This window comes from Galleria mellonella, unplaced genomic scaffold (assembly GCF_026898425.1).
Source record: "Galleria mellonella isolate WM207_F2 unplaced genomic scaffold, CSIRO_AGI_GalMel_v1 utg87, whole genome shotgun sequence".
Classification (NCBI taxonomy): Eukaryota; Metazoa; Arthropoda; class Insecta; order Lepidoptera; family Pyralidae; genus Galleria; species Galleria mellonella.
This window is the reverse complement of record NW_026442166.1, coordinates 591,193-652,140: the sequence shown is the minus strand read 5'-3', so window position 1 is coordinate 652,140 and position 60,948 is coordinate 591,193. Positions and strand designations below refer to the sequence as shown.

General features: G+C 33.2%; 4 protein-coding genes across 4 annotated transcripts; all 4 read right to left on the bottom strand.

Moving 5' to 3' along the window:
* Window positions 1-534: 534 nt before the first annotated feature.
* LOC113509411 (chitinase-3-like protein 1) lies at window positions 535-9,736 on the bottom strand. Its single transcript, XM_026892751.3, has 8 exons — window positions 9,599-9,736; window positions 7,979-8,161; window positions 6,974-7,074; window positions 5,059-5,324; window positions 3,436-3,596; window positions 2,571-2,725; window positions 1,486-2,020; window positions 535-1,107 (listed from the first exon to the last, which is right to left on the bottom strand). The coding sequence occupies exons 1-8, from the start codon at window positions 9,666-9,668 to the stop codon at window positions 917-919; spliced, it is 1,662 nt and encodes a 553-aa protein (XP_026748552.2). The 5' UTR covers window positions 9,669-9,736; the 3' UTR covers window positions 535-916.
* A 13,127-nt stretch (window positions 9,737-22,863) lies between these two features.
* On the bottom strand, window positions 22,864-27,986 carry LOC128202296 (proteoglycan 4-like). Its single transcript, XM_052902092.1, has 3 exons — window positions 27,486-27,986; window positions 23,849-26,656; window positions 22,864-23,044 (listed from the first exon to the last, which is right to left on the bottom strand). The coding sequence occupies exons 1-3, from the start codon at window positions 27,939-27,941 to the stop codon at window positions 22,940-22,942; spliced, it is 3,369 nt and encodes a 1,122-aa protein (XP_052758052.1). The 5' UTR covers window positions 27,942-27,986; the 3' UTR covers window positions 22,864-22,939.
* A 1,240-nt stretch (window positions 27,987-29,226) lies between these two features.
* LOC128202281 (uncharacterized) lies at window positions 29,227-30,454 on the bottom strand. The gene is made up of 2 exons (XM_052902043.1): window positions 29,960-30,454; window positions 29,227-29,253 (listed from the first exon to the last, which is right to left on the bottom strand). Exons 1-2 carry the CDS (start codon window positions 30,416-30,418, stop codon window positions 29,227-29,229), a joined length of 486 nt encoding a protein of 161 aa, XP_052758003.1. The 5' UTR covers window positions 30,419-30,454.
* A 9,793-nt stretch (window positions 30,455-40,247) lies between these two features.
* On the bottom strand, window positions 40,248-59,982 carry LOC113517990 (uncharacterized). The gene is made up of 12 exons (XM_052902093.1): window positions 59,809-59,982; window positions 57,042-57,242; window positions 55,448-55,579; window positions 54,362-54,529; window positions 53,236-53,432; window positions 52,582-52,694; window positions 51,586-51,717; window positions 50,390-50,495; window positions 48,956-49,151; window positions 47,314-47,460; window positions 41,089-41,249; window positions 40,248-40,529 (listed from the first exon to the last, which is right to left on the bottom strand). Exons 1-12 carry the CDS (start codon window positions 59,885-59,887, stop codon window positions 40,302-40,304), a joined length of 1,860 nt encoding a protein of 619 aa, XP_052758053.1. The 5' UTR covers window positions 59,888-59,982; the 3' UTR covers window positions 40,248-40,301.
* Window positions 59,983-60,948: the final 966 nt, after the last annotated feature.

The following is a 60,948-nucleotide window of genomic DNA, read 5'->3' as shown; positions in this document are numbered from 1 at the left end:
GTCGTGAAGTATTTTCCATGACAATAGATCCTATCTTTTTGTAAGACCCCTTGAGGCAACGACGCGAAAATGACAATTTCATTACATTCAATCCTAAATAAAACCTGTCCGCCATAAGCAATGGCAAAAAATAATGTTCATATTTTTTAGTATCATTGACGTCATCATATCAGTCATTATCTGTCTACTGCTGAACAAAAGCGGTATCCATTTTTCAGTATATGTATGTCTAAGTCTTGGGATAATAATAAGTGCCCCACAATTACACCAGTCGTCTAATTGTCAAGCTAGGATACCCAGTGTTAAGAGGAACCAGGTAATCATCATCTGGGCGCACAACACAGAACACCTAGAGCTGAGTTAATCATCCCTACATAACCACAGTAGCTATTTATAGTTAATATGATATACATAATATATTTATAAGAAATTAAAAAATAAAAAACATTTAAGTCGGTTAGAAAAAATATTAAAATAATACCAGCACTGTACCCAAAATTAGTCTCCTAAGAAATTATAATTTAAAGATTAATATATAACTAAAAATAATTTAATATATTTGTATATTTTATTACAAAATAATTAGACTACCTAAGTTATTTATAACAAATTTTCTTAGAAAACACATATTGAACCTTATAAAATTCAATTAGTGTTCATATTTTTTTCTAATACATCTACAATATTAAATTTCGCAATATAGTCTTTATTTTTCTTTTTTAATAAAACTTTTTTAAATAAAATTAAGGCTACGGTATTGCGCATTATTACAGTCTTCAAATTAGAAAACACATCAAAAGTATGAAAAAATAATGTAAAAAAGTAAATACAAGTTTCTTTTGATATATTAAACACAGGACTTTGAATAATTCAGATCACTTTGTAAAAGCGATTAATAAAATGTCTAAATTAATTTTTAAACAATACAGTCAACAAGTTCTTTGTAATTACAATGCAAATTTTTTTGATCCCAGAACAGGTTGTCTGGACATTGAAATTTTCTAGGAACTAAAATACCGTTGACATTCCTGACACAGATGTAGAATGATGTACAACTCTCTGGGTCTGGTGCGAAACCTTCGCTTCTACAAACGAAAGTCTCTGGTACTGTAAGAAATAAAAAAAAATATATCTTTATCTTATCTTATCTTATATGCATACTTATTCTTATACGAGTATATCCAAATATACGGATATTCAACGTGGCAAACTACATAGAAAGATACATCTGCCTTTTAAATTATTTAGTTTTGTTAATTACCTTTTTTGTATTTATTACTAGAGAGCTCGAAACAATTTATTATCTAAATTTAAAGTACCTTTTATAATATTTATAATACCATTTATAATATCATACCGTGGAGAATTTTTGGCACTATGGAGAATTTTTGGCACTAAATCGTCAGAATTTGTGACTTATATGGTATGTGAAGTTTTTAAATATATGTTATACAATTTTTTGTATATTTAAAAATTGTAATATACCTTTAATGGTAGTTGTAGAATATGATGCTGTAGTAGATAGAGTAGTAGAAGGAGTGGTAGAAGGAGTGGTAGAAGGAGTAGAGGGAGTGGTAGAAGGAGTAGTAGGGGTGGTAGAAGAAGTAGTAAAAGGAGTGCTTGATGGAATAATAGGTGAGGTACTAGAAAGAATTGTAGATGTAGTGGTAGATGGACTGGAAGATATAGTAGTGGACGTGGCTGGAGTACTCGAAGAAGATGGAATAGTCGTAGAAGACGGGACATTTTCTGTAGAAACATCTATATTTCGATCTAGTGCATCATTAATAGCTCTCAGTAGAGAGAAATCTCCATCTCCACAGAGTCCATGAAGATCGTCCGTTTCTATACTCCATACCATAGCACCAGCTATATTCAAACTTAATGCGTATTCGACTTTTTTGATTAAAGATTCTTTGTTGTCAAAAGATACCCAATTTCTATCTCGAACAGCGTAAGGAACTTTGGCCAGATTATCATTTCTAATATTCCATGATTCAGATTGAAATCTGATGCACAACTGTAATTATAAATTAATAATTAGAAATAATTATATTAAAGCATAAATATAAGCGTTCTTTATATGCAAGTGAAGTTGTTATGATGGAATAAGAATACAATATGTCACTATCCTTTATTATCAGCAGAATATCATAAGAAGCGATTGAAAAACAAAGGAAAATTAAAAATAGAATCATTGAACAAACATCTGGTGAATATTATAATAGTAGAATAACAGATAAGAGCGGTATAACACCCTAGTTCTCAGGAATGGCAAAGAATGGGGGTGTCATGGGCGGAACAGTATATTCTGTTATGCCCATGGTACTGCTCATGTATATAAGCTACGATTACTACTTCCCATCAAGTGAGCCGTCAGCTTGTTTGCCATTCTAAGTTGTATAAAAACACATTCTCCTTTGAAGTGGATTTTTTATTATACACATGACAGTATAATATGCAGCAAGTTTACCTTCTGCAGTTAATAATGAATGGTTGAAATAGTAATTAATGTGGAATAAACTGTTTAATCAAGTAAATTAATTAGTTTATATACATTTCAAGAGTACCTCATTATAACCAATGAAACCATTAGTAGCAGTATATGGTCCCGCAAGACCGGGTCCACTAGCTGGAGCTCTTACTGAATTAATATTTGGATTTACTAGCGTAAAAGTACGTCCATACAAAGGCATACCAAGTACTAACTTCTCAGGTGGACATCCTTAAACCAATATGATAAAACCAGTATTAGACTAACAGATAACCCAAATACCAAAAAAGACATTCAAAGGTTGACTAAAAGAGATCAATTTTATGGAATAAGTCTGCCATTATAATCATTCTTTTTTCAAAAACTCTGTATATGTAATTTGAAACTTTACTATACAATAAAGTGTTACAAACAAACAAAACCAATTTTTTATACTACGATTTTTTGACATGAGAGACTAGTCAATATCTATCTAAATCAATTTGAACCTCATTAAAAATTAATCTCGAAACAGACTATGGTAAATACTTGAAAAAAAAAATCTACTGAAATTATCCTTACGAGTATTATACCCCACAGAACTTCACGATGTGGAGCTAGTAAAATAAATGGTAAATTTTTATACAATAATGATATACAGACAGCAGTCCATGAATATTTGAAATATCAAAGACCCTTGTGTTGCAAAGGTTATGACTGAACCTTCGTTCCTATTACAGGGGTCGCTAGTTCCAATTCTGCTCTGATTATAGCTCCCAGTAATTTAATTGCTGCACCTTGATATTCAAATTGGAGCATAGCGACCAACCAAACTATATGGAAGCAAAATTGAAAGACTAGGTTCTCACGTAGACGATTTTGTACAAAGTTTCGATCCTTTATCCTAAATTTTAAATTTACAGAATTAAATTCTTGACGCAATAGATAGAAAAAATGATTACCTTGCCGGAGCCAATATTTTAGCGCCATATCGACGGTGTACAGGGTTTCTCTTGCAACACCATCGTCACCTTCCCCTTTATGCAATGGCGAATTATGTCCCGTTACTGCATCCCAAGATCCATACATATCGTATGCCATGATGCTTATTATATCTAAATACCTGGAATATAATTTATTGAATAAGTTTTTGTATAATAATTGTTAACTTCGTGATTCTATTCTTAATATCATCATCAACTAATTATCGTCCCAATACCGGATTTTTGCTATAAAAGGAGTTGGCTGCTACTACTTTACCAGGCAAGGTGTTGTAGCGATTTCTTTCCGTAATCACCTCTTACTATTGGTGTGATTACATTTCTTTCAAAGTCTTTCTTATTCCGAGTTCAGATGTTATAGATATCTTTATCATTATTCTTTCAAGATTTTGGGCTAATTTAAGATTTTTTCTTATTTCATAACATAGTTTATATGGAACTAAAATTACTATTTAGTTTTCGTTATAGTAATATCGTATATATAAAAAAAAAAAAATTGCTTAATAATTTTCGATGATATTGCGTATACATATATACATAAAAAACATAGAGTTGAGAATATCTTTCTTGCCATCGCCTGATTAAACTAAATTTATTACAATTACAAATTCTTTTAAATGTCTATAATATGAAGTGTCAATTACATTATTAAACTTAGTAACAAAGACTCGGCATTATCTTGATCTTGCAGAAATTCCATTATTATCTATTCCTTAACACTTATACAGCGAAATAGTTTTATAGTTATCATTGCTAATGATCAATATTAATCTAATATTAAATATAGTTATAATAGGAAAAAAACTATCAATGTACTCATATTTATTATACTTATTTTTACCTACTTTCGTTGTATTATAGATATTTACGTTAGATATTTATATGTTACTGGAAAAAATATTAGATCATATATTCATGGTAGATTATTTTATACAATTTAAAATAACAAAAAAAGCCGACATATTATCTGATAAAATATAGTATCAATCGCTTATAGACATGAATAGTAGCATAATTAGCATAGAAAACACTGAGATACTATATATACTATTAGATAGAAGCTTAAGGTGTTATGCTTTCATTGGTATTGAAAGATGGGGGGACGGAGGTGGGGGAGGATTTTAGGATAAGGAAGGGGATGGGTATAGGATGGGCCTCCGGACTCCCTCACTCACCATACGGAATGTGGTCGCACTAAAAGTGCGGCCACTTAGCGTCGGTATTCTGTGAGGGTGTGGTACTTCCCCGGTCGAGGCCCATAATGTAATTTTACTGTCATATTACTTGAAATCGAAGAAGATAGCACATTTTTTTTTTGTTATGTGTCAATTAGCATCGTAATATATCGTCACAAAAAAGAGTGATGGAGAGATCGTCATCATTGTGTCTCTCTTACGCTTATTTCTATTAGTCAGCATAATATGTTTTTCTTTTTTATTCATCTCTATTTGCAGTCGCTTCAGCATTCACTCCTTTTCTGACTACATCATCCTTCACACACCTCATCTCCCTTTTTTTTAGGTCTTCTTCTACATTTAAAAATGTTAAGATTCATTCATTCACTCAAGGAAAAATATTACTTACTGTGAAATAACTGGTATGTCATATGAAAGTGAAGCCATCTCTTCCACGGAAGCAACAGCGGCCGTCAAGAGAAGGCCGTACTCATTAAGAGCTTCTTTCAGTTCTACTATTAGTTGACTAAAATTATTCACATCTGCTTGTCCATGAACAGAATCACGCCTATTCGGGTATTCCCAATCAATATCTAAACCATCAAATCCATGATCTAGTACCATTTTGAGTGCGCTTCTTATAAAGTTCTGCCGGAAAATTGGGTTTGCGGCCATCTAAAAACATTTTATGGTGTAAATAGTCTTAACTCGCAGTTTTACTTGCATTAGGGAAAAAAGTTCATGCTTATTTATTTCTTATTTATTGACTATATTTGCAAAAAGTAGGTTTGATACTGTAAAATATTGTCTCCCAGTTAACCTTTGGGAAACTAGACTTTACGGAGTTCTTTTCATTTTAACCTCTGGACCTACAGAAGTGTATACATTTCTTTATTCTTCGTTTTAATCTAGAATATAGTCTATTTGTTTACTAAATTACTATCAAATTCGTTGATTAACTTCGCATTTTGTAGAATATTAATACTAAATTAATATCAGTTTTTCTTCAATATAAAGTCGCATAGACTTTATATTGAATCACCTCATGAATTCATTAAAACGGTAGTAGCTAATAATCATTTAATTACATTTATTTCAGAAAATAATAAAGTATCTAAATCAGTTAATAGTTTTATTTATATTATATTAGTATTATAAGTCGCATCTCTTAAAATAAACTAAATATGGGTTATTTAGTCTATTATAAGAGACGCAACTAAAGTTTACGGCATTTCAAAATAATAATCCATTATTAAGCAATGCTTCTTAATAATACGATAAGATTTTATTAGAAAATATAAAGAGTAACTATTTCATTATAAATAACTCCATTGTTTACAATTATATTATTTATCTCACTTGATAATTTTGATGAGTTATTTATGTTTTGAAATGTATCTGTGGTGAAACAGTTATGTAGTACTAATACTGATGTAGTTGAATCAGCTTTGTAATCTTGATCAAAGTTGTGAAAGTTTAATTCTTTATTTTTTAATAGTTTTTTGTCGGCTACTTCGTATGCATGGATTTCAGAAGTAGGAAACTTAAGACATAGACCACTTTTAGATGCGTATTATGATAAAAACACACTAGATTTTAAATTAAACATTTAGGTACACAACTGAGAATACCGCACCCATGATATTAGTGCAGACAGACAGACGAATATACAAACAGACACAATTTCTAAAATTATTATTCTGACATCTTGTGATTATTATTATAATCCATTATATTATTTTTTTCTTAAATATCACCCAATTAAGAACATTATCTTTTTTTTTATAAATAACTTAGAATGGTAAACAAGCTAACGGCCCACCTGATAGAAAGTGATAACCGTCGCCTATAAACATGAGTAGTATCATGGACATAACAGATACTCCGTTATATCTATAATATGATGTTGCGCCCATGATACCCTCCATGCGTTGCCATTCCTGAGGACTCAGGTGTTATTCCTCTGTGCCCAGTAATATCACGCCATATCCCATCCTTCAAACCGAAACACAGCCATGCAAATACAACTGCTTTATGGTTGAAACACGAATTGGACAGAGGTACCCAAGCAAATGACTTTTGTAGAAAGTCTCCCTCTGGTATCTAGTTACAATTTTATTATATTAGTAGGAGTAAGACAAGAAATAAGATTGGCCACATTATCAACTATAAATAGGAAGCCTTAATAAATTAATACTTATTAATATTGTGAATATCTCGGTCATACAGACGAAGTCGCGGGTAAAAATTATCTACTGCGTTCATATAAACTATATTAAATTAGTTCCTTTAATACAATGAATCTTTATATTATGACCACTTACCACAGAATATTTAGCAGAACCCTCATTCCATCCGCCCACCGCTAAAATAGTTTTTAGTTTAGGATTATTCAGTTTCAGGGCGTTAAATTTTCTGAAGTTATCTGAAATTTTATTATTAGCTTATAAAACATTAAGTATATATTAAAAATAAGTAATTTATTACATTATAAATAGGTATAAAAATTTAATACACATTAGGTCAATTTTAGAAATTAATTAACTAAGGATTACCTGTAATTGTACAGTTTGAATATATTATGTTTTTTTTTATTGTATGTATTTTAGGTATAAAAAAATATTTGCTCATAACTGTAATTCTTAATATATTATTAATAATATTAATAAAAATCTTAATAATAAAAAGAGAAAAGATTTGATTTTTTTATCATAAACTAAAAAACTAGTTACCCGATTTTAAAATTCTTTCGCCTATAAAAATCTACATTATCAGTAAGTAACATAGCCTGTATTTTATTTTTAAAACTACTGCCCGAAGTAGGATCTGCTTGCTGGTTGTGTAATCATCATCATCATCATCAGACGTTAACTGTCCACTACTGAACATAGGGGACCTATGTTCTTTACCGGTAAGTGTTGCAAGAAGCGACTAAGTAAATTTTTTTTTATTGGATGAAAATGAAGTGGTAACCCCGCCTGCGCTAATGGGATACGCTGGCGGGGCACCAGTGAAGGGTGATCGATGAGAATGAAAAAGGCCAGTTAGCCCATTATGATGAATTCATCAGGAATTAATCATGATAGTTTCCAGGGAGAACCGCGAGGAGGTCGACCTGGTTGGGTATATTGCTAGCAATGGGATTCCCAGTCTCCATTACTAACAATCTCTTTTCTCCACAGACTAAGGGAACTTAATGATCGAGAGATGGACAGCAGCATCACCGAAACCAAATTACTGTTGTCAACCAGCCTGCCAAGCATGATAACTACTGGCAAAATCTCCCTTATGTATGAAGCCTAATTGTGATGTAAACATGACTAACTTACCTCTCCCATAATTCTCTCCCAAATCCAGCCAAGGGTCTAAAGAAATGACAGTGCCCTCATTGTTTATACCGACAAAAGTATATACTAAGTGTGTACATAAATCTGTATTTATATCGTCAACGTCAAACTTGCCCAAACCATTTCTATACGTTGCCCACGTTCCGTAGTAGCACACCAATATTTCTGAAAAAAAAAAAATTTTTTTTTGTATTGTCACGTTTAGCCGCAATTTTAATTATTCCTCTCCATCCTAAGGTTCCGTGGAAGAGATCGTAATTTACTTTAAACCTTATTTTTGGTAACTTTTTTTTATATCTGCATATTTTATGTGATTTCATCTTTCTTTTAGGTTAAAAATAAAAAGGTTGCATTGATTTATTACCTAAACTCGGAAATAAATTGTAATATGAGGACAAAAGGAAGGGATTGTTAGTAATGGGGGCTGTAGCCAGTCTCTATAGTGAGCGATCTACTCTATCTGCTTGATCTATATGCGGTTCCCTATCGTGGTTTATTTCTAGTGAATTTCCCATGATGGACCAACTGACCTGATTTTCAACTGATTTTGAAAAAAGGGGAGGTTCTCAATTCGCTGGTAATTTTTATATGTTTGTTACCTCATAACTCAATTAATAAAAAACCAATTTGGGGAACTCTTTTTTCTAAGAAATAAATCCTTTCAGATTAGTCCCATAGTAAATAATATCACAATCAGTTTAGTATTTTAGTTTTTAAATAAAAAAAAATAACTGATTTTGTCACATTTGATACCGATTTTGTTTTGTAGAACACATTCTTGATCTTATATTTTTTTTATGTAACTTGGAATGGCAAACAAGTTGCCTATAGACATGAGTAGTACCATGAACATAACAGAGTATACTGTTTTAAATATCTTTATTGAGAGATAAGTCCACCCTTGCTCACAGCATTCTTTACCAGTCATCTTTAGTCTATTCAGTTTCTACTGATATTATAGAAACAGCTATGATATACGTGGTATCTCTCATGCTTTGTGATTCCTACTAGCGGCATAGATATGTGATCGCTATCGCTTGTATAAGGTAGAATGAAACGCCGACGTTGACGCCAGACCCTGCCTAATCGTTCTTCCTCATGCGAATGTTTATGAAAACATATCTATTGATACGTAGATTCATTTGCCACTTATTTAGAGGAATGTGAACAAAAGTGTTGTGCTTTCGTACCCTGTAACTTTACTGGCATATTCCATCTTTCAAATCGAAACAAGATGTACACTATGTAAGCACAGCTGCTTGGTAGCAGTAACAGATTAGTTCATGCAGTTGATTTTTGTATAAGAAGTACAAATTTTGCCTACGTGCTTGTTTGTTGTTTTTACAATTGAAAAAATATTTCTATTTATATTACTGAGATAAATAAGCATACGGTAAGCCTTATAATAAATAATTAATAAGTTATGACTGAAGACTACAGATGTTCGCAATACTAGGAGAATTGCTCTTATTTATTTGATATTTAATAGATGAGTTGTGAGAATTAATAAATTAGGAGAAAATTAAAATCTGTATACCGAACATTCCAATTCAAAAACTACCACAATTTTAACACCAGTAAAAATTTATTAAATTCACTTACTTTCACTAAACACAACATGGTTTGCACTAATACCAAGTAACAATAATATTAAAATATCATATTTATCCATCGTTATTTAATCACTGTTCTATTTTAGAACTGTAATACTGTGCTATACTAGCAAACATTCATTGCCCCACAATAAATAGATACACGTTTATAAAGGAACCCTTATCAGCAATAGACATATTCTGAATCTAAGTAATATTGATAAGAATTATAACATAATGTTAGGATTATTGAACTAGCAATGTAAACTGAGTTCGGTCGAGTACCTACGATTTGGCAATTAATTGAAAATTGTACTTCTTAAAAAAATATTAATTCTTGAAATTATTATAAAAGTTGGATACTTCAAACAAAGCAAAATTTTAAGTCGTTTTAGTGATATACTTATGTGTGACTTATTCTAAGATTGACGTTTTAGGTCATCAGTATAACGATTTATATATGTATATTATAAATTATTTTTGAAAATCCTATTATTTTATTTACTATTATTATTTTGGTAATAATTTCTTCTTTTTGGGCGTTGCCAGTCGCACGCATACTAATGGCAGAGGAATTAAACAAAATAATTCTTATCAAAAAAGTCATATGAACTTTTTCAAAATAACACCTAGTTCAGTAAAATAAAATTCTATTAATATTATAAATGAGAAAATTTAGACATTTATTACGGAAACACGCTTAAAAGATTAAATGAATTTTAATGATCTTTACTATACAGATAGACCTATTCCTAGATGAAAAAAATAAATCATAGTATATTTTTTATATCAACTTACGAGGGTTGTGATTACTTTATGCAAACATTGTGGTAGATTTTGTAGTACCATTTCTAAAGCAACTTTTAAAATAAATATTTCAATATAATATTGTAGCGAAATTTTTATTTTAAGGACAAATATGAATTAATTTAATTTTTTTTTAATTTAGTTTATAATGGTCCTCAAAACAGTGTTGATTATCATCATATAAGCCGTCAACTGTTTTCTGCTGAACACAGGTCTTCCTCATAAGGCAGGCTTTGCCTGTAGTTGGCATGCTTGATGGGCGGGTTGACAACCGCAGTTATGCTTTGGTAATCTTTTAGGAAGATGCTGCAGTCCATTCCTCAAACATTAAGTAAACAAAAACAGTAATTTTGGGAAATTACAAAATTAAAATATTAACTTACGAGATGGGTTCAGATGGCGCTACAGAATCAACTTCATTGCCTAACTTCGTTATAATACTTGTAGTATCCAACAATTCCACTGCCTTATTCAAAGATATAAAACTAAAAGCAGCCATATTAACTTTAAGGACGGCATTGGTACGTACTCACATGGTCAACTGTGTAGCGATTCCCTCTAGTTAACACATTTGATTTTCTCATTATTAGAAAAACACGTTCACAAATTGTCTAATAAAAATGAAATTGTTATATTAATTATATCATCAGAGAGAGACTTTGTACAAAAGTCGATTGCTTGGGTACCTTTGTCCCATTCGTGTTTCTACCGTGAAGCAGTTGTGTTTGCATGGCTGTGTTTCGGTTCGAAGGGTGGAATATGGCGTGAATTTACAGGGTACAGAGGAATAACATCTGAGTCCTCAGGAATGGCAACGCATGGGGGGTATCATGGGCGTAACAGTATACTCTGTTATGTCCATGGTACTGTTCATGTCTATAGGCGACGGTTACCACTTTCCATCAGGTGGACCGTCAGCTTGTTTGCCAATCTAAGTTGTATAAAAAAAAAAATAAAAGGCCGGCAGAACACCTGCAATGGCTCTGGTGTTGAGGGTGATCAAGTGCGGCGGTAGTCACATCAGGTGAGCTGCATGCTCGTTTGGCCCCTGTGTTATGAAAAAATATTAATCTATCTGTCCGGTTAAGTAAGAGTTCGGAAGGGTGTACAATTTTTTTTTCAGTTCCTCTTAAAATCTTTTTAAACATTGAATTTACATACAAACCTTGTTCTGACAATTACGAGCATAAAAAAAAACATTACCCAAATGCCGCCAGTTTGAAGTGATGCGTTTACATAGATTCGGCAATTGTTTTATAGGGTTTCGTACCAAAAAGGTACAAAGGAACCATTATGGTGCGACTTTATCTGTCCGTCCGTCCATCTGTGTGTTACAGCGTTATGCTATGATATATTAATGCTATTGATTTGAAATTTTGGACCAGTTTTACATAGTATTGGTCCACACACATTATAATAAAAATAATTGAAACAATATTCTTATTTTATTTGCTTAATTCCAAAAGCTTGGGTCCAAAAGGGAAACTCTAAATTTCAAATTTATCTACTAGTCCAAGTAAAATTTTTAATTTGAAATGGCTTTATTTGTACATTTTAAAACTAATTTTTATTTATTTTTATGCTATATAATTTAATAAGTATGGTAAAAAATGTGAGAAAATACCATTCAAAAATAAGAAATTACGAATTCTTTTTTTTTATGCAACTTAGCATGGCAAACAAGCTGACGGCCCACTTGATGAAAAGTGGCATCCGTCGCTTATAGACATGAACAGTACCATGGACATAACAGAGTATACTGTTTCGCCCATGACACTCCCTATGTTGTATCAATAGTAATAACTATTAGGTGTCTATTTCGTAACAGAAATATAATAAAGGTCTTAAATAGGTTACTAATAAAGGTGTGCAAAATTTAAAGAGAAATACATTTGGGTTATAATTCTTGTTTTATCCGTTACGCACAAAAAAAAAAATCAAATCTTTCCTCTTTATAATATTAGTTACGATTAGCAGAGTAATTCTCTGCTAAGAATAACTGATGCAACCAGCATACGGACACTTCTCTCTTATTTTCGTATTCTTTTGGACCTAGTTTCGTTTTACATCGCCGTTGAGGACATCAATCTAGTGGCTTTTAAACAAATTTTGAGACCAAAGTTTGGCCAACTAACCAGCTCTGTAAGTACGTGACCATTTTAACCGACTTACCACACTGAGTTTCCGGATTTTTCTGGTATTAGCTATGTGATTTAAGTAAGTATTTATAGAGTCAGTTGTAAAGGCTATAAATGGTAACACGGAGGCAATATTAATGTTACTTAATAATTTACACCTTAACAAATAATCAACATCTGTAAATATTTTTCAATATGTTATCAAGTCAGAAAAATTCAAAATTTCTTCAATCAACTTCAAAATAGGAGAAGGTTCTCAATTCGGTGTTTTTTAATAAAAAGTAAAAAATTCAACCGAATTGACCGATTACCGCATAATTCTATCATTTATAAACCGTTTTGGAAAATATTATTTTTATTTGAAAGGATATATTTCTGATTGGTCTCATAAAATTTTTATCAAAATCGATTCAGTAATATTATTGAAGTCTGTGTTCTTTGTGGAACAAAATATTAAACTTTTAAATCTTAAAATATATATAATTATAACATAATAATTCTTTATAATTTAAAATTTGCAAAGCAACTTAATCTTAATAAGACATGGGACTAACGCACCAATAACCGACAATAAACACTATCATTTAAAAATCATCATTAAAATCGATTGGCGAAGAAGAATAATTATCACAAGGAAGGAAGGAGAAAAATAATTATTAAAATCTATTTAGGTATCCCTAATCAATTTTATCTTAATTGTCATAATAAAAAAATCATAACATTTATTTTATCAAACAGTGCATAATAAAATTAACTAATCGCCAGAAAAAAAGGTTTCTATGTTAATTGATTTATGTGTTATTGTTGATTATTGTTATTGTTCGACTTATTCTTAAATGACTAATTTCGATAAAAATGCATATCAAAATTGTTTACTAACAATTCCAAGTAGGAAAAAACTGAATAAGGAAAGAAGTGTAACCATCGTTTATCATCGCGTCATTTGCTATCGACAGGGAATTTATCCTCACAATTTAAAACCTAAATAGTCGCGTACAGTGCGGTTTCAAAGGAGTTTACTCTCTCGAACGTCAAGGCAGTGGAATGAGCTCCCTAATGACGTTTTTCCTAGAAACTACAAAATTGGATTCTTCCAAAAGGGTATATTATGGTTTCTTCAGTAACAAGAATATAAATATTTGAGAAAAAAAATCAGTACATTTTGCTAGTAATAGGAGTCGCCTCAGATGTTGCTATACATATATGTACACCTCTAGCGAGATGTACCTATACAGCGTTGATTTTCAGGCGGCTCTTTAACTCATTTAACTTTAGTATTCATGCGGGTCGCTAATATTCACTTGGGATACGAAACATTGAAAAAAATCAATAGAAAAACTAAAATCAAAGATAAAAATAAAGAATTAATTCCAAATACAAAATTATCATAATCGACAGTGACAGTATCATTATAAAAATTAAACAAAAAATATTGCTACAGTTCCACAGTTGTTTAAAATTCGTTCTTTCAATATGACTCGTTTAAGTTTATTTTGAAAGTGAAATCATGTAGAAGATTCTGAATGAATGAATGAATGAATAGTAAATACTAAATATTGGTGATTTTCAGTAGCAGAGCTTAGAATTAATTATAATTGTTCAGCAATATTTACCATTACATAGGTGTGTAAATGTTCTGAATGTGAACTTCTAGTATTCCGACTATGTATATTTTTCATCTATATATTTTTTTTTTCATATAAATATTTAGGTTTCTTATTATGTGCAATTGTATAAATGAAACTAGCTACATAGAGTTTTTTTCGATGTGACATCTTCAAGATACTTTTATCACTGAGTACTGGAGTAATTCAAGCGCGTTTTATAATATGACAACAGTATCGTAGATCTGCGTTTTGGGTTCGCTGTATGGCGTGAGAAGATACTGCAAGTAATATAGGGTACATTTTTAAAAATAAAATACAAATCGGTTTAGAACTGATGGAGTAATGAGGTAACAGACATACGAAAACACAGCTGAATTAAGTCTCTCCTTTTTGAAGTCAATTGAGAAAAAATAACAATTAAATTTAATACAATACTAACGTCGCAATATTGCAAAGACAAGTTAAAAAGTCGATGTAGAATTGATCAAGATGTAGCGTAAAATAGAAGTAAAAGATAAAAAAGAAAATGAAAATTTAAATATTTGAAAATGTCGCCATTGAAGAAGAATTTTAATTATCTTTTTTACATATATTAAATGTGGGAGACAGATGTCTTTTATAGTATGTTATTACCTATTGACTATGAAATATATTAAAAGATAAAAAATCACAGCGTTTCCTTAATTGATTAAAATGGAATGTAATAGTATTTATTATTATACCACTGAGGTGGAAAACAAGCATACGCCCCACCTGATGGTAAGCGGTTACCGTAGTCTATAAATGCCTGCAATATCAGGGGTATTACGAGTGCGTTAGCGACCTTGAAGAAACCTATTTACTACTTTTTTTACGAACCCCATGCTGTAGTCTCTTGGAAAAACGTCGACAGGGAGCTCATTCCATAACCTAAGCGTTCTTGAAAGGAAACCTCTCTGAAACCGCGATGTAAGCGTCTATCCAGATGGTAGTGAGCTATACGATGGTATAACGTGGCCGTGGGTACTATGTTAAACAATAGTAAATGGAGGAATGATAACTAAGGAAGAAATCAAGTTTATTAGCATGGTGGTGAATTCAAAAGAAATTAATTATGGTATTTTGCAGGACTGCGTGAAGATCTAGCTGAAATAATGGGTACTAACCTCTCCTTTGCAACAATCCTTCTCCTTAATGTTACAGCCTTAGCCATGCCTCTTTTGAACTCAAATATATCAACAGTAACTTCAGATGTATAGCAGGTAGGGGGGAGGGATTGATAGAATACTAGTCGTATTGATATAGGTTAACTTTCATGTGGTTCTCCTTAGAAACCATTGTGCTGAATTTCAGGTATATTTATCACGATAGGCTAATTGTTGTGCCTTTTCATTCTCAGCTATCATCACTCATTAGTGCCCCGCCAGCATATACCGTTAGCGCAGACGGGGTTACCATTCCATTATCATCCATTAAAAAAAAACTAAATAATAAGCAACAAACATATCATGGGGCCTCCTTTAACAGATTTAGCTACCTATTATTATCATTATATCATAATCGTTTATTTATCTATAAGAGGCTTATAACTCTATTACAAATTAATTAGTACACCGATTTATTTTATCTTTTTTTTTATATAGTTAATACACTGATGAATTGAGGTGACAGTATTTGATATCTGAGGGCCTACCATGAAATGTTTTCCGAAATTTCGTACGTAAACGAAACACAAATTTGATGTTAAAATTACATTACGTTTACGTTTACATACGTTTGGAAATATTAAAATGTTAAAATATTGTTCCTTTTGACTTTTATAATAGAATGTATGACGAATGAAATGTTAAACTCCATTTATTGATCCGATTTTGGTATAAATAAAAACACGAAATTGAGTCCGAAATTTCGGAATTTCATTTCATGGTAGACCTGCTGTTTTTAACTGTTATAGATAGATGCCGAGTCAAGATCATTCATTTTGAATTCCCAGTATTTTTTTTTTTATTTTATATCAGCCGTTAGGTATCTGTCCACTGCTGAACATACGGCTCTCTCTCTCTATTGAGAGATTTGTCAGTAGTTGCCACGCTTGGCAGGCGGTTAGGTTTTGATGTTTTAAGAGGGACGCTGCTGCCCTTTCCTCGATCGTGACCTCGACGAGAAAAAAAGGGGTGGTCCAATCTATACTGGGACCACACGGCAATTTATTATTTGGGATTCACGCCGTATTTATTATCTGGGGACAATCTAAATATGGTTTTAATTACATATATATAAATTTAATATAGTACTCGTATTGTACCATATAGACTTTGTTAAAATTTTAAACAATTATTTCAGTGATATTTTATTTAAATTTGAACTTTTATATGTAAGAATTTATATTCGAAACAATCGTTTAAAACTTTAACAAATTATATACAATACTATAATTATTCATATAATTTAAACGATAAAGGAAAAAATATCAGTTACGTTATTAACAGCAAAGTATTACACATAAATGGTTTGGTTTTTTTAACAATACTGTCCTGTTTTTGTTTATATTATATCTATTTCTGATTTCGTCATTATATTGTGTCATAGAGATAAACATAATTAGATATACAGTTTCCGCTATAAAACGAATGAATCGTATATTATGACATCTATTAACGAAGCTGATAAGATTTCACGCGTGAAAATTCCAATAATAGTGATTAATATATGCAAAATGAGTTTTTTAAAGAAAGTAATTATGTACTCGTATCGTTTCTTGATAACACACTTATAAAAAGAGTTTATAATAACAATTTTGATGATATATGTAGATGGTAACCGATGGTGCCCAAAGGCGCATTACCATTCCCATACCAGGTTATGGGAAGGTGGTAATATTATGGCAGTGAATTACAGTGTACGGAGACATACCAGAGGTAGACTTTGTACAGAAGTCGATTGCTTGGGTACCTCTGCCCCATTCGTGTTTCAACCGTGAAGCAGTTGTGTTTGCATGGCTGTGTTTCGGTTTGAAGGGTGGGATATGGCGTGAATTTACTGGGTACAGAGGAATAACACCTGAATCCTCAGGAATGTCAACGCATGGGGGATATCATGGGCGAAACAGTATACTCTATAATGTCCATGTTACTGCTCATGTCTATAGGCGACGGTTACCACTTTACATCAGGTGGGCCGTAAGCTTGTTTGCAATTCTAAGTAGTATAAAAAAAAACAACAAATGTGTCGTATTATATTTACTTTAATCATTACTAATATTAAAAATGTGAAAGTGAATTAATTTGTTAAATTCAATAATTTTTAGAAGTTTTATTTGTCTATATATTTGTTCCGGCATCACGAAAAACGACTGCACCAAATTGAATGCGATTTTCACAGTTGTGTTCCTAAAAGTCTAATTTAAATAAAAAAAAATGTTTTAGTTTGACACATCACATTAAGGGTTTTTTTTCACTAGTTTCTTTACTTTTGAATAATACACATACGAAATAGCGGGCAATAAGTTAGTTGTAAATAAGTTTATTATATTCGTTGTTGTATCAGCCGTTAACTGTCCACTGCTGAATATAGTCTCCCCCATGGGGGGAGGGGGACTGTAGTTACCATGCTTGGCAGGCGGGTTGGCAGTTTGGCCTTTGCTGATGTTTTAAGAGGGAGGTTGCTGCCTATCCCTTCACCATAAGCTCCCTTTTATATATACATATATGTATAAAATCTATCAAAAGAAAAACAAAATTTCATCTAAATGAATATTGTACAACTTTGTTATACTCGAATACAGAGTTATCATAATCTCTTTATGGGGGTCCGTGCCGAAATGCGAAATAAAGTTTACTTAGCATGACAGCGTGACAGTCTTATTTAGGACGCCCTACATACGCATTTTAGGGCTATCACAGACAATGAGTAATGTTTTTTTTTCATATAAAATATAATCCTACGCTTTATATATATACAGTCGATGGGAAAAATAAGAAAATTTTATAGAAAAAAGGTAATTTTATAACGTAGATTTTTTAGAAAAAGAGATGATATTTGTATACTGTGATGCCTATAGGACTTCGCAGACGTCATCGGAAAAAAGTGAACAACGAAGTTACATGTAATTTTTTTTTCAACCGCATTTAAATGGAAGGAGGTATTCAATTCGGTTGTATCTTTATGTTTGTTGTCTCATAATTCCGTCAGCTGTAAACCGATCAATACAAAAAATACAATTTTTTGTTTGTTACCGATTTGAAGAATTTTTTTTTATGTAAAGGAATATGCTTACAAATTGTACTGTTGTATTGTCGTGTGAAGCTGGGACGGGCAGCTAGTTTTATACTTTAACGAAAACAGTTCTTTAGTTGTTTACGGTAAACTAAAGATAAAAATGTTAAAATACATTTTTTTATGCAACTTAGAATGGTAAACAAGCTGATGGCCTACCTGATGGAAAGTGATAACCGTTGCCTATAGACATGAGCAGTACTATGGACATTATAGAGTATACTGTTTCGCCCATGATACCCCTATGCGTTGTCATTCCGGAAGACTCAGGTGTTATTCCTCTGTACCCTGTAAATTCACGCCATATCCTATCCTTCAAACCGAAACACAGCAATGTAAATACAACTGCTTCACGGTTGAAACACGAATGGGACAGTGGTGCTAAAGCAATCGACTTCTGTAGAGTCTCCCTCTGGTGAATTACATTCTGAATTCTTACTGAAATATTAAAAATTCATCACTAAATTGAGCTTAGTTTGTATGCATAAAGCCGCTACGGTTAATGTATAAGGAAACCGAGTGAAATTGATTAATCGCATTGAAACGATCCAAAGTTTTGTGAACAGTCCCGGACTGTTAAAATGTTGTGTGTTTTTTTTTTTAATTTATAACGATTTCGAAAAGTCGGAAGTTTACAATTCGTCCGGTTTTATATAGATATGATTATGTCACGCTATTGTGTCGCCAATTTTAAAACTTTTTTTATTTGAAGAGAAAAAAAAAACTTCTTGTTTAAAAGTCTATAATTAGACAAGCGATTCCGCTTTCTAAATTCAAATTTCAAATATTATTGTTACAAACTCCAAAATGGAATGGTAACCCCGCCTGCGCTATCGATATAAGCAGACGCGTGGAGGTCGACCTGATAAGATACATTGCTAGCAAATGGAGTTTTAAACCCATCACTAAAAATCCCTTTCCTCCCACAAGTTGGCAGTTAGAGCCTATTACTAACAAGTCCTTTCCCCATCCGTCATGCGTTGTCATACCTGAGGATTAGGTTATTATGCCTCCTTTGCATTCGAAGAACAGGCATATAAGCACAGGCGAAAAGACAAGTGGGACAGAGGTACCCATACAGACGACTTTTGTACAAAGCTTCCTTCTAGTACATGTTTCGAGTTTAGAACTTGCTTAATTTCGATAACCTCGAAAGTAGACGCTTGTAAAATTTAAATTTCGTACCGCAATCCGGTACTGTGTGCGAATAAGAGAAAATTGAATTTTTAAACTCATACAGGCTTTCATGTTGCGCGCATGTTCTAGTTTTATTTGTGTAAACATTTCGGTAATAATTTAGCTGCTCCGACGGTATGCGGCGGCCGTTCAAATAAAAGTCGAAAAAATGTCTCTCTCTCTCTACTCGCCACATGCGCTTTTCCGGCCTATGGAGTATATGGTCAGAATATTAGTTCGTTTATCTAATAATAAATAAATTTAAATGTATTTTTTTAAGTGATGCATACAGTAACTTTTTATTATCGCTCCGCTCGCCATCGACAAGGCGATTCATTCTCAATTCATCCTCATACTAGTACGAGTATGTACTTTAAACCTAAATGGTCACATATAGTGCGGTTTCAAAAGAATTTTTATCCTCAAAGGTTCAGGCTTTTTTTTCGCATGATTATGCAGTAGTAACCCCGCCTGCGTTAAAGGTATACATTAGCGGGTCACCAGTGAGGGGTGATACATGAGGATGAAAATGTAGGTCAGTTAGCTCATCGTGATGAATACACCTAGAATTTAGCACAAAGGTTTTCAGAGGGGACTAGGTAAAGGTCGACCTGACTGAGTATATTGCTAGCAATGCGACTGGTAGTTTACTAACAATCCCTTTCCCCCAAACGCTCAGACTGTGGAATGAGCTTCCTGTCGAGGTTTTCCCTAGAGACTATAATATGGGGTTCTTAAAAAAGGGTATATTAAGATTTCGTCAGGGTCAGCAATGCGCACCTCATATCCCTAGTATTGCAGGCTATAAGCTATAGTAACGTTTATCATCAGACGGACTATATGTTTGTTTGTCACATTCGTGGTGTAAAAAATTTAAAAAAAATTATCAAAAACATTAATATTATATTAAAATAATGTAACAACAATTAAAAAAGAAATAATAAATATATAGCAATTTTAAATTAGAAAGACATGTACTCGAATATAAAAATCGGTTTAGCCTTTTTCTTGCAATGACATGACGAAGTGATTTATCAAATTCAAAAAAGAGATTGATTTGGGTTCTGTTCCTTATTTCAGTTTCCTAATTTTTAGCAAAGGTTACTAAACATTCAGATTTTTCACCTTTCCTATTTTATTATAGTAGCGTAAATTTATCTTTGTTTTTATACAGCTTAGAATGGCAAACAAGTCGACGGCCCATCTGATTGACACTTTTCATATAAACGTCACTTATAGACATGAAGTACTATGGATACCCATGTATTATTGTGGGGGAAAGGGATTATTAGAAATGAGGTCTAATAGCCCCATTGCTAGCAATAGACCCTATCAGGTCGACCCCCACGCGGTTCTCCCTGGAAACCATCTTGGTTAATTTTTAAAGATTTCGCAACAATAGGCTAACTGACTTGCTTTCATTCTCACCTATCAGTCACTGGTACCCCGCCAGCATATAATGTTAGTATAGACGGGGTTACCATTCCATTTCCACCCATTAATAAAGTATTAGTGTCACCTGTACACTAAAAATGTCTAGTGCACAATATTTTAGCTGTGGACTGTACATATGCACCAGTTCTTGTTATTTTTTCTTATCTAGAATGTAGTATAACTGCCAAATGGATTTCGCGTAGGCTGCAGACTTCTCTTTTTTCAGGTAATAACCAAAGCTTCTAAAGCAAGTAATATCTATTGGTCCGGTGATATTTTTACAGAAAAAATATACACAATGCGTGTAAAAGGAACTGTTTGCTCAGTAAAAACGGTTAGGTTCTTTTTTTATTTAATTTGTAATAGCAAAGGAGTTAACAGAATATTTAACGGAAAACGGTAATCGTTGTCTATAGGCGTAAATAGTATCACCGCATCATAAATATGACAGAATATCTGCAGAGTTACCAGAGGAAATTTTTGTACCAAAGTCGTCGTGAATTTGCCGTGAAGCAGCTATAGTTACATGGTTTTGTTTTAGTTTGAAGGATGGGATATGACAGTGAAATGAAATACGGATGTATAACACCATCATTATACCAGCCGTTAACTATCCACTGTTGAACGTAACCCCCCCAAGGGGAGTTCTGCCAGTATTTCCCACGCTTGGCAGGTGGGCTGGCAACCGCAGTTAAGCTCTGGTGATGTTGGAAGAGGTGACCCATTCTACGTCGGGACTACAAAGCTGTGTTTCGGTTTGAAGGGCATATGACACTGAAATAATAGGATACGAAGGCATAACACTACAATCCTCTGGAGTGACAACGCATATGGGGTACTATGGGTTTAACAGTATATTTTTTTATCTCCGTGCTATTCATGTTTATAGACAATGGTTACCGTTTTCCATTAGGCAGTACGTCAGCTTGTTTGTCATTCTAAGTATTTTAAAAAAAGTATTATAAAAATAATGGTTATTAACAAAAAAAAAAAAACACGACTGCTCTGTCAAAACGAACTATTTTCAAAAAGTAGCACGGATATTCCAAGGATTCTTACGATATCAGATACATCCAAAACTCTTCAAGCATTTAGAAGTTATCGTGAAATAAAGAAATTGACATAGACACATGAACCCTGAAAAACATTTAATCCTTCTTAGGCAGTCATGTAAAAAGGTTGAAAATAAAAATTGAAATATGAAATAGAATGGGTACAGTCATCAGTCATTGCCGATTCTGATAATAATAAGATCTTGGATTACAACTACTATTCACTGCCATATCTGATTCTTTAAAATGGTATATGGTATGCACGTAAGCTGTTGGCTCATTATTTGTCGGCAGGGAAAATACAAGGTGCGGAAGCATAAAACTTTTGTCCTCAGATAATACATTAAGGGTAACTTATGTAATATATAGTACATTATGTAATGTTCTTTTCGCTGTTCATGACTATAAGTGACAGTTTTCATGAAATGGAATGTCAGTTTCTTTGCTATTTGAAAAAAAATCAGATAAAACTAAAATGACAGTTTTTAGCGCTACGTTTGTGAATGAGACATTTTATGAGGAAATTATTTTTATTTTTCAAAGCTTATGTGTATTTTTTGAAGCATATATATATATATATATATATATATATATATATATATATATATATATATATATATATATATATATATATATATATATATATATATATATATATATAGGACAAATCCTAACCAACTCTAAAGTAGGTACATACATATTTAGGGTATATATATGTATATAAATAAATAATCATAAGATTATTTAAATAGCGATGGTCAGATATCTGGTGTTATATTTTCATTTAATAAAAAATCAAAAGCTATGTGTCATAAAATATTTTGTATTAGCTATATTAATATAAATTTTAATTAAGAGTGAAGTTGGCCATCATTTATTGTCTTCAGTTATATATTTTGCATTGATCATCGGTCAGTGATGGCGGTATGTACCGAAATGAGTCGATTAACAACAAGCCTCCGTCATATATCATAGGCATAAGGATCACCTGGAACAAAATGAAATAATAAATATTATAGGACTTTGCGTGTCTTATCAATGATTTTTTTTTAATTAATTATTATTTATTTCAGATTAACATCATCATTATAACAGCTGTTAACTGTCCGTTACCAAACATAGGCCTTTTCCATAAGGTGGGTTATGCCAGTCGTTGCCACGTTTGACAGGCGAGTTGACAACAGCAGTTAGGTTTTTGGTGATGTATTAAGAGGGACGTTGCTGCCCTTACTTCGACCATTAAGTTCCTTTAGTCACTTCTTACGACACATACAGGATAGGTTGGCTATTCTGCCAACCCTTCTTGTGCCGGGAGCATACGGCATTTTAGACTATGTTAGTGCTTAATTAAGTAATAATAACCCAGTTGTCTGGCCAAATTTCCACAAGAGAGAAGAGAACTGTCTGACTTGTTCGTAAACATTTTGAGAAAAACAAGACGGGAGTAGATATTTAAAATTTATTTCAGATACACATGGGTCGGAAACGGTAAAATTTTTAAAATATCCTGTACTAATTAATATTTGTTTTTATACACAGAAAATAATATCACGGAATCGAGTTCGCATTAAACAATTTAGGTAAAGGCGTTTCCTAAAATGAATAGGGTCTGTATGTTCTGGGTCCAAAGCCTGAGGCCACAATACCTTCGATTTAGTTTTCTATTTAATAATGTACACTTGAGAACTAGGCAATTTGGTTACATTTGTAATATATGTGTATTAAATACTAACGATTTGAAACTATATTGAAATGTTCAAAATATATTGACAGTAAACATTATGATACTTACATTACAAGAATCACACGGGGGTCCAGACCAGGAGAATCGAACTGCCGACCATCCGGTTGAAAGTCCGGATAACATGGCACCAAACTGTAAATTGTATCCGTCATATGTAAGAATAGTTATAATATTATGACCTTGTTCCATGTAAATATTTAATTCAACTGTACCACCTAGTGTTAAGTCGAAAGGAAACGTAGATATACAGTTGATTGCTGGCAATAATGACAATGACAATGAATGAGTTAAGTAAATATTACTTGCAGGGTGCGGTCTGGATACTGATATTGAGTTATAGTCACCCAATGTCCAATTAGTATTACTTCCAAAGCATGCTGGATGATCCAATATCAAGCCATCAAATCCTTCTTCAAAATCATATGTGACGCAAATATCTATAGACTCTGTTGGTTCTGTTATTGTAGTGGGTTCTTCAGTAGTTGTAATATCTACTGTAGTAGATTTAGTTGTAGTGGGTTGTTCAGTTGTTGTCCAAATATCTTCTGTGGTGGATTCAGTCGCAATAGGTTGTTCAGTTGTTGTCCAAATATCTTCTGTGGTGGATTCAGTCACAATGGGTTGTTCAGTTGTTGTCCAAATATCTTCTGTGGTGGATTCAGTCGCAACAGGTTGTTCAGTTGTTGTCCAAATATCTTCTGTGGTGGATTCAGTCGTAATAGGTTGTTTAGTTGTTGTCCAAATATCTTCTGTGGTGGATTCAGTCGCAATAGGTTGTTCAGTTGTTGTCCAAATATCTTCTGTGGTGGATTCAGTCGCAATAGGTTGTTCAGTTGTTGTCCAAATATCTTCTGTGGTGGGTTCAGTCGCAATAGGTTGTTCAGTTGTTGTCCAAATATCTTCTGTGGTGGATTCAGTCGCAATAGGTTGTTCAGTTGTTATCCAAATATCTTCTGTGGTGGATTCAGTCGCAATAGGTTGTTCAGTTGTTGTCCAAATATCTTCTGTGGTGGATTCAGTCGCAATAGGTTGTTCAGTTGTTGTCCAAATATCTTCTGTGGTGGATTCAGTCGCAATAGGTTGTTCAGTTGTTGTCCAAATATCTTCTGTGGTGGATTCAGTCGCAATAGGTTGTTCAGTTGTTGTCCAAATATCTTCTGTGGTGGATTCAGTCGCAATAGGTTGTTCAGTTGTTGTCCAAATATCTTCTGTGGTGGATTCAGTCGCAATAGGTTGTTCAGTTGTTGTCCAAATATCTTCTGTGGTGGATTCAGTCGCAACAGGTTGTTCAGTTGTTGTCCAAATATCTTCTGTGGTGGATTCAGTCGCAACAGGTTGTTCAGTTGTTGTCCAAATATCTTCTGTGGTGGATTCAGTCGCAATAGGTTGTTCAGTTGTTGTCCAAATATCTTCTGTGGTGGATTCAGTCGCAATAGGTTGTTCAGTTGTTGTCCAAATATCTTCTGTGGTGGATTCAGTCGCAACAGGTTGTTCAGTTGTTGTCCAAATATCTTCTGTGGTAGATTCAGTTGCAATAGGTTGTTCAGTTGTTGTCCAAATATCTTCTGTGGTGGATTCAGTCGCAATAGGTTGTTCAGTTGTTGTCCAAATATCTACTGTGGTGGATTCAGTCACAGTGGGTTCTTCGGTTGTTGTCCAAATATCTACTGGCGTGGATTCAGTCACAGTGGGTTCTTCGGTTGTTGTCCAAATATCTATAGGTGTGGTGTCAGTTGCAGCGGGCTCTTCGGTTGTTGTCCAAATATCTACTGGCGTGGTGTCAGTTGCAGCGGGCTCTTCGGTTGTTGTCCAAATATCTACTGGCGTGGTGTCAGTTGCTGCGGGCTCTTCGGTTGTTGTCCAAATATCTACTGGCGTGGTGTCAGTTGCTGCTGGCTCTTCGGTTGTTGTCCAAATATCTACTGGCGTGGTGTCAGTTGCTGCGGGCTCTTCGGTTGTTGTCCAAATATCTACTGGCGTGGTGTCAGTTGCAGCGGGCTCTTCGGTTGTTGTCCAAATATCTACTGGCGTGGTGTCAGTTGCTGCGGGCTCTTCGGTTGTTGTCCAAATATCTATTGGCGTGGAGTCAGTTGCAGCGGGCTCTTCGGTTGTTGTCCAAATATCTACTGGCGTGGTGTCAGTTGCTGCGGGCTCTTCGGTTGTTGTCCAAATATCTACTGGCGTGGTGTCAGTTGCTGCGGGCTCTTCGGTTGTTGTCCAAATATCTACTGGCGTGGAGTCAGTTGCAGCGGGCTCTTCGGTTGTTGTCCAAATATCTACTGGCGTGGTGTCAGTTGCTGCGGGCTCTTCGGTTGTTGTCCAAATATCTACTGGCGTGGTGTCAGTTGCTGCGGGCTCTTCGGTTGTTGTCCAAATATCTACTGGCGTGGTGTCAGTTGCTGCGGGCTCTTCGGTTGTTGTCCAAATATCTACTGGCGTGGTGTCAGTTGCAGCGGGCTGTTCAGTTGTTGTCCAAATATCTACTGGCGTAGTGTCAGTTGCAGCGGGCTCTTCAGTTGTAGAAGGCTGTTCAGTTGTTGTCCAAATATCTACTGTCGTGGATTCAGTCACAGCGGGTTCTTCGGTTGTTGTCCAAATATCTACTGGCGTAGTGTCAGTTGCAGCGGGCTCTTCAGTTGTTGTCCAAATATCTATTGACGTGGTGTCAGTTGCAGCGGGCTGTTCAGTTGTTGTCCAAATATCTACTGGCGTGGTGTCAGTTGCAGTAGGTGCTTCAGTTGTTGAGTAAAGGACATCATAGATTCTACATTCCTCATCATTTATTGTTGGAGGTATGTATCTGAACGAGTCTATTAGCACAACACTGTTGTCCTGTATCGTACTCAGTAATACAATCTGTGGAAAAATAATGATATTAAAGATTATAACTTTTATTATAATAATATAAATATTAGTGTACATGTGAGTTTGTCTGTCATCTTTTGCCACTTTATGAGCTAAAACGATCTGATTAAATGTGGCATGCCCGTCGTATTTGGTACGGATTTTAACTACTGTCAGTTAAATGTGACAACAAAGACGAGCATAAATAGTTTTTTTTTTTTTAATATATAAACTAGGTTCCTTGGGACCTTTGCACAGCAATGGGACGATATGAGTTCTGGATGGAAAAAAAGAACAAAGTTGTTGTGTTGTTGTTTTAATAAATGTGTTCTTTTAGAGTTCATCTATAAAAAAAAAATCTAAAAATACTAAATTACCTTATTTATTAACTAACAGACACAGAAAGTTATATTATTTGACATCTACTGGGTCTATTAATTATTATAGGGATTAAAATTACCTTATTTTTAAACTTGGAGTAAATTATTTTATAAAACATAAAATATTTACTTTATTTTTATATATAGAAACATATGATAGGTGTCACGAACACCATAGTATAAAATATATTATATTTTAATGGCCATCAAATGATTTCTAAAAAGAAAGTTCTCAATTCATCTGAATTTTGTGACTGTTATTTTATTTTTCAGTTCTGAATATATTTTGACAATTATTATATATATTTTTTTATTTTTTGAGTTTATTTACATGGTGCTTCAATGATATTTTCAATTCTACTATACTTCCTTTAAATTTGTCATTATTTTCTTAAGACAACATTCTAAGATTGATTAAAATTATAACGCGACAGATATTTGGATGATTTAATAATACTTACAGAACAAGAATTACACGATCCAATTAACTTTAAGCGAATTGATGACCAACCGGCTGTGAAACCAGTAAACATAGGACCATAGTCCAGTTGACCTACAACTAGTGAATCTTCAGTTACTACGAAAATATGTAAGGAACTGATGGCTTCTTCCATATAAACATTGACTTCGACAATACCGCTAATGGCAATATAGAAAGGCCAGGTCGATATGCAGTTAGATTCTGACACAGATGACTCTGATGCCTTTATAAATGTGTTGCTAGCTGGGTGCGGTCGGGGTACAGATATTGTATCATACAACCCCAATGTCCAATTTGTGATGCCATAACATACTGGATGATCCCAAATAAAACCATTAAGTCCATCTTCGAAATTGTATACGGCGCACTCATCTGCTAATACGAATGAACAACTCAATAAGACCACAAACAAATAAATATAATTTCTATTCGTCATTATGTATATAATTAAGCACTGTCAGAAATGTACTAAACAAATAATTACAATTATTTTATATCAATGCAGTTAGATATCTATTGCTGTGAATTTAATAAGATTTAATATCTTTTTTATCAGAGTTTTAATGTATGACACTCGAAGGAACACTCCTTCGACTTATCATTAATGCGTATTTAATAGCTATGCAAGCTATAAAATAATAATAATAAAAAAAATAGATATATAATATTTCATGATCAGTCATAATCATATAAGGTTAAGATATTATCTAAAAGAATTGGTTTGAGACAGACGTAAATTTTTTTATGCAATTAAACTTTTTTTGTGTCCATGTCTAATTTCAATGTTGTGTTAACATATTTGTGTTGTTAATAGACTAAATAAATATTTATTTATTGAGTTTTTATACGATTAATAAGAGAAGATCAGCACAAATTATTATTAATAAACACAAAATAATTTAATCAGACGAGAATCATGAATGTATCTAAAATTACATATTTTTACAAACATCTTTAAGTAGTAACATAACGAGTATATTATAGTTCGCAAAAAAGTAACGGCAATCATGAAGAAACATTGAAATGTAACGTGATATTTTGTGTAATATAACGTGACATATTACATTGAAAACATTTGAACAACCAGGTTTCTCTTGTGTTGGTTGGTTGGTTTGGTTGGCAAGGAAAACTGTATTGTCACAATACTAATATTGATACTAACGCAGGAGATAACACTATCGATTACATAATAATTGAACTTGAAAATTTGAAAATCGGTTTAGAAATAGTAAAATAAATTGTGTTACGTATTTTCTTTTCCGAGCGACGGATCTCTCCACTTTTGTGAAAAGAATGACAAATGAAAGATTAAAAATAAATAAATTGAGAACCTTCTTTTAGAAATTATTATAAAAATCCTCCGAGGCTATTCAGTATTTTGGTTTGGATGAAATTTGTAAAAGCTGGTATCAATAGTTCAATTTTTTTCTCAATATCTTTTTGTGTATTCAAATGTTAAATAAACTGCAAAATTACTAGTATTAATAACCTATTATACTACTCTTGTCAAGAATTTGTGCAACATTTCTTATTCAGAAGCTAAAACAAAACACTAGTAATATCAAATATCAATCTTTATCAAACAATCATTATGATTGTGCAGTTAAAATCTAAACAATGATTGATTATATTATGGAAAATACATTAATCTTTACATATAAAATCAGCTACAAATTTGAAGTTATCATATTAATTTCGAGAAATCCACCAGAAGAGGACCTCTAATCATTAGATTGATCGTAACCTTGCTAAAACAGCAGAATATTAATGTAAATAGTGATATTTGAGAACCGAATGTAAAGTATCACACACAAGCCCAAGAGGTTTAAGTGGTATTAAAAATCCAATTTTTATTAATGCATTTATGTATGATAATTAAATTAAAAAAAAATTTCAACTCCTGAATACTAATAGAAATTTCAGGCTTATCATCCACGAGTCATATCATCAACATACAATAATTTTAGTGTTAATCACTGAAATTACAGGATACAGAAGTACAACAACGTAGTTCTCAGGAATGGCATAGCAAGTGGAGTATGAAGGGCATCAGTATATTCTGTTGTCCATGGCATTGTTCGTGTTTATAGGCATTTATAGTCATAGGCGACGGTTACCACTTTTCATCAAGATCATTAGCTCATTTGCCATTGTAAATATAAAAAAATAAAATAAAAAACTGCCTGGCTATTACTGTAAATATCCATAAATTCTTTTTAATTATTTTCAGTTCTACAAAAAATAATTTAATTCAAAATATGGGTTTGCTATTATTTATGTCAATTAATTTATATATATTTATAAATTTTGGATAGAAAAATTACAGTTACAATTATGTTAAGAAATGAATGTTTCTTTATATATTTTGTAATAATGAATACTTAAATTATATTGATATACTTAAATATTTAATATGAGATACACTGAACTATTAAAATTTTAAACAATACTCACAGAACAGGAATGACACGACTCAGTTAAGGTTAACCTAATCGATGACCAGCCAGGCGAGAAGGCATTAAGTACAGAGCTATAGTTTGATCCACCAATAGCTGTATTATCTTGTATTATTACTTCCACTTCAAATATATTGGCTCGTTCTAAATAGATGTTCAATTCAACAGTACCGTCAATGGCCACTTCTAAAGGTCGTGTTGATATACAGTTAACTGTCGGTAATGATGCTATTGCTGGTGTTACGAAGGTGTTGCTTGCAGGGTGTGGTCGTTCTATGGATATTGTATTATACCATCCCAATGTCCAATTATTGATTCCGTGACATGTTGGATGATCCCAAGCAAAATCATTAAGTCCATCTTCGAAGCTGTACGTGACGCACTCATCTCCTGCTGTTAATGAGCAAACCAACAAGACAACAATGGAATACTTGTATATGTAATTTTTGTTCGCCATTTAAGTGTACTTAATATAATTATATGACTGTCAGAAATATACTGAAGCAATGAATTGTGTATTTTTCTATGTCTAATTGAGCATCTATTATATGATAAGATATTTATCATGCATATCAGTTTTAATTGTGATAGCAATTTATTCATCCATATTATTTATACTAGTCCATTTTCTGTTCACTATTACGTAAATTTTTATAGTCAAAAACTCATAAAAAATTTGCTACTCAGTAAAAAATTAGTGACTATACATGAAGTATAAGAATTGTATCATAAATATGAAGGTGCTGAAGAAAATTCGAGATTACTAATCAGAATTTGGAGTCCTATAATTCTTGATCGAACTTTGGCTTATTTTACATAACTCACAATTAATTTATGGAACTTAGAATGCCAAACAAGCTGATGGCCCATCTGATGGGAAGTGATAAACGTTGCTTATGAATATTATTATTCCATTCAAATTTTTATAAATAATTTATTTGATTCTTTGATTGTTTAATTTTTTTATGATTGTCGTCCATTTTATTTATGAAACTCAGAATGACAAATAAGTAGACGGCTCAACTATATAGGTATCGTCATGGAATGAATATTCTGTAACGAACCCATAATATATGTTTCCTATAATTCTTGAGGATTACGAGATCATATCATTTATTAAACAACAATTACTTTGTGACTTTGTCACTTTCTTATTATTATCTCTTATCATCATCATCATCATCTCAGTCATGGCTGAGATAATGATACATCTCAGCCATTATCAGTCCATTGCTAAATATAGGCCTCCCCCTAGACTGCCATAAGAAACGATCCTAAGCCAACTGCATCCACTGACTACCTGCAATGCATTTGAGATCGTTATTCCATCTAGTAGGGGGTTGTTATACACTGCGTTTGCCCATACGGGTCGTCACTCAAGAATCTTCCCATTATCTTCTGCAGTTTATTTATATTTCTGTCTATCACACCAAGTTATATGTGTGATATCAGAGCGAAAACGGTACTATATTTACATTCAACGTATGTCCATGGTTATACGGTTATTGTAATATAAAATATACTATGTAATTTTTCTTAGACAATAGTAGACAAAAATCTTAACCGTATAGCAGACAGCAAGAATTCGTGTAACGCGTCTCGTAGACAAATGTGGTGCTCAGTGAGTGAGAAAAAATCGCTTCTATTCAGTGTTCGCGCATTACTCGTGTTGTCTTGAACATTTTGCTCCTTATTTATTTATTTATTTATTCTTTATTGTACACAAAAAATTACAATATATAATATATATAAAATAAAGATGTACAATAGGCGAGCTTAACTCTGTAGGAGTTCTCTTCCAGCAAACGCTGAGTGGAAAGGAGCATTAATTATTAACGGGCAGTATGCGTACAATAATAGAAGGAAATATTATAGATGTTTCTATTAAAAAATATGAAATATGTTGACATATATAAGTAACTCATACAATTAAAATCAAAATAAATACATATCTGTATACAATAATACATATACATATAAACATAGACATAAAATATCTCCTTACACAAAATAAAATCATAACAAGTCGAATTTCTACATGTTTTTAGAGGTTGTCAGATATATTTACGAACGAAAAAATTTTTTTTATTATTATTTTAGCCGTTAACTGACTACTGCAAAACATAAGCCTTCCCCATAAGAGGAGTGTTGCCAGTAGTTGCCACGCTTGACAGGCGGGTTGGCAACAGCAGTTAGGCTTTCCGATATGTTTTAAGAGGGACGCTGCTGCCTGTCCCTCGCCTTCCGTTAGTCGCCTCTTACAATACCCACGAGAAAGGAAGGGATGGCCACCCCTTCTTTCCTATTCTATGCCGGGACACACATGGCGAGAACCAGCGTATGAAAAGGAAAAAAAAATTAAAGGTGAAGTAATCAGAAGAATAACTGTTGTTGTAGTTCGGTAAAAAAAATATTTAATAACAAATTAGATATATTTTTTTTAAAGGTTGTTTAAAATTTTTAAATTTGTAAAATAAACATGGCTCACTACATGTTTTGGGAGTAAGTGTGTTGAGTAATTTATAAATAAATAAATTACGTTTTTTTTTTGTATACATTGTTAACATATATAATCTGTATTATCCTCTGAGACAAACAATAAAGGGTATTTCTTTCATTCATTCTATTGGATTTCGTTCTGCAAAGAGCAAGGTTTTATTTTATAAAGTAGCAGTTGCTTCAGTCATGACAAAATTAATATAGGATCTACACCGCAGTACCTAAGTAACCTCAAGTAAGTAAGTAGGTGATCTCATCAAAACGGCCACACAGCAGTCTAATGTGGATTGCTCTCGCTCGGCTGTGAACAAAAGTAGATGTAGTAGGTCCTCGCAATGTGTCCCACATTGCGAGGACCTCAACCGCGAAGGAGGGCCTCATCGATGATCCACTATCATTATAAAAACCACGATCACTCTGTGAAGAGTGTACGACTGAAGAGAGAGACCTAAGTAAATTTCATCAACTTTAAGAAGATACCATCAATATCGGGTGAGAACTGAGGGCCTACCATGAAATGTTTCCCGAAATTTCGGAGCCAAACGAAACAGAAATTTGATGTTAAAATTACATAATACGGCATGTAGTTTGGAAATATTAAAAATGTTAAAATATTGTTCCTTTGGACTTTTATGATAGGATGTATGACGAACGAAATGTTAAACTCCATTTATTGGTCCGATTTTGGTATAAACAAAAAATCGTCCGAAATTTCGGAATTTCATTTCATGGTAGACCCGCTGATAACGGAGTAATATTTATGTTAATACGTGCAGTGAAGAAAAAGGTATCTGGTCCAAAAAGAAAATTATTAAATGTTAATTTAATACTGCACGAACTGCGTTATTGCGTCGCCATACTATTTTTTATATATTTTCTTTGTTAGTTAGTGTATATACATACATATTTATTTTATATTAATAATTATTTGCTAGTCATTTGGAAATACATGATATATAAAATATATCATATTATCACTACAACTTCGTCGTATTAATATATCGCGAAACATGTAACTTATTCGAGAAGCTTGCTCGAGAAAGTTACTTCAAATACAAATCCATTATTTCCTTTAAGTATACATTCAAAGACTGATGTATTTCGAAGGGCCAACTACGTCATATTTCCTCAAGTCACAATAAAATACATGCGTCTACTCTTTAAAACGAACCACGAATTGCAAGAAAAATGCCAAATGATACGAGATGGCTGGCACGCACTGCTATCAAAGAAGCATGATTGCCTCGTTACGTAGATATTGGGGATTGTGAACACGAATGTAGAATTGGTGAAACAGACATGATATTAATACTCATTCTAGAACTCTTAATATCGAATTATTTTCAAAAAATATAATATCAGTGAGAAACCAACTGAGTAAGCAATTTTTTTATTCATAGTCAGTTTTAATTACTATTGTATGGATAAAAAGACCATATTTTGGTCAATTATTTACACATAATCTTTAATTTGTATTTCACTTATCATTATTTTTTTTTGTTTTTATTCCACTTGTTTATTCACTTTTTTTTTGTTAACTCGTATTTTTGTAGCTTTGTGTACAGCGCCTTGTATCTATATTGTGGCTACTTGTGAAAACATATTAGTAGCTTATTTTGTTATCGTAAAACTGTATCTATTTGCTGTAGTGTAGCCCTGATTTTCCTATGAATAAATAAATAAATAAAAAATAAATTAGTTAAATTATACCTACATATTCTTTAAAGTAAGTACTTTCTACCAGAAGATGTTAGGAACTGTGATAACACAGTTGGATACCATTTGAATGCGGTTCAAGGACCCTAAGATTAAATCTCAGCTTAAACTTCCGAATTTTCAAGTTTATTCTAATACGCACATAAAATTGAAAATTCAGCATGGGTAATGTCAGTATCGCTCCGATGTCTATATACTGAGCTCTTCTGGATACTGATGGTGGAAAAAGGTCATGGCCATTTCTATATCGCCCATATGGATCATATCTATATTCATTTCGATCGGATTTCTCATTATGATATTATTTTGTCTGATATGTAATATATCCATAACTGACCCAATATATAGATATTGTAGCAACAACATATTGTTATATATTGCCCACCCCTAGTGGGCCATTTAAAATTATTGTCATTAACTTGGTGCTTTATAATTGTTTTCCAATTGGTATAAGTTAATTATTAATTCTGATGAATTCGTTCTGTTAGGCCGACTTTTATTATTTTTCAATAATAATAATAGGGTTATTTATCTGACTTTATCCACACCTATTCATAATCACTCAGTGGTATTCCGCCAATAAATACTAATGTGATATTGGTAGTCGTAGGTTAAGTAACCATTTCACGTCCTTTAAGAAACCAGGAAACAGCTCCGCGCGTTATGTCGCGTCGCGTCGCAGCGAAGCCGTCAGCTTTTCTGCTAGGACATATGTAATCTAAGCCAATACTTTATAAGAAAGTCATACAAATCAACTGGAATAAAGTTAGGCAATAAAGTACAAGAAATTATCAGGTCACAGGGGAAATCTACAACTGAAATATCAAATGCAGGTAATTAATCAGAAGAAATAATTGGGAGGCCGGATGAGAGGAGTCTCCTGCCAAAGCGAAGGATACTTTTGTATTTCTAAAGATGCCCGTAATTCAGCTTCTTAGTTGGAGTTATAATTACTGTTATTGATTCTTTATCGTCTTCGAAACCTTGTGTTCGTATTATCTGAATATTTTTCAGTATTATAAAATGATTATTTTATATACTAATATGTTAAACACTGTCATCTAAAAAATAATATTAGATCGCAGACTTTTAACATATTAAAAATAGACATCTGACCGATATGGGCGATATCGAAATGGATGTTTCAGAGGAACCTAATATATAGATATCAAATCGGTATCCATATTACCCATGCCTAGTATAGAGTTAGTTATCGTAATATAACTAGATAATGTACAAGCAAATATAAGTTCTGCATAGTTTGGAATAGAACGCTATATGATATTATTAACTTGTTAATCTTATCTTATCATACATAATTACACGATTTTAATCCTGTGTCACGATATTTATTTTTGCTAATCTACAAAATCGCTCAGCCAATTTTAATAAAATTTATAGTATATAGTTATATACAATACAATATATATAAACGTGTATAGTTTGCTCTAACTTGAGCGACAATTTTTATTCCGATGAGAAAAATATGGACTCAACAGATAAGCGGCAGAAGATAAAACGTTTGCTGGGTCAGCTAGTTAAAATATAAATTTACCAAAACTAATTATTTTTTAATTAAAAAGGAAGAAAATAAAATTAAGGGGGATTGAAATAACAGCTTTATACAATTGTAATAAGATTAATTTTGTATAATCGGTCGCTGAAATTGCATTACGCTCATAGCCTGGAATGGTTATTAAACTCGGTTGAGTATACATAATGAAGCTATTTGAATCTGCCAGGACCAGAGGGGAAATGGATTGTTAGTTTTAATGGTTTCACTGCTGGTAATATTATCTATCGGGTCGACCTCCACGCGGCGTTCCCTAGAAACTATCATGGTTATTCCCAATAAATTCATCAGAATGGGCCAATAATACCGACATACTCACCTATCATTCCTCATTGTTGCCCCACTAATCTATACCGATAGCGCAAGGACGGTTTCTATTCCATTTTCGCTCATTAAAAAAACCTCTCAAGACATTGTTTGAATTTTCCACCATACCTCTATTTTCAGAGCAGCAGCGCCCCTCTTAAAACATTACCAAAACCTCACTTTGGTTGCCATTCCGCGTGCCAAGCAATGCAACTACTAACTACCCCTCTTATGAGAGAGGCCTATGATTAGCAGTGGACAGTTACTATACAGTTAACAGTTGACATATCAGCTGTTAACTGTATAGTATGATTCTGTAATCTGTAAGAGACAGTTACTATTAGCTTGTTTGTCATTCCAAGTCTCATAATCTCTTACATTATGCAGAGGCATAACAGTTTAGTTCTTGGGAATAGCAACGCATGAAGAGTGCCATTCTATAATGACAAAATCAGACAAATATAAAAGAAACTGCCTTACTATGTGCGTTCATATATATAATAAAATTCCAAATGAATTTAAAGATTTGAATGTCACTTTATTTGGGAAAAGATTATATAACTGGCTAAAGGAACAGAATTTTTATGACATAAAATATTTCTTTGGTAGACGTTTTTAACATTTGGTATTAACAAAAAATTTTGTATATCTAACAATGATTTATAATAGGAAACTTAATTTGCATACTATATGATTTTAGCAAGACATGTGCACTCTTAAATAGAATGTTTTACGCAAATAAATATTTATTATTATTATGAATGAATGAATGAATGAAAATTTATTTCAATAAACCATAACACTTACATATACTTAGATTATAAAAACAACATAAAAATAAATAAATAAATAAAATATAGAAAAAAAAAGTTTACATTTATATATAAAGAGTAGTAGAAATCAGTCAGTGTTTTGCAAATGAAAAAGGATGCCAAATCAACTTAACCCGGTCACCTAGCCCGGTCCATCAAGATCATTAATGAGTAACACAATACATAAAACATGCGCATAACAATAGGTAAAAAACAAAAATATCAGTAAACAAAGAAAAACAAGAACAAAAAAGTTTTCAAAAATAAAAAATAAAAAGTTTTATATGTATAATATTCGTATATATATTATTATTATTAATGTCTGCGATAGGTGTGGGTTATATAGATACCGATCCGATATCCATATATCGCTGCTCTGGACATTGATGACCGAAAGAAAAGATATCACCCATTTCGATATCGCCCATATCGATCAAATATCTATTTTCGTATATGTTAAAAGTCTGTTCCCCAATGTTATTTTTTGGATAACAAATTATTAACATATTCGTTACTGGACCAGTACCTATATAGATATTGTAACTGAAATGTATAGATGTTAGTTTGCTGTACAGTTCATGCCTATAGGTGACAATTAATACTACCCATCAGACGGGCCGTCAGCTTGTATGCCATTTTAAATTTCATAGAAAAAATTCACAATTCCAGGATTACTTGACCGATGGGTCAAGTAATCCTGGAATTATGATTTTTTTTATATTATTATCCGATTGAGTGATTAACATTGAACTATCTCGCCCCCTACTACTGTATTTGCAGTGAACGATATTGAAATAATCAATATGTAATATGAAATGATAACTTTTATCAAACCAACTTAGTGTATTTTTCCGGTTTATCTTTTGTTATCATTAAAACTCTTTGTTCATTTAATCAAATTACAAGTTCAATGGAACAGTACGGAAAATAACATTTTTTTTTATAATTCAAATTAATATTGTAAATAGAGAAAAAAAGAGATTTTTTATTTGTAATAAATAATTTTGAGTTTTCAGTTTATAAAGTAACTTTTAAAACAATTTTAAATTACATTATCATTATCAGGGAGTAATATATGCGGTATTTTGTTTGAAAGAAAAAGCTAGGGCGAGAAATGATTAAAAAATAGTACCTACGAATGACATTTTTGGTGAATATATATGTTTATATGTATATATTTTTGGTGAATTTTGGTGAATATGGCATAATCCATGAATTTTAAGAATTCACAATATTAGTCAATTCGTTAAGCCATTAAAATACTATGAGATAACAAGCAAACAAACAACAAACATACTTTTAATTTTTTTTTAATTATATTTATAATATTAGAAAGGATAACACGTAATATATGCATACTCGTACCTCCTATTAATATAATAAATATTAAAGTTTGTAACAATGGATAGATGGGTGTTTGTTACTCTTTCAAACAAACACTATTGAATCAATTTTAATGAAATTTGGTATATCATAACTTATCATATAAAATACTTTATGTACTGTTTCATGATTATATCCTGATTTAGTACATATACTGGATTTGTATTGACTCATGATTATATCCTAACTTAACACATAGAACACATTATGTATTTTTAATCAACTTAAAAAAAAAGCTGACGGTATATAAAGTGTTAACCGTCGCCTATAGTTTACTAACAGTACCATAGAATAAAAAAATCAAAACGATATTTTTTTATATATTGAAAAAAAAAATTGTAATCAACTAAATATTAAAATAAAATCGATTGTAGATATCCCACCCTTCATTTATAATCAGCTGGTATCACGGTTAAAACAAAAAGGGTTAACACATAGAATCGATTTTGTACTTTTTTAAACATTACATTTATACTTAATACATAGGATATTTTATGAATTGATTTACACAGATGGAGTTGCAAGATATAGTTAGTAAAAAATGTAGATAAATTGAGAATATTCGTTTAAAAGTTGTCAAAAAAAAGTAAATTGTCTTTGGCTTATCTAGTAAATCTTAAAAGTTTTATATCAGATATGTGGCTCGATTTACTCCAATTTGAGTGAAAGCTTTCATGTGGAATGTGTCTGAGTGGGAAACCATTTGTGTATTAGATTCTCATTAATTTAAATGTTCATTTATTTTACTTAGGAGTTTCTCAATAAACGTTTTGACGGTCTGTAACGAGTGTTTATATTTGGTTTTAATTATGAGAAATTATATTGAACTCGATTCCGTATGTGACGGAGTATGAATATATTTTGTCATCACTGATTTTAATTATTTAATTTACACTTCATTATATTACATAATTACAGAAATAAGTTAGACGAAGTAATACAAAAGGCGTTCTTATAGCCAAACAATGATTTCTGTGCAACCTTTGGGTAGAGGAAATAGAGAAAATAAGATGAAGAGTAGGTGGCGCACACATATAATAAATACAAATATAATTTGCAAATAATATACACACATAATTAAATATTCTAGGGAGGGGCGAGGGGGGGGGAGGGAGAAATATACTAGGATGGGACAAATATACTAGAACTAGGTAAAGAAAGCATATAATACCAGAGTAAACAAAGGGAAACTTAAAATAAAACTCCATACCAAACAGCAGTTTATCAACTGGGTGCATAAATTTTTTTGTAATTTTGATAGGTAACTATTAATATTAACTTAACCAATAACCAACTAACCTATTTTTTATGTTACAAATTGTAGCAGAGAGGAACGAGATTTTTTTGAGAAATATAGATTGACTCTACATAATATGATAATGTAAACATGACGAAAAAAATACATTATTAATCATAATAAAAATTACAGGTAAAAAAAAATCATTTAAAATAGGCAATTAACAGATTTTTAGTTACGGCTGAGGTTAATTAGGTAAATAATGTAACTTTAACCAAAAAATATTAACGTTAACTATGAAATATTACAATTTTGATCTTAACAATTAATTTAATCGTTAACAGCTAATTCAATAGTTAATAAATTTTGATGCACACCTCTGTACGAGTAGTAGCGTGTATAGTTATTGTTGAAGGTAATAATTTTATAATCGTCCGCAACCGATTTGATTGAACTTAACGCGATTGATTGACCGAGATAAAAAAATAGTCTATGCTCTTCTTCATATTTTGAGGTGGACAAGGGCTATGACAATTATTTGAGTTTTTAAAGTACCAAGAAGTACCAAATACACTTTTCCATTTATAATCTTATCTTAGTTAACGATGTTATGTAACGCAATTGAGGTATACATAATATTTTCCATAAAGTATTCAATATTCAATAAACAATCGAAACATATTAATTGCTGAAATATATTAAAATAGCACATTTACTGTGTAAATGTTTATTTATATAAAACATAATGATTCAGTTAAAAATACAAAAAAAGAAAATGTAATTTTAATTATCAATACAGTTGACAGAGAACGTTTTAAAAATGAATTACCCATATTATAGAAAACGCTATTGTATAAACGAAGAATAGCAGTTTATCAAACGCCTCCGCCAATTCTGCAGGTTGTCCATACGTGGTAGTGGTTGTAGTTGGATTATCCGATTGCATTTCTTCAACATTACCATTCCTCGGAGTCACTATAATGCCGGAATCGCCGTCATCGTGACTATATCCGTCGTTTAGTGTGCTGTAGTTCTTGCATGTCTGAAATGTTAATGTAAAATGTAAGGATAATTTATGTACATATTTAATATAAGTGTATATTATTTTTAATGACTTGTTGTTTGATTCGAATTATATTATATTATATCGTTTAATTGACCATTATTATTGTGGTGTGAGTGCGTGCGTGCATGCGTGAGTATGTTACAGAGAAAAAAAAATCTATCGCACTGAAAGGCCTATATTTGTTTACTATTTGGCATGCAGAAAATATCGTCTTCTAGCTGATTTTATAGTTAACATCTTCATCTATAATATTTTAAACTATTTAAGCATACTTTAAGCATAGTAAATATTTAAAACATTGAATTCAGTAGACAATGTTTTATATTATTATATTAAAACCTAAATACTATTATAATACTTTTAAAAAACATACCTACTGCAGAAAATAATAATATGAGACTACTTAAGACTATTTATTATTAGAAATTAGAAATTAAAAAAGGAAAAGATAAATAAAAATTTAAAATGTTACCTATTTTTGCAAACTTTGACCATTGTAAATATGCAATTTTACTTACTAACTAAATTAACCTACCTTTATTGGAGGTAAAAAGAATATAAATCTGAAATGAGGCGAAGTGAGAATTGTTTGGATCAGTCTTGTATCACAGATTGTCTTTGCAAGCTCTGTCATTAGAGTGACTTGTAACAATAGAGCAAACAGAACTCCTGCCAAAACTGTTATGTAGAGTATCACTGCAAAAGAAATTAGATATTTATATTCCAAATAATAATGTAAGGTTTGTCATTAAGTATAATTATTGTTTGCGCTTGAAGGTGAGAAGCTCTTGGTTGAAATGAAATGCTTGTCCGTGCCTCAAGTTTTATAATAAATTAAAAATAAATACAAAAGTGCGTGTAGTTCTATCCGTTAACAAAATTTGAATGTTTGACCTTCTAGCGGTTAAACGGTCTATATCTATGGTTCTAATATTGCAAGTGCGAAAAATTTAACTTTTATTAAAACAACTATAATGTCTAATCTTGAACATGCCCCCGGCCTTGAAAGCTTCAGCTTTCAATTTTAAAACTTCAAAACTAGAATTAGTCATCAAGTAAGGGACATATCTTGCTGTAAGCGCGTCTCACGACACCTGACGATGTGCGAATATCGGCTACTCTAGTGATGCCGTCTTTGCCAGGGAAGATCTTCACTATTCGACCGAGATGCCATTTTAGCGGCGGTAGGTTGTCGTCCTTAATAACTACTAGCATATCAGGCTGCAGTTCAAGTGTGTTCTTCCTTCCTTTAGTCCTTATTTGAAGTTCTGACACGTATTCCTTCGCCCAACGGGACCAAAATTGCTGTCGAATCTGCTCAACTCGTTGATAACGTGTCAGTCGATGAACAGGCGTCTCAGTGAAGTCATCACTAGCAGGCACAGTAAGTGGACGTCCCACCAGAAAATGGCCTGGACTAAGAGGCGACAAATCTTGTGGATCTGAGGACATAGGGCTTAAAGGACGGGAGTTCAGGACCGCTTCAATTTGTGTCAACACTGTACTGAACTCCTCGTAGGTTAAGTGCGCGTTTCCTACTATACGACGTAAAATATTCTTACAGGACCGAATTCCAGCTTCCCATAATCCGCCAAAATGAGGCGCATAAGGCGGTATGAATGTGAATTGAATATTCTGAGCCGTGGCATATTCTATAATCTGTGACGAACAATTAGCTAAAAAATGTTTAAAGTCATTCATCAATCCAACAAAATTTCTACCATTATCAGAAAAAAAATCTCACATGGTTTGCCACGCCTAGATATAAATCTCTTTAACGCTAATAAATATGCATCTGTTGACAAGTCACTGACGAGTTCTAAATGTACAGCGCGCGTTACAAAACAAATAAATAAGCACACATAGCATTTTGTCGTCCTAGCACCTTTACCCTTACGATTAAGTATGAGCATTGGTCCGGCGTAGTCCACCCCAGAACGCATATTAAGCGTTCCTTTGGTAAATCTCCCATAAGGGGAGTAGGGGTCATACCTCTCAAGCGTTTACAAATAATGCAATCATAAACAACCTTCCTTGCTAAGTTTCTACCGCCAATTGGCCACCACGTTTCACGTAAGTTATAAAGAAGCGCCTGTGGAGCTGCGTGCAACAACTGCTTGTGTTCGTGTCTGAATAGTAGTAGGGAGAAAATATGTTTAGATGAAATTAAAATCGGATGTTTTTTATCAAAATTAAAGTCGGGAGAATTTACAATCCGACCACCAACACGAATTAGTTTATTTTTATCAATAAATAAATTTAATTTAGACAAATTATGCTTATTAACTAGAGTACTATTATTTATGAGTAACCTATACTCATCTGGAAACGATTCTAGTTGAGACAGTCGAGCCAAAGTTATATCAGATTCCCTCAATTCATCGACAGTGAGAGTACCTGACCGTTGAGTATTTTTATTGCGCGTATTATGGATAAAACGTTGTATATATGCGACAGTTCGTCTCATGCGACTATATTGAGAAAATCTAACAAATGGAAATAATGTACGTTCGCAGTCTTGATCAGTAGCGTAGGAATGTGTCACACTGGATTTCAGCTCAGGCAATAGTTGCTGAGAGTCAAATGAATTTAATGATACATTATTGCAACTGAAGTTAGTGTAACGAAGAAAAGATGGGCCTTCCCACCATAAAGTAGAAGATGAGAGATCCTCCATCTGAATACCGCGCGAGATCAGATCAGCTGGGTTTTCCTTCTCTCTGACATGACGCCATGGAAGTTCCTTCCCCAACTCATATATTTCTGCCGTTCTATTTTGTACAAAAGTTTTTTGTACTAAATAGAAGAGTCCTTCTTCTGAGACCTTGCATTCGAGTGCCAGCTGCTTTAGACACCTAACAATAAGAAACGGTGCGGAGGCTGTCCCATACGTTACCGTGTTTAATTGATAAATACCTAACGGTTCAGATGGATTGTCACGCCACACAATCAACTGGAGATCGCGTTGTAATTCGTTTAGGAGACACTGCCTGTACATCTTTTCGACGTCTGCACAAGCAGTGTACCTATGTTGTCTGAAACGAAGCAAAATGTCAACTAAATCACCCTGCACTGGAGGTCCGATTTGTTGAATGTCATTTAAAGACACTCCACTACTGGTGGCGGCACTTGCATCGAACACCACGCGAAGTTTTGTTGTGCTGCTGTGCTCACGATACACGCCGTGATGAGGTAAAAAATAGTGTGGGGTTCCATATGAAGTTACTCGCGTCATATGACCTAATTCGATGTATTCGTGTATAAATTCAATATATAATTTTTTATAGTTAGAATTACGTTCTAATCGCCTCTCTAGTGCCAAAAAACGACGTTCAGCTTGTGACAAAGATTCACCCAAAACAGATGGCGACTGTTTCAGTGGCAAGCTGACGCAAAACCTTCCGTCACTATTGCGCGTGGTAGTACGAATGAAAGCTTCCTCACAAGAGCGTTCTTCGTCAGTCTGTATGTCACTAGTTTTAGGCACCTCTTCTAACTCCCAAAACCGTCGTAACTGAGTGTCAATAGATTGAGTGAAGTTACATTGGACAGACGTATTGATATTGTGCGTGTTAAACTCAATAGGCCCTGAAATAATCCAACCTAACCTTGTATTTTGTAAAAAGGGTCCATTGGGTAATCTCATTTTACCCTCGCATAATAAGTCCCAAAATAAGTCTGCGCCTATTAAAATATCAATATTTTGAGATTCATAATATTGTGGATCAGCCAGCTGTATATAGTCAGGTATCATAAAAGACTGCGCGCGTTGACTATACATAGCAGTAGATAGCGTAGATGTAATGTGCGGCAACACAAAACATTTAATGCGTGCGGAGTAATTTTCAATGCGTGATTTGATCTCGATATCACATATCTGTGATGACGTTGTTACTGTGTTGCCGACACCTCGAATTTCGCAAGTGGACTGTATTAAGTTTATATTAATTAAATCGCATAGTGGTTTAGAAATAAAACAATGTTGACTACCACAGTCGAGAAGCGCGCGTGCTAAGTGAAACTTATTGTACCTATCGGCTATCTCGACTATAGCTGTAGACAATATAACGGGTCGCATAGTAGATTGTTTGTGAATTAAATTAGAATTATCTATGTGTGCACTGTTTACTCGAGACGAATGAATTTGCGCGGGGATGGACGGCGCGGGCGGTGCGACGGTCGCGGGGTCATTTGACTAGAACCCGGGGTTCCAGTGTCGGATAGATGCATTGATACGACCGCTACTCGATCAGTCACGTTATTATGAATAAGCGTGTTGTGTTTTTTAAAACACAGTCTGCAAGGTCCAAATTTGCACATATTAACTGAATGCCCTGGACGTAAACAGTTCTCACATAATTTATTTGCGGTTATAAATTGCAGTTTAGCGTCTAAGTTAGTGTCCAAAAATGTTTGACATGAATAAAGTGGATGATCGGCGTTACACATTAAACACGATTTCTTAGTAGACGTGATTCGACCTTGCTGTGACTTATTGGTGGAAATATTGCAGTGCACTTTATGATGTGATGTTTTATGTGACGGATAATGTGACGATTGTTGTAAAGTCGCGTTTTGAGTTTTAACGTCACTGTTAACTCTGTGTGAAACTAGCAATGTTTCCAACATGTCAGCCTTGTCTCTGAGGAACATGAGTAAATCATCTACCTTCAGTGAAGAAATATCATTAATATATTTTCGTGTGGTGCATTTAAATGGTTCCCATTCACGTTCGGTGGTTTCATCTAACTTAGACGTTATAATAAATATAATTAACGTATCCCAGTACTCAGTAGGCTCACCTAATATTTTTAATGCGCGTAAATTTCTAAGAATAATATCTGTCAGTTTTCTGAGTGCATGTGGTGATTCCTTAGAAAGTTTTTGAATAGTGAATAAGGCCTTAACGTGGTTATGCACCAACAGACTGCTATTGTTGTATCTGTTGAGAAGTAGTTCCCATGCTACCACATAGTTACTAGCAGAGAATTCTAAGGAATCGATAACTAACTCCGCGCTTCCCTTTAGTGACGATTTTAGGTAGTGGAATTTCTGAATATCGCTAATTTCATCGGAATTGTGTACTAGAGATAGAAAAATGTCTCTGTATTCGATCCAATGCTCATACGTTCCATCATATACAGGTAGGGAGATGGTCGGAAGTTTTATAGACTGTGACGTCCTTTTACTGCCCTTACTGGACGCGCTAGTGACCTCTACCGATTTGAGCAAACATTCAGCTTGAGCTAGTGCATGATAATAGCAATCTTCAAACAATTCTCGTTGCGTCAGCTGCGAATCTAAATCTGAATCTCGTACAATTTTTTCGATTTTTGTTTGAACATCGCTAAACTCTGTAAATAAGCTCGTAACACCTTGCATGCGTAATTTTACATCGGCGCATTTTTGATTAGTTAATTGTTCGAGGGTAATATCACTAACGGCATTAGAAAATTTAGTAAGCCTGCTTTTTAATATGCCACGCGTCTTGACTAGATCCTTTAGCAATTCATTATCGTTTTCATTATTAGCGACTAGCCTATTAGGGGATCTTTCACGATTTATTTTAACACTAGCCTCATTTATACTCATTTTGGCAAATTATGAAGGTACTTACGTTTGATTCTTGGTCTGTAAGATCAGCCTGTGCTAGCTGCGACACAAAGCTGCTTCTTATTGCTAAACACAAGAACTGTAACGTGACTAAAGGCACGGTGTGACACAATTGAAGCGAAGGAGATGGGGTTAGGGAGGATGGCAGACCGTTCCGGAATGCGCTTATGGACGATTGCTGTCTGCTGCTGCTCCTCCGACGCCTTAACCTCGATCCTTACTAGATGTCTTCTCACTTCTCGTAGTCCAAAACTTGTGCGATGAATTGGCATACGATGAGTCCAATGGTCGCTGACTCGTACTTTTCGTATTATTATTCGGCAACGAAGGTCCAAAACACGTATGTTTGCGCTTGAAGGTGAGAAGCTCTTGGTTGAAATGAAATGCTTGTCCGTGCCTCAAGTTTTATAATAAATTAAAATAAATACAAAAGTGCGTGTAGTTCTATCCGTTAACAAAATTTGAATGTTTGACCTTCTAGCGGTTAAACGGTCTATATCTATGGTTCTAATATTGCAAGTGCGAAAAATTTAACTTTTATTAAAACAACTATAATGTCTAATCTTGAACATTATTCCATATCATACCATCATCATCATCTTCATCATATCAACTTTCAACTGTCCACTGCTGAAGATAAATCTTCCACTTGGGCGGTTTTGCCAGAAGATACCATGTTTGGCAGGAGGATTGACAACCGCAGTTAGGCTTTGAGGATATTTTAAGAGGGACGCTGCTGCCCATCTCTCATCCTTTTTTAGTCGCTTCTTACGATACCCACGGGAAAGGAAGGATAAGAAGATAATACTATATCAGCCATTAATAGTCCACTGCTGAACATAGGCATCCTCTAATGCGGGATTTGCCACGTTTGGTATATGGGTTAGCAACCGCAATTAGGCTTTGGTAATATTTTAAGAGGAACGCTGCTCCCCATTATTAGTGAAATTAAATAATTCCATTTAAATAACTTTGGAACTTGGTTCTATCTACTTCATAAAGTGTTTGGCGTGAACATAGTTATTCTACATTCATTCACATCATTTATTAAAGCATTTCAGAAGGGGAAACTCCAAAGATTTTCACGTGGAATTTAGAATTAAATTAAATTAATAAACATAGTTATTAGTCACTAATTAGTACTTACGTATAGAAGGTACTGTATGGCAAGGCATTAAATAATCGACATAACACAACCCCATACATACAACAGTAATACAACCAGTGTAGAGCCATACACGAGACATTTTCAACGGCTCGCTCCAGAATGACAGTAGCACGAACGTTATTAGTACTGCAAATGAATTTGAAAATCCTGTAAATGTTATAAATCAGAAAGTTTGTATGGATTGAAGTTTGAAGAACTTTTTTACTCAGAAACCACTGAATGGATTTGAATGAAATTTGGTTGCTGATTATATTTCATCTTAGCATATGGGATGAGCTTACCACGGGAAATACTTATAAATACAAAGTAAAAACTGTAAAAGATATTTAAAGTAATACATTTTATTATATTTAAATTTTGTTTCGCAAAGAAAAACAGTAGTTCAGTAATTGTCAAAAAATTAATACGAGATATTGTTGGAAGAGGATTCTAACGACATTAAAAATATCATCAAAATCAGTTCAGAATTCGCAAAGTTATCATGTAATATATATACAAAAAATACAGATAAATCTTTTTGTTTGTTTAGAGAGAGAAAGAGAGAGGAATTTGATACCTACATAAAAGAAATACAAAATATTTTGGCAGTCGCTAAAAAAATAAAATACACATATAATCACTTTCAAAATATCTATAAAATTAGGAATTAGTTGGATTATGATTACTGCGATTAAAAATGCGAACTGTATCTTATCTAGTAGTGGATAAATTGTACAATTAGATACTAACCAATGTCTCTTTATCTATAATTATTGTATCTACACCTTAATTCCTGATTTTATTTATTCTTTTTTTTATGCAACTTAGAATGACAAACAAGCTGACGAGCAATCTGATCGAAAGTGGTAACCGTCGCCTATAGACATGAGCAGTACCACGGAAATAATAGAGTATTCTGTTTCGCCCATGATATTCCATGCGTTGCCATTCCTGAGGACTCAGGTTTTATTCCTCTGTACCCTGTAAATTCACTGCCATATTCCACCCTTCAAACCGAAACATAGCCATCCACCAAAATTGCTTCACGGTAGAAACACGAATAGTATAGAGGTGCCCAAGCAAAAGACTTTTGTACAAAGTCTGGTTTCATTTCAATATCCTGGTCACTTTAATGAGATATATTCTTTAAAATTAGTGAATAACATTATTAATTAATGTATCTTATACTTGACTAGTGATCCGACCCGACTTCGCACAGGTAGATATAGTTTTCGATATATAATATATAGTCTATGTCACTCGCTGTTAAAGTAACTTTTTATTGTTGAAAAAAATTTTATAAGAAACTCCGGTAACTGACTGGCTATTATGACGAATTCATCAAGGAATTAACTAACAGCGGCCTCATTACTAGCATTATACTTTATTAGGTCGATATCCACGCGGTTTCTCCTGGAAATTATCGTAGCAAATTTTTCTTGAATTGGTCACGATTGGGTAACTGACCTGCTTTCATGTGTACCTATCATCTTTCACTGGTACCTCATCAGCGTAAACCGACAGCGAAAGCGGAGCTACCATTACACTTTCACCCAAAAAAAAAAACTATATGTGACTTATTCCCATTAGTTAAGCTGTTAGATTGTTTGTCATTTTAAGTCGCATAAACTATCGATCTTACCTAATAACGGAGTGTAGAACACGATGATATGAGAGGTAGCCGTTCGTTTCAGTTTGAGGGTTATCACAAATTTATCACTCTGGTTCGTCTCATTATTTGTGCTCGGATACAATTTATTCCATTTTAACGAGGGGAGAACGTGTTGGTCCCAACGCACTTGCCATTCATTCCTCACAATCGTATCAATATCTGAAAACTAACAGTTATATTATTGGGGATGAGGGATTATTAGTATAGGTATGCTAGCAATATATCCTGTCAGGTCGACCTCCACATGGTCCTCCCTGGAATCCATCGTGCTGAATCCCAGGTATATTCATCACGATGGGCTAACTGAGCTGCCTTTTCATTCTCACCTGTCATCCCTCACTGGTGCCCCGCCAGCGTATATCGTTAGCACATGCGGGATTGCCATTCCATTATCATCCATTAAAGAAAAAAAATATTATATGTATTTCGTACAGTTAATCCTTTCGAATATTATAAATGGGAAATTTAATTTGTTTGTTTGTTATTTCTTAGTGCTTCAATAGCTTAATCAATCACAGTAAAATTTGGTATGATGTATCAGCACTTAACTGTCCACTGTTGTACATAGCCTTCTCCATAAGGGGGGTTTTGCTAATAGTTTTGCAACGCTTGGCAGACGGGTTGGCAGCCAGCTGCCTGCAGGGGGACAGGGATTGTTAGTAATGGAGACTGAGAATCCCATTGCTAGCAATATACCTAGCCAGGTCGACCTCCTCGCGGTTCTCCCTGGAAACTATCGTGGTTAATTTCTAATGAATTCATCATGATGGGCTAACTGGCCTGTTTTTATTCTCATCGACCACCCTTCACTGGTGCTCCGCCTGCGTATCCCGTTAGCGCAGGCGGGGTTACCATTCCATTTTTACCCATAAAAAAAAACTGACCCATTGCTAGCAATACACCCTATCAGGTCAACCTTCACGTGGTTCCCCCTGGAAACCATCATGATTAATTCTAGTGGAATTCGTCATAATGCCCCACCAGCGTATACCGATAGCGTAGTTACTATTACATTATCACCCATTAAAAAAAACCGGCCATCTGCCTGACGTTTTCCCTCTTTGAAAATATATTTGTTGGTGGTTTCCGCCACCTACGGTATGAAGGAAAGGATTGAGGAATAAAGGAAGGGAACGTTGGAAATGCGTAAAGGGAAATGATAAATAAGAGGAATAATGGACTTATGCGAGAAAGGAAAAGAGGACACTGTAGTGGCTCGGAAGGTCGGGGTCGCATACCCATATGCCCTTTTTATAGAATAAGACAGGTTTATGGAGAAGGACACCCCTGATGCAATGCAGATGGCAAAGCATCAGGGGTGTCCTTCATATATAGATATCAAGACAAAATATAAATATAGTCAAGTTATTATACAAGTATTAATAAGATCTTTGCATTACTTACAATTTGCATTTTAAGATCTTTTGGATTAAGGAGTTCCATTTTGATTTGTTCGTGCGGTTCCCATGGTTGGATTACTATAGAGCAAATGTATTCATCATGAGGCCATCTATGATTAAAATAAAAAAAAAATTAAGTTATATGACATACAAAGAAATAACTCATTGTTTCGGACAGTAGATTGATTCTTATGATTAATGTTATTTATTTTATTAGAGACAAGCACGCAAACTTGCACGCACGCACACTCATACAGTATAATATAATCTTTAAAAGAATCGTTAGAATTTCTAATTGAATTAAATACCAAAAAGCTATTGTATTGCACACTATACGGTACCTACTCCTATAGCTAACACAAGGTATTAGTCGTTTTTGTAGATATAGAAATACGATAAAAAGTTATGATTTAATTCAATTGTTTTTCAATTGATTTCAAAAGGGCTTCTCCATTTAGTTTGTCATTGTTTGATATAAAACGATTTTTCGGAAAATTCCTTATTTATCTGAAATAGACAGATAGATAGATATTCTTTATTGTTTCCTCTAAAAGTACTATAGTAAATTATATATTATAGTATTACAATAGTAAACTTATTATAGGTACAAACAATTACAAGAAATATACATAGTGAGAAAACAATGGCCGACCTTATCGCTAAAAGCGATCTCTTCCAGGTAACCTTTTGATGGAGAGGAGTTAATTTAGTTATTATAAACAGTTCGATCGGAGGTACGATGAAAATTCTACTATTTCTAAACATGGAGGTGTAATATAAGTATTTAGGTAATTAGAATCCTTTAAAATTATCAGTATTTCTCTACTATATTATGTATGTATTATACATACAAATCTTTATTTATTAAAAAACCGCATCAAAATCCGTTGCGTAATTTTGAAGATCTAAGCATACATAGGGATAGACAGACGGGTATCGACTTTGTTTTATACTATGTAGTGATAGTGATATACACACATACATATACACACACATATATAAATATATATATCCGTAATAATACGTACATAAATATACAAAGAGCTTAGCCCTATAGGAATTTTATTAAAATCGTTTTAATAGTTTTGTTTTTAAATCAAAATAATTGTTTTTATCATAATAAAAGTCTTTTTTTTTTATAGAACACAATTCTACTTATTATTCTTATAAAGCTAAAGAAGATAGGAAAAAAAAACTTACTTATTTAGAGTTGTGGTATACATAACACACCAAGACTCGACGGTCGCTCTGAAGTGGAATGTTGCGTCTCCATTATTATTCATAGAAATTAGTCCCGGATTTTTTGCGTCTAATGGATTTACGTCGTCTGAGCTGTAAGCCATACTAAATCTTAAATACTGCGATTAAGAGAACTTTTTGAAAAGTTTATTTTTCAACAAATTTCATAAAAAGAGGATGTTCTCAACTCGGCTAATTTTTTTGTGTGTTCATAACTCCCGTTATAATATTTAAATATAATATTTTCTTATTTATTAATTTTTTATTTTAAATTAAATTTATATTTAATTATTTATCTAAAAAGATATACTTTAAGATTGGTATAAGTATAATAAGTTCCATTCACTTACAATTTGTATTATACATAAGTGGATGTATATACATAAGTAAATTGGTCCCACAGAAATTTCATCGAAATCGATTCCGTAGTTTAGTTTATAAATCAAAGTAACTGGTTTTGTCACTACTAAAGTTAATGGCGAGTTGATAAAATTCCTGTGTGTCCTGTTGTTATGTTCGGATTATATTTTTTCCAGTTGTTTTCAAACACTAAAGAGTTTGTATCCAGTGCCGTAAAACCCATTAATGAAAAAAGCGTAAGATGCCTCTTTAAAAATCATTGTCTTGCATAGATTAAGCGTACTATCTGTTATCTTGTTATTGTAGTATATGAACTGATCTATCATCATATCAGTCATCAACCGTCCACCGCTAAACATAAGCTTGCATTATAAGGTATCTGGCAGTAGTTGCCATGCTTGGCAGGCTGGTTGGCAACCGTTAAAGTTAGGCTTTGGTGATGTTTTAAGAGGGACGCTGCTGCCCATCCCTTGACTATAAAGATCCCTTAGTCGTCTCTTACGACACCCACTGGAAACGAAGTGGTGACCCATTTTATGCTGGGACCACACGGTTATTATTATATAGTATTAGAAAATAAGTAACAATAATTCTTACTTGAATACCAAGAAAGTTGGTCTCCATATTTGATTCGGACGGAAGTACAATTTCGATATGTTTGCATCCTTAATTTTATTTGGATCCCATGTCATGCTTTTGTCTGTCCAACTCTAGAAAAGTCCTAATAAGTTATTGTATCATATCAAATTCCAGTGTTATTACAATTAAATTAACTGGATAGCAACACATGAGAGCTACCATGGGCAGTTGTTGATGACGTATCAAAATAAAATATACACCAGAGTTTAAGTTAGGTTTTTCGGAATACAACTGTGAAAATCGCATTCAATTTGGTCACTGGTCACTGTTTTGCTTAAATAGCCTACAAGCTACACCACGGCAGTAACATTACGTAGCCACTTTCTCAGTCGAACATGGAATTTCTCCATAGACTTTTTTTTAATGAGTCTAAGACATCAGTGTAAGACTCTAAAACTACTTAACTAATTTAAAAAATTCTTTCACGCATAGAAAGTTACATTATTATAGGCTACATATTTTATTTTTAAATTGAAATACCCACAAAAAATACAATAAAGTAACCTTAAGTACCAAAAATTAATCTATTAAAGCTAACAACGATTCATGCAAAGTCAAGGCAGATCGCCAGTAATTAAATATGAAAATAGTCAAAAATAATAAAAAACTTACTGTCACAAAAGCTAACCCTGCAATCATTTTAGACTCAAATGCATCATATCTCGCGCTGGTAATCACAACACCTATTTGTATATCTACAGATCTCTCTGGTGGTAGACTTGTTATACGACCTTGCAGTAGTTCTTTCTTAATTTGCTCTGAAGGTGTCAGTTTACGTGCTACTTCTTTGGAATTTATCACCGTTGTAGCTGGAGAAGAAACATATTTATTTAAAAGAATTTATCATGATCTTTCTACCGTAATCCCAATTATATAAATTCTGGGATTGGCGTAATATATTTTTATCCATATTACCCAAGGTATTGGCTTTTAGTTGAACCACCAACCTCCTGCCAGACGTGAAATTTCCATAGAAATGCATTTGTTGATGGTAGACACTACGTGGGTAGTAGAGCAAAATATTGAGAAAAAAGGCGGGAAAATTTAGGAGGGAGCTAAGAAGTTGAAGGGGATTTATGGGTAAAAGAGAAACAGGGACACTGTAGCTGAAAAGACACTGGTCTGAAATTGCAATAGCTCAAGAGGCCTAGGTCACATACCTGTTTCCTTACTCCAGAACTGGAATATTATTATTATTTAGATCGCTATAGAAGAACACCTCGGGCAGATTTATTTAAAATAACTAAAATTACTAATAGACATCTTCTCTATAAGGGGAGTTTGCCAGCAGTTGCCACGCTTAGCAACCGCAGTTAGGGTTTCGTGATATTTTAAGAGGGACGCTACTGTCCATCCTTCAATTATTGAGTTCCCTTAGTCGTTTCTTACGACAGAGATTGGAGAAAGGAAGGGGTGGACCATTCTATGCCGGCATCATACAGTGAAGTTTCTCTTATACACTGACACCAAGATGGCCTTGAGTTATTGAGAAAATTATTGTATTGTTTTGTAAAATCTTTATTGTACATAATTTATATTGGATACCTCAAAAGATTTAATGTATAATATACAATACAATTAATAATCTTTTAAAATTTTTAGATAATTTAATAGACTTATTAGGGTTACATAATGACTGTTTTAAAAAGTATTAAATTTTTTAGAACAGTCATTATGTAACCCTAATAATTCTATTAAAATCTCAGCTGTCATTATAAAAACGGTGACCATAACTTACTATCATTGTCATTTGTTTCTCCTCCAGGTAACGGACAGTCGTATAAAAATTTCGCTTCCACTCCATTCCAAGAAGCGAAACTCATATATTTTATGTCGAGGGGATCCACATCGTAGAAGCTTATGATTGGTAATATTTCGCCTTCTCTCCCAAATGCAATTAGTCCCTCTGTAAGTTTTTAGAAAAAAAGAAACTAGTAAATCTGGTGTAGGTTTTAAGATTTGAAGTCTATCACTTCGAGATAAATAAATACATAAACGAAACGTTTTGCAACTAGAATACTATGTTTCATGAATGAGCTATATATTGTTGAATAGTATAAACCAAGACAGCTACTCCAAACAATTACGTTACTTTTCAAAAGCAGTTCCATGATGTGTCAAAATTTTGACCTGATGATAAATTCACATTTATAGAAAATGTACAAAGCATTGCCTCATTATTATAATTTATAAGAGACATTTAAATTGGAGAGAGAATTTAGATATGTTATTATTTTAATCTACTTTTCTTAATATTTCTAACTATGTCAAGTAATTTTAAAATGTTTTAAATTTTTATTCTATAGTAACTTTTGCTGGCAACTCCGACAACCCCTAGATTTTAAAATTCTAAAATTTGTTATTTTGTTTTCTATTGCTCTCATTAAACTCCCTGATATCATGTACATACATTATCTAGTTATAATTTTATTATATAAGTATGATTTTGTCTATTTTATTAGTATTCTAGTATGTAGTTACATAAACGGAAATAATAAATATAAAGCATAGGTTCTCTGTTGGAGAAATTCGTTTGAATCGGACTTGTTTATTATGAAACATGGAAAATTCAGAATTAAAAATTTTAAACATTCAGTGATACAAATAGCTATTTATTTCATTTTTAACTAGTTGTATCCCGCGGCATCTTCCGTGGTCGTATCATAATATTTAGTAGCCTATAACTTTCCTCCAGAAATAAGGTAACAAATTCAAAAAGATTTTTCAAATCCGACTACTAGTTTCAGAGATTTACACATTCGAATAAACAAATTATTCCATGTTTTATATTAGTTTAGATTGTGGAAGTGAATAAATTTAATACCTTTTGAGATTTTTATATAAAATCCTCTGAGTTCCATATTGGACAATATACCATGTGTCTTAGACGAGGTCTTTGCGTTTCTTCTCAAATTCCTTCGTAATTCTGTGAACGTGTTGGCTCCACCGCCAACAACTGGTAAAAATTATAATATAATTTCAATTATTATACCAGAGGAAGATTTTGTACAAAAGTCGATTGCTTGGGTACCTTTGTCCCATTCGTGTTTCTACCGTGAAGCAGTTGTGTTTGCATGGCTGTTTCGGTTTGTAGGGTGGGATATGGCGTGAATTTAAAGGGTACAAAGGAATAACATCTGAGTCCTGAAGAATTGCAATGCATGGGGGGCATCATGGGCGAAACAGTATACTCTCTTATGTCTATGGTACTGCTCATATCTACAGGCGACGGTTACCACTCTCCATCAGGTGGGCCGTCAGCTTATTTGCCATTTTAAGTTGTATAAAAAAAAATTAAAACCAATTAATTTATATTTCACTCAGACAGAAATAACTAGTAAAGGACAAATTTCGCCTTTGAATTAAATAAATTTTTGAATAAAAGAAAAAAATGTTTATAATAAAATATAAAAGCACAAAAATGATAATATTGTACGATGCTATACTACGCCATTAAAGACATGATGTTGATTATAATAATGATTTTAGATATAAAAATAGATGATACACATGATCCACAATTGTTTATGAATGATAATGGAATGGTGACCCCACCTGCACTATTGGTGTACGTTGGCAGGGCATCGGTGAAGATTGATACTTGAAGATGGAAGGAGGTCAGTTGGCACCATCGCAACGAATTCAACAGTAATGTTTTCCAGAGAGAATTGCGTCGAAGTTGACCCGATAGAGTATATTGCTAACTATGGAATCCATCATCACCATATCAGCTGGTATCTATCCACTGTTGAACATAAGCCTCCGACATAGACTGCCATTAGGAACGGTCTTGAGCCACCTGTGATAAGGAACGGGACTGTTCCTTATGGCAATTTACTATTGGGGGGATTTTGCTAGTAGATGCTACGCTTGGCAGGTGGATTGGCAACCGCAGTTTGGCTTTTGGTTATGTTTTAAGAGAGACCCTGCCATCCCTCGACCAATAAGTTTCCTTAATCGCCTGTTATAACACTTATAGAAAAAGAAGGGTTGGACCATTCTATGCCGGAAACACACGGCGTTGCTTTTCCTTATTACTAACAATCCTTTCTGCTTTCATCCAAATTGTCTACATAATAGTAATAATCTATGTAATATAGCACCACCTACCCTTTGTCTTTATCTCAGTGTTCTCTACCCAAAGTTGTCTGGAAGAAATTGCTTAGAAATAAAGCCGCCTTTTGTATCGCTTCTCATTAAAATTTATTGTATTTATTATTTTTATAATTGGTAGAATAAAGTGTAAATAAATCATTATGGTTAATTAATCACGATGGGTTAACTGACCTGCTTTCATAGATATATGGTACTTATGATCTCTCACAGGTACCCTGTCTGCGTGTATCGATAGGGGGGTTACCATTCCATAAATAAATATAAAAAAACTTAATTACTTTAACATTTGGTCGATCACTTACCTATTTCATAAACAGGGTCGGCCGAACCGGGTCGACTGACTGGAGACAGCAATATGTGCCCGTTGCTAGATGCCTGAATAGCTAGATGCATTTCAAAGGATTTGTCAGGATCTTTGGTAGCTCTCGTATCAGTTTGGATCTCGTAAAATGTATCATAGCTGTAGCCATGTTGACTGATGTGTTCTTTGCAGCGGGACGCCACTAAAATATAAATTGTGCACTTTAAATGTATGCAAACTTAAATCTATTTTACACTGCAATAAAAAGAGTGATCTCAATCGTTGAAAAATACAGCGATATAAGACTTCGTGCTTGTTCTTCTCAGCTGAAAGTACATTCTGAATGAGCGATTAAATCATAAAAATGACTTGACAAAAAAGCTCTAAACTAAGTTTCATTGAATAAAGTTATTCTCATATTACTTGTATATCAAAGTTTTAATTAATATAATATTTGGTTGAGCCATTTGAAGGCCAAGAAGTAAAATAAAAACATATAAACTCACTATCACATTTATTTTTTTATAATAGATTTTATTATATATATATATATATATATACATACTACGATGTAAATCGATTTGTACCTACAAATTAATTATGGTATAATAAGATGGTAAAGGTAAATGTGGTATATTTTTATATCTATATATGAATAGAGCAGTAATTTAAACTGAATACTATGCTAATATTTCAGAGTGAGTCTTTTTACAAAATATCATTCAATAAAAGATCAAACTTGTGTTTTAAACTCGTAAAAACTTCCGGCGAGCTTCAAGAGAGATCGGGCGCGAGTTTAATATTTAATATGCCAGATATCTTTTAACTATACGGGGTTACCAGATTTAATGTGGAAAATAACAGGATAAGGAAATATAATTACAATGAATTATTATCATAAAATGCAACTTCTCTCTTTGTCGATACGGATTGTTTTCCGTTGTATCACATTTTTTTAATACAATATTTTTTATGTTGGATCTCATAATTTTTTTTAATAAAAAACACCGTCAAAGTCTGTTAAAAATACCAAATACATTATGTAATATACTCGTATGTAGAAGTGGATAATATATAGCAATATCTATATATTTTAATTACAATATCTATGTATATACTTGTGCAATAACGAGTATGTTAAAAGTCTGTTATCTGAAAATTAATATTGGATAACAGACTTTTAACATATTTGAAAATAAACAACCAACCGATATGGTCGATATCGAAATGGGTGATAATCTTTTTTCACCATCATTATCCAGTGAAACCCAATATACAAATATCGGATCAGTATCCATGTTATCCATGGTTACTCGTATGTACAAGAAATACAGTTAAAACGAGTATCTCCTTTCTACTGCAGTCAGTCAATAAGAAATAATAAAAAAAAAAAAATCTTTAAATAAATCAGGACGAACTATAAATAACAATACGTGGTTATAGTAAGTCTAGATCCTCTCAATTATTCAGCTTAATGAATGGTGAGTTTGATGTAAATACTTCGCTAAATTCAAAGCAATAATTTCAAGCAATTCAGCACACTTCATCCGGAAGTGTAGAAAGTCTTGAACTTTACTTGTGTCTTTTGTGGGTTTGTTTAAACAGAAGGACGTTCTCAATTCCCTGTTATAATGTATGTGTTGTTTTAATATGTGATAGTAAATTAGTAAGTCTATTAGTATACGCTGGCGGGCCACTGAGTTGATAAGGAAAAGAATGAAAGCAGATCAGTTAGATAGATAGATAGAAAACTTTTATTACCAGTATTAAGAAAATTAAAACAATAAAAAGAAAAAAAAAAACAATTAATGTTGCTGGTAATAGGAGCCGCCTCAGCTGTTGCAATATATGTACAGCTCCAGCGAGATGTACCTATATAGCGCTGATTTTCAAGCGGCCCCTTAACTCCTTTACCTTTAGCATGCATGCGGGTCGCCAATACCTATTTCTCGGATACTCAACACGCTTAACAGTTAGCCCATTATGACGAATTACACAACAATAAACAACAGTGGTATCCAGAGAAAACCGCGTGGAGGACGACCTAAAAGGATATATTAGGTGTAGTAAGGTTTGTTCGTAATGCGGACTACCAGTCTTATTGCTAGAAATATACCCTGTCAGGTCGATCTCCATGTAGTCCCCCCCCGGAAACCATCATGCTGGATCCCAGGTGTATTCATCACGATGGGCTAACTGACCTGAATTTTCATTCTCACCTGTCACCCCTCACTAGTGCCACGCCAGTGTATACCGTTAGTGCAGACGTGGTTGCCATTCCATTACCATCCATTAAAAAAACAGGGTAAATTCCTTTTGATAAATTTTGATAATTATTTACTAACGATTACCAAGTCGCTTACCAAGCGTGGCAACAACCTTATGGGAGACGCCTATGTTCGGTATGATGATGAAGAAATAAAAATAAATATGGATTTTGTTCCACAATAAAAAATGTCGAAGTGAGAAACTAATCCGTTTTGTTGTCTGATCAAGATTGGATATATCATTTTTGTGTTAGCTCACTAATAACTCAATATCATTTTTTATTGTCTACTAGACGTTTCCCACGGCTTTTCTTGAGTGAATCTCTATATAAAGTGTCCTATGTATTAGGCGTATTCCAAGTTACCTTCTACTTTCTGTGTATTATATTTCATTCAAAGTTGTCCAGCCCTTAAACCATAATAAAATAAAAAATAATATCTAAACATCTTTTCAAACTTTTATATATTTTTAGAATAAAAAAAAATAGGCTAGGTACTTACTATTTTTGGTATAAACAAAATTTGCGTCAGCACTTTTGATCCAAACGAATATCAACATTAATATGTATATCCAATGCATATTGAGGTATTATGATTTAATAAATATAAATTTCACAGCAAAATTGTGATTATACTAGTTTTATGCATAACATGTAACTGAAACAAATAAACTGTACTCCACAGAGTTGAGATGTTGGTAAAGATAGAACTGCCACTTGATATTTTTTTAAATAAAATTCTAAATTTACTTCATTGTTTAGAAAAAAGAGGAATAGTTTAAAGTAAATTAAAAATAATAAACAGCAATATTATATTACATAGAACCATCTAATCTCAAATAATTTTTTTTTTAACATGCAGGACAAACGATGATATTAACAAAGTAGATGTGTATCAAATTTTATTCAAATCCTTTTAACCATTTTTAAGTTATATACTTGTAGTTAAATAAAAAATATCTAACGTACTTAGATATGTCATAACGTAGCGTATGGCGTAAACCATAGCCTTCCTGATGTTACCATAGCTCATGAATTCCTGCGATACCTGGGGCTCTGGAACATCCGCGTGTTGCCGACCCTAAAGAAACCTCTTTAGCACTAAGCAAAACTTCATGCTGTAGTCTTTTAAATAAACATGGATAAGGAGCTTATTCCATAATTTGAGCATTCGTGAAGGAAACATCTCTGAAACCGCGCCATATGTGACCATCCAAGTTCTAAGTCATTGAGGTGAACTTCCTGTCGGTGTCGAACTATACGATAGTAGAAAGTGGCCGTGGGTATTATGTTAAACGATTCCTCTGAGCACAATTTATTGTACAAGCAATAATAGAACACACCGAGTGAGACAAAATATTTTCTAAGACTTAAAGATTCGATACATTTTGTGAGTCTGGAATCGTCGACAGCTCCCATAACATCATTGCACTGAGTCGAAGGGTTCAATTTGGTATATAGGCCTTCTCGTTCATAAGTGACTTAAAAACCTCCTTATTGACATTATAAATGTGCAAGTGAGTTTGTTTGTTCCCTTAAAGTCTTAAGTATTTTTTCATTATCAGTGAACGCGGACGAAGTCACAGATAAAAGCTAGCAATTTAATAAATGCGGTATACATATGCATAGTATTTTCTATAGA

Coding starts and splice junctions, on each gene's coding strand:
- LOC113509411 (XM_026892751.3), bottom strand. CDS start 9,668: ATGGATAAATATGATATTTTAATATTATTGTTACTTGGTATTAGTGCA. Junction 3,597..5,058: donor GACATACCAGTTATTTCACA/GTAAGTAATATT, acceptor ATTATATTCCAG/GTATTTAGATATAATAAGCA. Junction 2,726..3,435: donor AAAATATTGGCTCCGGCAAG/GTAATCATTTTT, acceptor TATTGGTTTAAG/GATGTCCACCTGAGAAGTTA.
- LOC128202296 (XM_052902092.1), bottom strand. CDS start 27,941: ATGACGAATAGAAATTATATTTATTTGTTTGTGGTCTTATTGAGTTGT. Junction 26,657..27,485: donor GATCGTGTAATTCTTGTTCT/GTAAGTATTATT, acceptor ATTTTTCCACAG/ATTGTATTACTGAGTACGAT. Junction 23,045..23,848: donor CCCCGTGTGATTCTTGTAAT/GTAAGTATCATA, acceptor ATTTTGTTCCAG/GTGATCCTTATGCCTATGAT.
- LOC128202281 (XM_052902043.1), bottom strand. CDS start 30,418: ATGGCGAACAAAAATTACATATACAAGTATTCCATTGTTGTCTTGTTG. Junction 29,254..29,959: donor AGTCGTGTCATTCCTGTTCT/GTGAGTATTGTT, acceptor CTGCTGTTTTAG/CAAGGTTACGATCAATCTAA.
- LOC113517990 (XM_052902093.1), bottom strand. CDS start 59,887: ATGCATTGGATATACATATTAATGTTGATATTCGTTTGGATCAAAAGT. Junction 53,433..54,361: donor AGAAACAAATGACAATGATA/GTAAGTTATGGT, acceptor TTTCTTCTCCAG/CTACAACGGTGATAAATTCC. Junction 52,695..53,235: donor CAGGGTTAGCTTTTGTGACA/GTAAGTTTTTTA, acceptor GGACTTTTCTAG/AGTTGGACAGACAAAAGCAT.